Below are 72,089 nucleotides of genomic sequence, written 5' to 3'. Positions count from 1 at the left end.
TTTGAAAGTGCAAGTTGCTTTCATATTAGGTCAATTGTTCACCTTGTCAAGTCTTGCATTTTCTAGAACAAGGGAAAGCAATTGTGATAGACGTGTCGATCAATTTTTTTTACCCCTGCATCCCTCCAGAAAAAAATCCACATCAATCCACAGATTGAAGGAAATGACACATGCATGCACATAAGTACACTGTGAAATGGCCAGAAGTATATTCTTAGTTTAGAAGGGTTTTAAATATGTTGCAGGGAGCCAATACTGAAACCCTCTTTTAGCATGCAAAAAAAAAAAAATCAGCAGAGTCAAGGTCTACATAGAAACAAGGTTGGGACCACAGCTTACCCATCTCCTAGAGGTAAGAAACTCCATAGAGTCCAGTTGAAGGGTTCTCTCCATCACTAGCTATGTGGTCCTTAACTGGAGATGGTTGGGGTTGTGTTTAGCCATGGGAAAACTGTTGCATCCATACAGCTAAGTTCTATAGAATGTAAGACCCAGCAGATGTCCACATTACAAAGTAGTAGAAATTGCTGCACAACTAAAATTTGTTAAGAAATACATCCGTTGGGGAGAAACCTTTACAGAAGAAAGTATGTAGAAGATGGTCACTTTCTCGAAATCGGACTGGTATGTTTTTATGTGTGGATTTCAATGGATACGTCTAACTTCTGTGACAAGTGGGTGAATCTAGACCAAGCTAGCTGCCTTATCTCCAGAGTAGGCAGTTACAGTCTTGAATAAAAGTTATTTCAAGTCTATAAAAAAGTTTGAAATAGACGTATAATAGAAACTCACATCACTGGGAGGCTTTGATGGTACAAAAAGCAATTTAGTCCAGAGAGGGTTTATGGAGTAGTTTGGCAAGCTTCCATTGGGAGCTCCTATGAAATTTTTGATTGAGATATGAAGATTACTGTGATACTATAAAATACTTGCTACTGTGTCATGCAGGTAAGTAACATCACAGCAACAATCATTCCTCTCTTTTCATTTGGTTAAAAAGTTCTGAAAACATACATGTTAGAAGCGACAACCAGATCTATTCCTTTGCTCCTATTACTTATCAGATACTATGATACAATGTAAATATTTAAAATCTTAGCTTGGTTCTGTATAGTATTCTTTTTTAAAAAATATAACAATAAGCCATCTGTACACACAAGTGATGCTAGACACTGAATATTGATATTTGAGGATGAGCTTATGTGTCCAATTTTCATCCTTTGGTTTTGGATGAATTAGTGCAAAACACAGGAAATAGAAAATGGAGCATTACCACTTTGGGCAATACATCACATCTGGAAATGAAGTAATCTAACATATCTATATTCTGAATATGGAAACTACCAACCTGTGAAATTATTTCAGTTGCATCATCAAATGAAGCTCTCTATCCTGAATATCTCATTTTACAGTTCTGCCCTCTAGTGTGAATTATCAGGTGCTACATGGAAACATTATAAATTTATTTCTAACCATCTTAACTATTAAGTACATCACAATTGCAAAGGCCACCCCCTCTGAACAAATCTTGCCACGAAAACCCCATGCTAAGGTTACCATGAGATGGAAACAACTTGAAGGTACAAAGCAAAAAGTTGTTGTTTGACATTAGGTTTTTGGCACTAAGACAAGAGGAAATTAGCCCAAAAAAGGATGGTTATAATTATGCACAGCATTTTTGGGCTGCTTTTGTGTGCGTATGTGTGTATGTATTATGGTGTCTTTTCTTCCAGCACCTTTGAGTTTACTAGTGAACTACCACAGAATCATTCATGGTGAATGGATCTGCAGTAATTCACTAGTAACCTTAAAGGAGCTGGAAGAAAAGACAGCACAATAGGATCTTACAGTTGGCACTCCAGTTTCATGGGAGTTGAGGTACTGGTGAAGTAGAAAAACTATGAATATTTCTTAAGTGCTCAAACCAGATTTAACACATATATAAAAGCATGGAGTAGCTGGGTCTGGCATTTAAACAGAGGCTGGATGGCCATCTGTCAGGGGTGATTTGAATGCAATATTCCTGCTGCAATATTCCTGCTTCTTGGCAGAGGGTTGGACTGGATGGACCATGAGGTCTCTTCCAACTCTTTGATTCTATGATTCTATGATTTGTGTATTCCCTCAATTACTCATTTAGACAGGCAGAGGAAAGGAATCACCCCTTACTCTCTCCACCCCCCTTCTTCAATCACCTTGTCACTCCAGTCAACATTGTTCCAGGCAATGAGCAATCAGCAGGACCACTGTTGTGTCCACTGGACATTGCCACAGTGAGAATGAGAAGGAGTGGTGAGTGCCATCTCATGTCTCTGGACCACCTGAGCCTGGGGAACATGGGATGGCAATGTAAACATCTGTAGTTGATTATGCTCAGAAGATTGCTCAAGATTCTGGGGTAGAATTCAGAGCAACCCATGACTTTGGTTAATGAGGTTGAAGGCCACATTAAGCAGCTTTGTCCTGCATTAGCCTGAATCAGCTCCATGTGATATGTAGCTACCATGGAATTGATTCAGATGTTTTTTTTATGATAAGCTGTCAATGTAAATGTGCCTCTGGTTGTTTGAGAGAAATGTTCATTCACTCTCTCACATACTCATTGGATTCCACACAGTTACATCAGACTATTCATTCAGCAGAACTTTCAGCAGTTAGAGCGTGAGACCATGAGTTAATACATGCAAATCTCTATTCATCCCAAAAGTCGTCTGAGTGAGCTGGCATCCATCATTCACTCCTCACATAACCTGGCTAGTTAGATTATGTGAACATTAAAAAGAGAAGACAGAACCCTTTTTGTAAGGAACATGGAACTTCATAGAGGAAGAGAGAGGAGACAAATATAAACCATACTGATTATGGTTTATATGGTATATACTAGCTGTGGCACAGCTAGTTAGTAGCCAGCTGCATTAAATCACTGCTGACTGGGAGGTCATGAGTTCAAATCCAGCTGGGGTTGGAGTGAGCTCCTAGACATTAATAGTCTAGATTGCTGTTGACCTATGCAGCCTGAAAGACAGTTGCATCTGTCAAATAGGAAATTTAGGTACCACGTTATGCAAGGAGGCTAATTTAACTAATTTACAACACCATTAAACCTTCCAGCAATGTACAGAAGAATGAAGAAGTACTCCATCAAAAGATTTGGTGCCACAAGTGGATGGTGAGGCGGCAGCTCCCCCTGTGGCTGGAATCGAATATACCCTCATGAAGCCGGAAAAGCTGGAATGTTAAATTGTCTCTGTGTCTGTCCATATATGTTGTATGTCTAATTGTCATTGAATGTTTGCCATGCATATGTGAATTGTAATCTGCCCTAAGTCCCCTGTGGGGTGAGAAGGATGGAATATAAATGCTGCAGATAAATAAATAAACAAATAAATACTGTGACATTATTCTAGGCTCTCCAGATTCTTTCTCTCAACGATATTTCTCATAACAAGCTACATACATCTTTTCCCAACCATATGGCAGCACTGCAGGAAACCCTCTGGGCTGTTAAATGCTTCCCCAGTTCCTTCAAGCTTATTAGGCAGACCTTCATTTTCAATTTGTGATGTTTTATTTAACAGCAGGCAGGTCTCATTTCCTGCCACTCTCTCAGCTGTTAACATATCACTGGGGGATGTCAACCTGTCACCACCCAGAGAGGCCTAGACTGGAAAGTATGGTTTGCTGTATCTGGTGCTGTGTTGTAGATTTGTCACTTGCATGGTAGCCTGCAATATATAATTCCAAAAAGAGACACCTTCCTACTGGAAAAAGCATTGCCTAAAACAATGGAATTTAAATGAAAAACTCACACAATCTATAACAACAATAAGCAAAATATGTCCATCTGTGTTTGCTTCCAATGTAACTACTAGACACTGAAATATAATGTGCATACTAAGAAGACCCTAGATATGTGAACCTATTTTTAAAAATAATAATTAATTTTAATTAAGCAAAACCTGACTGTCATCTGCACTACAGTCTCAAGGCACTAGATGGCAGGACTCCCTAACTGCCAGATAGGAAGCCTGAAACATCCTCGAGATAGTCATTTCCCACGGGGTGTGCAGTGTGGTGTAGTGTTCTGAGCAGGCATGTAGCCTAGCTTCAGCCCCCTCCCCCCCCCCCCCGAAATTCTCAAGGTGGTTCGCGAAAAGGTCTTACTGGTGCATTATTTAAACTGTTATGTTTATTAATATCATGATCTGATCACCATGCTCAATATATCCCATATGCATGGGGGTATTGGGGTAATGATACAAAAGGTTTGCTAGGCTAGACCCTCTTTCACTCAGACTCAGCCCCCCCCCCCCGAAACTTACCCCCCCTGAAAAAAATTACCCCCCCCCCCCCCCGAAACGAAACCCTGGCTATGGGCCTGGTTCTGAGTGTTGAAGTACAACTCTGGAGATCAGAGTCTGAATCTCTGCTCAGCCATGAAACCCACTGAGTGATCTTGTCTAAGTCACATTCAGCTTTAGACAAAGGCAATCACAAATCTCTTCTAAACAGAACTTGCCAAGTAAAACCTGCAATATATTTGTCTGATAGTCACCCTAGAGCAGTGGTTCTCAACCTTCCAAATGCCGCGATCCCTTAATACAGTTCCTCATGTGGTGGTGACCCCCAAACATAACATTATTTTTGTTGCTACTTCACAGCTGTAGATTTGCTACTGTTATGAATCATAATGTAAATATCTGATATGCCCAAATTTGAATACTGGTGGTGTTGGGGGGGGGGGCAGATTGATTTTGTAATTTGGGAGTTAAGGTTTCTGGGATTTATAGTTCGCCTACAATCAAAGAGCATTCTGAACTCCACCAACAATGGAAAGGAACCAAACTCGGCACACAGAACTCCCCTGACCAACAGAAAATACTGGAAGGGTTTAGTTTTGGCGTTGTAGTTCACCTACATCCAGAGAGCACTGTGGACTCAAACAATGATATATCTGGACCAAACTTGGCACGAATACTCAATATGTTCAAATATGAACACTAATGGAGTTTGGGGGGAAATAGACCTTGATATTTGAGAGTTGTAATTGCTGGGAATTATAGTTCACCTACAATCAAAGCACATTCTGAACCTCACCAATGAGAGATTTGGGCCAAACTTCCCACACAGAAAATACTATTTTCTGATAGTCTTTGGTGACCCCTCTGACACCCCCTTGTGACCCCCCGAGGGGTCCCGACCCCCAGGTTGAGAAACACTGGTATAAACACTATGCTGTGCAAACAACCACACAACTAAAAAATAGCAAAGTCCAAATTAATTATAGTGGCCTGATTCCACAATCCACTTGCAGTTTATCCATTCTATTTTATTTTTTAAAAGGAAATGGATGGGGGTGGGGAGGAACACCTCCCCATATCATTTGCTATGCAAGTCACTCTATGAGATGCAGAGAAACCATAGAATTTCAAGAGAAAAGTTCCTGGTTTTTTCCCATGCAAGAGACGGTTCATACTACTCAGACAGACATTATCCGCTTGCCAGTGATGCTATTGAAAAACAATAAAAGGGGCATGAATGGAACAATGGCTGTGCGTGAGACGGTGCAGGGATAAAGAGGCGACTCAGACAAAGCAAGCAAAGAGGAGAACACAGACATTGCAAGTCTGCTCACAGGAGCAATGTGACATGGATGCAAGAGATCCCCAGACAACAAACGTATGCAGACACTGTAGTCAGCAACATACTGCATCTGGTGCACAGAAACCATAGTCACAATATATGCATTTACATTTAACTTATTTTAGTAGTAGTTCTTAAAAACTCCTGGAATGTGTAGAATATAGTTTCACACAATCACTGACTTCTGTTGACATTATCTTATCTTTGTTTTGAATTTTTAAACCTAGTATAGTTAACATTATATTCCACCTTTGATAATATATAGAATTTTCTATTTTCTTCGGTTATCCACTTAACATACAGTCACTATGTCTGCCAACCTACTGATGTTTTATATCTATACACATGAAAGTTCCCTTACACACGTGGTTTTACAACTCTGACTATGGTGTAGCATCTGTATCCATTTTGTAGTAATATAAGCTGAGTTAGGCAAATGGAACTGTAGTATATTCAGTTTTGCATTGGAGAATGTATAATTATTTGCCAATACCTTCAATGTACCATGTGATTCACTAGTCTTGAGGACAAAGAAAGCATATTGGCAGGTACACAGTTGGTTGCATAATATTGGTATTCAACAAAAGGACAGCATAGTCCAACCACCACTTTACCTTTTAAGTGCAGATTTACATGTTAGGAGCCGAGGTGGTGCAATGGGTTAAACCCTTGTGCTACTGAACTGCTGACCTGAAGGTTGGCAGTTTGAATACATGAAATGGGGTGAGTTCCCATCTGTCAGCTCCAGTTCCTGCCAACCTAGCAGTTTGAAAACATGCCAATGTGAGTAGATAAATAGGTACTGCTTCAGTGGGGAAAGGCAATGAGAAGCTCCAAGCCTTGATATTCTGGGATATAGGGCTGTGAGGAAGGGTCCTCAGACATCCTGAACCAAAACCATATAGCACCTTATGGTACCTGTACTCCCAAACCTATTTGTACCAACTAAAAATTTCCAAACACTCTTTAAAGCCAGCTCTATGTAGATCATATTATAATAATCCAAATGAAAAGAAGAAGACAGGGTTACTTAAGGTATTATCTCCGACTGGAAACAATAACGGAAAATCCATCTATTCTAGATTCATCGTGGTTCATATTCTAACCCTCCAAAGTATCCTTCCTCAAAACCTTGCATTTATAAATATATATATAGCGTGGTCTATCTGGATTAGAACAGTGATGCTAGTTGGCTTTCCCGTTCCTTAACTGAGTGAGAGAACTACTGTCACAAATTAATGGTGGGAGGAATCACACTTCTTAATAATGCATGCTGAAAGAGGATCTGGACAACTGATGACAATGCTGAAAAATTCAAAGCAGGAACAAAAATAACATGCCTTCAGTTAGTTGATACCTGCTTTTGTGCTAGCTCTGCTGAAACACACATTTTTATTAAAGTATTGGGCTGTGGGGGAGACTTAGAAAATAAATGCTAGCAATACATTAAGATTACTTATCCAATTTTAAAACTGTTTTCAAATTCAGGGTTCTTCTGATATCTGAGATCCTTGTGGATAAAGGATTTACAAAGACCCCATTTCAGAAAATGCATTATGGAGGGGGTGTGGGGGGGTCACCTTCCAGGCACTTCAAAATAGCCATTCCCTGCATACATCCCTATGCTAAATGCTATTGTGCTCAGAATTAAAGAAAAGTGCACATTCCTATGAAATAGTTTCTCATAGCAGATTTTATGAACAAATTTAATATAATCAGAGCAGGGAAATTACCATCCATCACTCCATCCCAGATCATGGACAAATAGAAAGCGGAGGTTTCAATAACCTCATGAATGTGTAGATTTACTGTGGATATGGAACATTGCCTCCATTGGCAGGTATTTATTTGTATACATGCTTGGATGGGTGGAGAACTGAGATGCAAAACGTACAAACATTGAGATTATCTGAATAGTCATCCTAGCATAGAAAAGCAGATTAATAAATGCACAGAGATGAAAAGCCCTTCATCTCTCAAAAGCCATAGATATGTGCCAAATGAAGCAGCACTTCATGCATCCGACCAAGTGCTTGGAGACCAGAAAAGTTCATAACAAATAAAATATGTCTGTGGGTTGTTGTAGGTTTTTAGAGCTGTATGGCCATGTTCTAGAAGCATTCTCTCCTGACGATTTGCCTGCATCTATGGCAGGCATCCTCAGAGGTTGTGAGGCAGAACATATATATGCCAAACATTATACAAAGACAAGACATACATCTGTATTGTACATAGATAGAGGTATATATAGGCTTTTCCCTCCTCTTTGGCATCTTGGAGGCTATGCTCGGTTTATAGCAGGGACTCTTTTAGGACTGCTAAGTCAGAAGCATCCAAGGTCCTAACATTTCTGGGCCTATACCTGAAATGTAGGGATGAAACCCCATCACCACCATCACTTGCAATGTCATTTACAGCAGGTGGGCCCTCGTGATCTCATTTGCCCTGCTTAATAGTAGCATTATCCACAATTGCATTGGTTATATCATTCACATAAAAATGTTATGTCAAACAAATAAGGTGTATACACACACACACACAGATTTTTCAAAGTGGTGCTCTCACTATGAGATTTTTCACTCTCATACAGAGAACTGGAAGAGATAGCCCAGAATCTGAAGCCTGAGAACTGTAGGTTTCTTAAAAGACATGAAGAAGATTGTGTAGCCAGTGAATGCAAATAATTCAGATTGATCAAACATTACTGAAACCACTTCCCATGGGCACGTCCCTGGAAATGGCAAGTAGAGGGCAATAGAAAGCCACACCCTGAGTCTAACTCAAATGTCAGAGGTGAACAGACAATTCTCAGGCATAGCTTTTAAAAAAAATGTCTCAGTGTGCAAACATACACTAAGAGGCACTTGTAAGGAAATTGGGGACAGAGTCCACACATGAACATGAGTCACACACAAAAACAAAGCACCATGTAGTTCAGAAAAAGGGGCTTATGGACCATGAGTACAAGGAGGCTTTTGGGTTTGGGAGTCTGTTGTATTTTCCATGTTGTATGGGATCAAGGACAACTGTGGAAGGGAGATAATGATAACAGTGTTCAATACAAGTTATGTTATATTAGGTCACTTCACAACATTAAAAGGAAACAACGGTGCCTGATAGCCTCCATGTGCAAGGAGTGATTACTCCTCTCCAGGTTTCAATCCAGACTATCCAAGAGATCCCTCAGGACTGAATCTTATACCCACATAGGTTCAGCAGTTGGATAGCTCCTTTAAAACTGACAATAACTGTCCTATTGGCATATAACCAGCTACCAGTGATAATAGATTACACTGAGATGCGAAGGAGGTTGAGAGCAGGAGGAGGGGGCATCAGGTGGAGAAAAGTAAAAGATATTTCTGGGTGGGAAAAAACTGAGGTGACTTTAAATGCCTGAGTTGCGGTGAGTTTTCCAGGCTGTATGGCCATGTTCCAGAAGCACTCTCTCCTGACATTTCACCCACATCTATAGCAGGCATCCTCAGAGCTTGAGGGGTCTATTTACAACTAGGCAAGTGAGGTTTATATATCTGTGTAATGTCCAGGGTGGGAGAAGGAACCCTTGTCTGCTTGAGGCAAGTGTGAATGTTGCAATTGACCACCTTGATTAGCATTTAATGGCCTAGCAGTTTCAAGGTCTGGCTTCTTACTATCTGGGGGAATCCTTTGTTGGGAGATGATTAACTGGTCTTTATTGTTTTTCTGGAATTCCCCTGTACTCAAAGCCTGGTTGATTGCTGCCTGGGGGAATCCTTTGTTTGGAGGTGTTAGCTGGCTCTGATTGATTTTTGTCTGACAACCCCCCGCTTTTTGAGTGTTTCACTTTATTTATCATCAGGTGCTCTGCTATGGCTGACTTCTTTGGTTCAACTAGTCTGTAATGCCTGTCATTGATGTTTGGGTGTTGTGTTGGGGGATCCCTATGTAGACTTGTCCATGCAGTGCCCAAACACAAATCAAGGAACATGAAAGGCATTGCAGACTAGTTCAATCAGAGAAGGCAGCCATAGCAGAGTACCTGATGAATTAGCCATTGAAATCCACAAACATGTGGATGGTTTCAGCAGAAAGGATGAAACAATGAAAATCTGACTATCAGTTTTTAAAAACTCTAAAATTGGGACAGTAAGTAAAGAGCATGGGAATTCCAGACAAGAATCAATCAGGGCCAGTGAACACCTCCAAACAAAGGATTACCCCAGGCAGCAATCAGCCAGGCTTTGAAGTTGCAAGGCCATTAAATGCTAATCAAGGTGGCCAATTGCAGCATTCACACTTACCTCAAGCAGACAAAAGTTTGTTTCTCCCACCCTGAACATTCCACAGCTATATAAACCTTACTTGCCTAGTTCTGAGGATGCCTGCCATAGATGTGGGTGAAATGTCAGGAGAGAATGCTCCTGGAACATTGATTCTGGCCATGAAAAAAAAGGAAAGGTGCAGGAGGATGAGAAAGGGTTCTTTGCCAATATCTGTATACCACTTTTTAAACCACAAGAGTTCTCAGGCTTATTCAAGAAAGATTTTCCTTTTCCATCTGATGAACTTATGTGCTCATTTCCACCTCCTGCCTAGACATCAAACATGATTTGTGCATGACACATCAACTGTGTCAGCTTTGCTCTTTAAACTGTAGACTTGATGCCATCAATATTTTTCTGAGCCTTTATCTTTTCAAGTTTTAGTAACAGAACGTATTTTGAGTGTGCAGGTAGATACTCAAGACTGCCTTTGCTATCTCAACTGTTTGCAGAATAGAGGACAGAGTTCAGAAAGAGTATAAGATATGTGTGTTGGAACTGGAATATGAGAAATTGATTGTAGAGACTGAAATCATAGCAGTCCTCGTTATTCACTAACATTTCCTGATCTCTCCCTTAGAGCTCCATGTGGTATTCAAAATAGAAGAATATATGTTAAAAACAGAAGAAAATATAATTTTGTACTCAAATGACTGTATCTATCACTGCCTCACTCCCTAGCTATATTATATTTTCAGTTTCTAGACTTGTATTGTCAAAGGCTTTTATGGCTGGAATCCCTGGGTTGTTGTGAGTTTTCTGAGCAGTATGGCCATGTTCCAGAAGCACTCTCTCCTGACGTTTCACCTGCATCTTTGGCAGGCATCCTCTGAGGTTGTGAGATTGGTTAGAAACTAGGAAAATGGTATTTATATATCTGTGGAATGTCTAGGGTGGTAGAAAAAAACTCTTGTCTGTTTGAGGTAAGTGTAAATGTTTCAATTGACCATGTTGATTAACATTTAATAGCCGAGTAGTTTCAAGGTCTGGCTTCTTACTGCCTGGGGAAATCATTTGTTGGGAGGGGATTCGCTGGCCCTGATTGTTTCTTGTTTGGAATTCCCCTGTTTTTGAGTGTTGTTCTTTATTTACTGTTATGATTCTAGCCAGATTTAGGTCTTTTTCATGATTTCTTCCTTTCTGTTGAAATTGTCCACGTGCTTGCAGATTTCAATGACCATTAATGCTAATCAAGGTGGCCAATTTCAGCATTCACACTTGCCTCAATCAGACCAGAGTTCTTTCTCCCACCCTGGACATTCCACAGATATATAAACCCCACTTGCCTAGTTTCCAACAGACCTTACAACCTCTGAAGATGCCTGCCATAGATGTGGGCAAAAGGTCAGGAGAGAATGCTTCTGGAACATGGCTATACAGCTTGGAAAACTCACAACAACCCAGTTTCTAGACTGTTAGTAACTATCAGAAAACTGCATGACATTGTTGCAGCAAAATCAGCAAAAACAACCTTGTAGATCTTAAAGACAAATAAGTTTAATGTGGCATAAAATTTGATGGGCCGAAGTCCATTTCATCTGTTGCTAAGCAGGTTAGGTATATTCCTCTTGTCTTCTGTAGCCTTCACATTAACAAACAGGAAGAGGAACAGCCAGTTCAAGACATTTTGTTGCTTGAGGCAATGGAACACATCCCCTGCTATTCCAGTCAAAAGCTGTTCAGGTTACTTCATCTGAGCTGGTGTTAGATGAGGAAGAAAGAGGTTTTAGGGTTGCAATTGATAAACCAATAAAATATAGGTTCCACATAACCAGAATAACATCCATGACCAGAACAAGTAGTAATGCAGTCAGCCTATCACATTTATGTGTTTAATTTCTGCAAATTTGGTTACAGTTTTGATAAATGTGTTCTATCTATGGGGTCACAGCAGCACAGCGGGTTAAACCACTAGCTGCAGAAAAACTTGCTGACTGGAAGGTTAGCAGTTCAAAGCTGCGGGTTGGAGTGAGCTCCTGCTGTTATCCCTACCTCCTGCCAACCTCACAGTTCAAAAACGAGTAGATCAATACGTAGCACCTCAGCGGAAAGGTAAAAGGCGCCCATGCAGCCAGGCCAACAAAACATAACCAGCAGGGTCTATGGACATCAGGTTCCTCGGCCTGGAAAAATGGAACAAGAGCACCTCCTTGTGGCCAGAGTTGTGCATCGCCTCCAAGATACTGGAAATGGAAATGGAAACCTTTGCCTTTGTTTGTGTATTGTATGTCATTATTCACTGTATTAATGGCATTAAATATATGATATATGTGTATACTGTAATCTGCTTTGAGTCTCCTCGGAGAGACAGAGTGGAATATAAATAAAGTGTATTATTATTATTACTACTAGCTGTACACGCCACATGTTGCTTTGCCCAACTTTACCCTCCCTCTTTCTCTCCTCCCTCCCTCCCTCCCTTCTCTTTTTTCTTTCATTATCTCCTTCCTTCCTTCTCTTCCCTTCCCCTTTTCTTCCCCTTCTCTTTCTTCCTTCTTTCTTCTCTACCTATTATTAGACTGTAACTTCTAGTAGTCCTCCTGATCAATCTATCTATCTACCTACCTATCTCTATCTAATCTATCTATCTTATCTATCTGGAGGATTGCTGGGAGTTGCAGGAATAGGAAATTGGAAATATGCAGGTATTGGGATGCCTTCAAACAAAATCCAAGGAGAAGAAAGCTTGAAGCTTGGAAGCAGTACATTTGAATCCTCCTTTCCTAAAGGGCCTGGTCTAGGGGATGCTGGGAGCTGTAGTCCAGAAGAGAGTATGGATATGCTATTGTGTGTTTTGCTTGCTGGGGAGAGTTTTTCCTGTGCATGCACTGTAGTGTCTTTTTTGCTTTTTGGCTTTTTAGATCCCTTCTGTTGTGTTTTTCAGTGTTTTTATGAATGATGGTCACTCGTTGGCCTGATAGGTGTATTGTGTCCAAATTTTGTGTCAATTTGTCCAATGGTTTTTGAGCTATGTTAATCCCACAAATGAACATTACATTTTTATATGTAGAGATTATTATTATTATTATTATGGTCAACATCTGGTGCAAATTGATCACAGTCATACTAGAAGACCTAGAGAAGTGTCTCTTCGATTTTTTTTAATATCCCAGTTTTTCTATTTTTGCAAAGGCCCTGTGCCCCAACCCCATGAAAGTGGAAAGCCTATTATAGAATAAATAAAACAATTGTCAATCTTATGCTTCTCTTAGAGAACTCAATAGTGTAATAGAATGACCAGTTTCACTGTGTCCCATTCTTTGACACTTCAGGGCCAAAGTCTGAGAGCAGATTGATGTCACAGGGCAGGGTGCTTGTCACAAGGTCAGGACACAGAAGCTAGGAGGGAAGGAAGGAAATGGGTGTGAGGAACATCCGGAGAATCAAATGGAAATGTAGGTAAAGCTAGTTAACTAATATGGCAAGCAGAGCTGGGGAGTAAAAGGAAGCATTTTCCAATGGCCAGCAAAACATATCCAGTAATTACAGCTCTCACCACCATTCTAACTAGAGCGCACAACTCATGTGATCTTTAGCTATGACACATGTGAGAAGTTTGCTTACACCCTAACTCAGTTTGTAGATACAGAGAAGGCAAAATGAGACAATTGCCCCTCCAAGTAACAAGTTTTCTTCAATCACTACATTTCTTAGCATTGCAGATAATAATATCTGCATAATAATATAATATCTCAATAATAATAATAATGTTTATTATTGAAAGACTTTCACATCTATTTGTCGTGTTCATATCCCCTTGGCATTCTATTAAATGTCCTTTGACCATTAGCTGGCCACTTGCAGTGCCCCCGGTGTTGCTATAAGAAGGACATCCATTGTGCACGTGGCAGGGCTCAGACTGCATTGTAGTAGGTGGTCTGTGGTTTGCTCTTCTCTACACTTGCATGTTGTAGCCCCATTTCTTAAGGTTGGCCTTGCATCTCGCAGTGCCACAAGCACAGTCCGTTTAGTGCCTTCCAAGTCTTCTGTGTGCCCAGGAGGGAGTCTCTCTTTCAGTATCAGCCACTGGTTGAGGTTCCAGATTTTCACCTGCCACTTTTGGACACTCACTTGCTGAGGTGTTCCTGTTAGTATCTCTGTAGATCTTCGAAAGTTATTTCTTGGTTTAAGGCATTGGCATGTTAGCTGATATCCAAACAGAGAATGGACCAGAGATGTCAATGCCTTCGTCTTTTCATTATAGTTTGATGAGGCACCTACACTCTTTGGCAGAGAAGGTGATAGATTTTATAAAACTACAACTCCTATGATTCCATAGAATTAAGCCATGCCAGTTAACTTGGTGTCAAAGTGGATCTATTCTGCAGTGGATGCCGTTTGACAATTAGATCAAAATAATATGTGTAAGGATATTTTAAAAAGCTGTTACAAATATATCTTTGTGAGAATAGATCCTTTTCTGCATTTTTCAAAATACATATCCAAACCTTTGTGTGTGTGTGTGTGTGTGTGTGTGTGTGTGTGTGTATGTATCTATGAATGAATGAATGGTTTATTGTACTAGCCATAGGCCATGACATCCATAATATACTAACTTTATAAACACTTTCCAATATAAACCTTAAAACGTAACAAGAGTTAAAACTGAAACAAGTTCATTAAAATTATGAAAGCAGAGACATGACAATGACAGTGTCTGCTTTGTGTCAATCCAAACCATTTCCATTTCTGACTCCCAGTATGGATTTTGCTGCTTTGGCTCTGATCTTTTGGGCTGCGATTGCGAATGTGGCAACCTTTGGTGTTATATTTTTAGAATGATCTGCTAGCAAGTCGCAGATCAATGTATGTATGTATATATATATATATATATATAGGTAAAGTAAAGGTTTTCCCCTGACATTAAGTTCAGTCGTGTCCAACTCTGGAGGTTGGTGTTCATCTCAATTTCTAAGCCAAAGAGCCGGTGTTGTCCATAGACACCTCCAAGGTCATGTGGCCGGCATGACTCCATGGAGCACTGTTACCTTCCTGACATTGCGGTACCTATTGATCTACTCCCATTTGCCTGTTTTCGAACTGCTAGGCTGGCAGAAGCTGGGGCTAACAGCAGGACCTCATGCTGTTTCTCAGATTCGAACCTGCGACCTTTCCATCAGCAAGTTCAGCAGCTCAGTGGTATACAGAGATCATGGCTCAAATTTTCAGGCTCTTGGGGTGTATCTACATTGTAGAATTAATGCAGTTCTGCACCACTTTAACTGCCATGGCTCAGTGCTATAGGAATTCTAGTTTTGCAAGGTCTTGAGCTTTCTCTGCCAAAGAGTGCTGGTGCCTCCACGAGAGCCAGGGCACTTAAAACGGTGTCAAACTGCATCAACTCTACAGTGGAGATGCTCCCTATAAGAGAGCGCAGAGCCCCCTCCCTCCCCCCTCCCCCCTCCCTTTTCCTTTCCCGGATCTCGGCCCTCACTGGCTGAGCGGGGCCGGACATATTTGCATATTTTTTACCTTTGTCTCCCGAGCTCGGCCAATGAGAGGCCTCCCTTCTCCCGGCCCCGCCCCTCTAGCGAGGTCCATCCAGCTGCGGCAGGAGACTCCAGTCTTCTCATTTGCGGGAGAGCCGCCTCTTCCTCCCGCTTCCACCTGCTCCTCTCTCCTCCCCATCTGGGAGCCATTCGAGCGGGAGAAAGGCGCCCCCGGCCCTTATAGATAGAGAGATAGATAGATAGAGAGATAACTGGAGGCAAAGGCGCCTTTGGGGAGAACCTCTTCGCGGCCGCAATGGTGTGCGGTGGCTTCTCCTGCTCCAAGAACTGGCTTTGCGCCCTCAACCTGCTCTACACGGTGAGTCAAGATGCACAGCCCAGAAGGTGCCCTGTATATTGAATGCTGTGCCCCTCCCTCCCCCCCCCCCCCAAGAGTCAAGGCCTGGAGAGGTTGCAGGGCTTTGCCCTGAGCTTCCTGGGCGGTGCCCATTCTCCACCTGCGGAAAGGGAAGACCCAGAAGGGGCGAGAAAACCCCAAGGCCCTGATTGGAGGGGAGGGGGGGGGGAGAGGTCTTCTGGAGCTTGGAAGGGGCTGGCCTCTTCAACCCAGGAGAAGGTTGCCTTTGGGTTGTGTCCCCCCCACCCCTTTCCATTTTTATTGACCAGGCTGTAAGATGTTCTCCAGATCATAGAATAACTGAGTTGGAAGAGACCTCATGGGTCTTCTGAAGCTTGGAAGGGGCTGGTCTCTTCACCCCAGGAGATAGTTGCCATTGGGTCCCGTCCCCCCCATACACACTCCTTTTCATTTTATATTGACCAGGCTTTAAGATGTTCTCCAGATCATAGAAGCATTGAGTTGGAAGAGACCTCATGGGTCTTCTGGAGCTTGGAAGGGGCTGGTCTCTTCACCCCAGGAGATAATTGCCTTTGGGATGTGTCCCTGCCCCACTCCTTTCCATTTTATATTGACCAGGCTTTAAGGTGTTCTCCAGATCATAGAATCATAGAGTTGGACCATCCAATCCAACCCCCTGGCAAGAAGCAGGAAAACTGCATTCAAAGCATCCCCGACAGATGGCCATCCAGCCTCCACCACTCTCCTGGGCAGAGGGTTCCACTGCTGAACAGCTCTCACAGTCAGGAAGTTCTTCCTAATGTTCAGATGGAATCTTCTTTCCTGTAGTTTGAAGCCACTGTTCTGCGTGGTAGTCTCCAGGGCAACAGAAAACAAGCCTGCTCCCTCCTCCCTATGACGTCCCCTCAAATATTTATACATGACCATCATGTCTCCTCTCAGCCTTCTATTCTGAAGGCTAAACACACCCAGCTTTTTAAGCCACTCCTCATAGAGCTTGTTCTCCAGACCCTTGATCATTTTAGTTGCCCTCCTCTGGACACATTCCATATGCAAGAGTATTCACCAACTTACCTGGACAATAGGAAGAAACTGGTTTGATGTAAGTTTTTCAGGCTGTATGGCCATGTTCCTTAAGCATTCTCTCCTGACATTTTGCCTGTATCTATGGCAGGCATCCTCAGAGGTTGTGAGGTCTGTTGGAAACTAGGAAAATTGGGTTTATATATCTGTGGAAGGTCGAGGGTGGGAGAAAGAACTCTTGTCCGTTGGAGGTAGGTGTGAATGTTTCAATTGGCCACCTTGTTTAGCATTTAATGGCCTAGCAGTTACAAGGTCTGGCTTCTTACTGCCTGGGGGAATCCTTTATTGAGAGGTGATTAGCTGCCCCAGATTGTTTCTTGTCTGGAGTTCCCCTGTTTTTGAGTGTTGTTTTTTATTTACTGTTATGATTTTAGGCTGGTTTGATCAAGATGCTTTGCTACCGAAAGAGGTCTTTCCATGCTAGGAGATTGTTACCTTTGGGGTTTTTTTCTCCCTTTACATTTCTATTTACAAGCAGTCCCCGAGTTGAAAACATCTGACTTAGAAATGACTCATAGTTAAGAACAGGAGTGAGACAACAGGAAGTGAGAGAAGTCTACCCCTCAGAAGGGAAGTCCCACAGACAGCAAAGCAAACACCATGGCCATAGTGGTCCATGCTCTTGTTGCATCTCAAATAGACTACTGCAGTGCGTGGTACGTGTGGTTGCCTTTGAAGACTGTTGAAGCTTCAAGTGCTTCAACGGGCAGTGGTCAGATAATAATAACAACAACAAACAACCTTTATTTGTATACCGCCCTATCTCCCTGAGGGGACTCAGAGCAGTTTCCAGCATGGTAAAGCATTGCAATTACTGACATAAAAAATACAAGAAGTCATTACAAAAAATATAAATATAGTACTATAAAACAGTTGTACATATTTAAAATTTAAAAAGCCAGTTTATTTCAGATTCCTCACCATAACAGTGTACAGGGAGCATACAACCCCCCTGTTACACTAGCTCCACTGACTGCCAGTCTGCTACCAAGCACAATTGAAAGTGCTGGCTTTAGCCTATAAAGCCCTAAATGGTTCTGACCCAGCTTACCTGTCCAAACGTATCTATGAACCACCACAGAGGTTAAGATCTGGCGAGGTCCAGCTCTTGGTCCCACCTCCTTCGCAGGCGTGACTGGTGAGCACGACAGACAGGGCCTTCTCACTGGTGGCCCCTCAGCTGTGGAACTTCCTTCCCAGTGAAATCAGATCAGCTCCCTCCCTCCTGACCTTTAGAAAGAAATTAAAAACTTTGTTGGGGGACCAAGCCTTTACAGAGTAAATCAATGTGATAAGTGGATATGAAATAAGTGTAATCACGATTGGAATGGCTCCTGGATTTTGACTCTGGATTTTTAATAATTGTGGTTTTTAATAATTGGCCTTAATGCATAGATGTTTTTTCTTCACTTTTATGGTTTAATGTATATGCTTATTATTTTTATATGTTTGTTCATATGGATTGAATTGTTGCCAATCTGTAAGCTGCTCGGGGTGAGAAGGGCCTGGTATAAATATAGTAAATAAATAAATTAACCTTCTCTATGCTATACAAACCATACACACATACACATATGTATAAATATATATACACCTACGCGCGCACACACACACACACAACTTAAACATGTACCTGTTCTAACTTACATACAAACTCAACTTAACAACAAACCTACAGAACCAGTCTTGTTCATAACTTGGGAATAGCCTGTATTAGGTTTTAAGACCTTCACCTCATCCCACAATCACAATTAATCAACATACCTGTGGGATGGGTCTTGACAACCCAGTCTGCCCCATGAGGGTATCTCTTAACACAAGGAAGTAGTTGCCTTTTGGGGTCCCCCCCCCCTTTTTACATTTGTATTTATTAGGTTTTAAGACATTCACCACATCCAACAGTCACAATTAATTCACATACCTGAACAACACGAGGGTAAGAAACAAAAAAATGTTTGCTTAGGCTATGCTGCCATCTGAGGATGTCTTTTCATATAAGGAGATAGTTGTCTTATGGATTTCCCCTCTTTACATTTAATTTTGGTCTGGTCAAACACCTCAGGATATTTCTTTGCACTACATAGTAGTTGGGTAAAGGTTTTCCCCTTTACATTAATTCCAGTACAGCTTGACTATTTACAAACAAAATTAAACCAGCTAAAGCTGTATGCTGACTTAAGCAACCCCCTCTAAAGCTATAATGTAAAGGAAAAACTTAATCCCCTCACCCCTTCACATCCACAGCCTTGAAATAGAGGCACAGTAGGAAAAGTTTTACTTGTCAAACATGTTACTGTTGTGCATTTCTTAATACCTGTTGGTTAGTTCAGAAGTGGGGAATGTGTTGTTGATATTGTTGAATGTAGGTCTCATTATTCTTGGCCGTTGGCTATGCTAGTTCAAGCAAATGGAATCACAATCCACCCAACATCCCATCCTTGTTTGTTTCAATTAGGGAAGGTCAGTTGACTGAATTGTTGAATGGTAAATTAGCAGCTAGGTAAATCCCATTGTTTCAGTGAGCCTGCTCTAGTTGAGATGAACAGGAAGATTCAGGTCCCAAGCATTTTATAACCAGAAAAAGGGATGTGCCAACCTCCCATGGCACGAAATATGAGAGGAGTATCTACCTTTTCCTATGTTTAATCCATTATTCATGCTCCCTCTCTCAAGCCATATCTGTGTGCCAACTGAATGAATCCACTGAGGAAGTAAACTTTCATCTCCAAAGATTTCTGCCATTACATGCTTGTTAGGTTTTTAAAAATGCTTCAAGACTGGCTTCAGCCTTAATTGTAGCTTCCTGGGAGTAAATTCAATTGACAGGTAGAATATGATAGCATAATTTTCTGCCTGACTTGTTTTGTTGCAACAATTAACATGGCTACCCATCTAATTAAACAGATGTAAAATAGAGCCAGCATGGTGTAGCGGTTTGGGTGTTGGACTGTGGCTCTGGAGACCAGCATTTGAAACTTCGCTCAACCATGGAAACTCACTGTGTGACCTTGGGCAATGTGCCTTCTCAAACAAGAAGATGGCAAAGGCAAACCTACTCTGAACAAATATTGCCAAGAAAGTCCCATAATAGGTTCAATTTAGAGTCTTTCAAGTTGGAAACCATTTGAAAGAACACAAGAACTACTTAAAAACATGCAATATTAGATTGTTCTCTAAGCATACATATGGTCCTTTGGGTATCTTTGAATTGGAACTACCATCACTCACCACCATCAGTTGTGTTAGTTAATGAGAGTTGCATACCAGTAGCATCTGGTGGGCCACAGTTTGCCTATTCTTGCCATACAGCAACAGACATGTTTTTCTACTTCATACAGTAGAACTAACATTAGTATTGTCTAACATTGAACTAACATTAGTATTGAACTAACATTAGTATTTGCAAAGGCTTTCATGGCCGGTATCATTGGGTTGTTGTAAGTTTTCCAGGCTTGTATGGCCATGTTCCAGAAGCATTCTCTCCTGACATTTCACCTACATCTATGGTAGGCATTCCCAGAGGTTGTGAGGTCTGTTGGAAACTAGGAAAATGGGGTTTATATATCTATGGAATGTCCATGGTGAGAGAAAAAACTCTTGTCTGTTTGAGATAGGTGTGAATGTTGCAGTTGGCCACCTCGTCTGCCACAGATGTGGGCAAAACATCAGGAGAGGATGCTTCTGGAACATGGCTATACAGCCCGGAAAACTCACATCAACCCAACTAATATTTTCTGGAAGATCTATATCATTAGCCATGTGGTGGTTAGGGTTACTTTTCCTGGGATCATAACCGTATTAGTCATTATTATTGGTTTCCCTGCTATTGCATGGGAAAATTCCATGAGCTGTGGAGACCACTTGTGTTCATACCAGTTATTTGACTAAAAACATCGTTCTAGTCAATATTTTTCAGAAACAGGCTTCACTGAAATCTTTGGAACAATACCCCAGCTGAATGAAATTAGAATTAAGTATTTTAGGAATCCTTTCAGCTTAAGAAGATGATTTCATAGTCTTTGTTATTTCTTCACATCCAGGGAAAGGTTTACCTATGGCAATTCTTGCCACAAGTCACAGTGACTGCTGCTACTTTAGGTGACTTTAATAGGGCACAATCCCATGGAGGATAAAACTGTTCTGAGATAGTTTGACTTAGAATACTAATTGCTAGGCAGCAGCCATGGGAAAGGGTTGTTTTATTTATTTATGTATTTGTCATACTATACCACATCACCTCTCCAAGGCATTTATTGCCTTCACAAAAGCCTTATGAAGTGGGTTAGGCCAAGGAATAATGATTCATTCAAAGATCTCCAGTAAGCTTTATGGTTAGGTGAGGCACGGCACCCGGATTTCTCCACTTCTAGTCGAACAATGCAATTGGAATTTTCATATATCTCATTTGTGGATTTTCCAGATGTCACTGTTGGAAGCAGGATGATGGATTATATATGCTTCCAGTCTGAGGCTTCAGCACTCTTATGTCCTCATTATCACATCTGTGAAAGCTAGCTGGTAGCACAGCCAATATCTCACAAACTATTCCCCAGGTACTCTTCCATCAATAATTGAAATCATGCAGTGCTGTACAGTGGGAGTTGGTCCTCCTATATTATTGAAGTGAATCCACTCCAGACTTCAATCCTCACTTTAAGTTCTGAATTTATTAGAGAAATCAGGTTCAATATTCCTGAACTTTTAAAAGTTCAGACTAAAACATATAGTGAATTTACCACCATACTGACTGAGAACAACAATTAGCAAAAACGTTACAACATCACTTTTCAGTGGTGTCAAATAGATTAGTTTAATTTTTTTCCTGAAATAGTTGATTGTTAAAATGAAAGTCATGAGGTGCTGACTAATTCAGTAATGTATTCTTTCCAATGAAATGTTTGCTATTCATTGAAAACTGTATCATACATTACATCTTCATGCATATGCATTATGTACACAACAGAAGCATGGGTGATAATGTATAAATTCAGGCACATAGTTAAGCAGTGGAAACATTTAGAGCTTTTGGTTCTGTAATATAAGAAACATGTTTAGAACAGAATTATTTACTGTCTGCTGGAAATTTACATGCCTAACATGTGCTGTGGGGGCGCAGTGGTACAGTGGGTTAAACTGCAGAACTTGCTGACCAGAGGCTGCTAATTCAAATCCACGGGACAGAGTGAGCTCCCATTCTTAGACCCGGCTTCTGCCAACCTAGCAGTTCAAAAACATGCAAATGTGAGTAGACCAATAGGTATCGCTTCGGTGTGATGATAACAGCGCCCCATTCAGTCATGCCAGCCATATGACCTAGGAGGTGTCTATGGACAAAACCGTCTCTTCAGCTTAGAAATGGAGGTGAGCACCAGATTCAGACTCAACTAGACCAGTGGTTCTCAACCTGTGTCCCCAGATATTTTGACCTTCAACTCCCAGAAATCCTCACAGTGGTAAATTGCTGTGATTTTTGGGAGTTGTATGCCAAAACACCTGGGGGCCCATAGGTTGAGAACCACTGGGCTAGACTTAATGTCAAGAGGAAACCTTTATGTTTACCTTTAATGTTGTATGTCAGTCCGTTTGACTTCATGTTTTTATACTCTTAGAACAGGGAACTGTAGCAGCTGGGGAAAAGTATTAAGAAGGCTGGTGAACAAAGAATCTGAGAGATGCTGGATACAGAAGAGTTATTTAGATTATATTATTTGCTTCTTATGAAGAGACTTCTAAAGCAAATTAAAGATAAATATTCAAGTTTGTTTTAAATTCTCGATTCTTGAGAATCAATTTTAAAATCTCTCAAGGATGTGTATCCTACCCTCTAAGATAATAACAGAACTCAGAGTAGTTTACAGTCTTCTAGAAATGAGGGCATATTGTGGCAAACTGTTCATGGGAAGGACCACATGTGGTTTGGCAATCTCTGCATTTACAGATCTTTCTGATTTTCTTTCTTACTTGAACATGTTTGTAAGCCACCTTTTGTCTGGACAGGTATGTAAGGGATGTGATGTGAACCATTCGCCTAAATGAATTTAACCTATAAGCAATATCAGGACAGATTGACCAATACAATGCTGCTGAAAATGCCTGGGTAAATAAATAGATTTTCAAAAAAACTTGTCCATTGTACCTCTGTGAGGAAACAATTCCACAACTGAGATACCACCACAGATGGTCTCTTTTCCTGGATGATTATTGTTGATTACTACCAAGTCAGTTTCATCTTAGGTTAACTCTATGAAAGATCTTCGAGACACCGTCAAGTTTTAAAATGCTATAAGTATGAACAACATAGGACAATAGGGAACTGCTTGTGTGTGTGTGTGTGTGTGTGTGTGTGCACATATACATATTTATTTTGATGACTCAAGCAGTAATTAAAAGAATGTAGTTTTGGCTCTCAGGAGGATATAGTGCAATGTATAAGGATATATATAACTAACAAAACAGGCAAATCAAAATGCTGTCGCAAAATATTTTGCCTTCCATCTTCAGCTGCTTTGAGTTAAAGTGTCTCTATTTCGAGTAGTAAATAGCTATTTGATATAAGAATGATGTTGCTGGCTCCATCCCATAGAGATTTAAAAACTTTTCTTTCCATCAGCTGCTCTGGATCAAACTGTTCTCTAACCAACAATGCCCATTCCACAGGAATTTGTAGTTTTGTATATTATTTTGATTTTTTTTTTTTTGCTGGAGAACAAGTATTGAATCTCAGATGAATGGACCAGACTTCTCTACCAGTGAATACGAAGTGCCTCATCAAACTGCAAAGCCTGGGATTCCATTAAATAGAGCCATTTATCTTAAAATAGATATCAAGCCATTATAACAGGTGGATGCACTTTGAGTTTGGGACCAAGGGATAATTTATAATATTATCAAACACTTGGCTAGAGGGCATTTTGATCCAGAGCAGGTAATGGAGGGAGAGGTTTAAACCTTTTGCTAAAGTACCAGTATTTATTTTCAGTCTTATTTGTTACATCTTGCAGAAGGTGTGGGTTTTGTCAGATGCTTTCAAATTTCCATACTTTCAAAAGTATATGGATAGCTTACTTCTGTTTCACAGGTGCTCTGATTATTAATGAAAAACATACAAAGAGATATTCAATCATTTTATTTACTGTGAAAGTCAATGTGTCCAAGCTGTCCACTCATTTTGAATACAGACATGCTTGTATTAAGCAACATTTAATATCTCTTGAACAAAAAAAACCTTTTTCTTGACAGGATTATAATTGCCTGATAATTGAAGTAGATAACTTTTAGTATAATCCATTCCATTTCTCTGCTCTTGTTTCAAATATGAGAGTTTTCTGCAAGTCACTTAGTTTATTATGCTTCTTATAAACATTGTTTTTTTTTCCCTTCTCTGTGTGGCTTAGATGAAAGTTACTTAATCAGATTTTATCATCCAGTGCTTTGGCATCTTTCTTTGCTTTTACAGGAACAGGAAGGGCAGCCACTTCTTGCATGAAGAACATGACTTTCCATACATCTACTTGAAACAGCCCTGCATGTCTTGGGATGTCAGACAGGATATAACTATTTACACTTAGTTCAGTTCAAACAGAAGGGCTGTCTTCATACCAAGAGTAAATGCTATCTGCCTGTCAATAGTACTGGACATGTAGTCTTAATAAATGACATTTCCTATAGTGAATCTTGACCTGTATTTTCTAATGGCAGCAAGAAATTTCTAATGGTGAAGAAAACACACACTGTGATGTGGGACTTCTCAAACTGTTTGCAAGTTGTCTTCTGTTTCATGTTTATTCAATGCTTAGACCATAGGTTTTTAACATATAAGGCAAACAAATAAATACATGAAAACCAGATTATTAAATACAATATAAAATACACAATTAAAATTCGATATAAATGATTAAAATGCTACATATATCAATGGCGAGATACTCCCTTAAAATACTACATAAGATACTTATGGACTGGCACCTGCATACCTATAACCAGGTAAAACCAAGTAAACGTGAGGGTTGGTAAATGTAAATAAGCAAAAGCTTTACCACAATATTTAAACCAAGATGTGCCTTGCAGTATAATAAAGTGTCACTCAGGCTTGTGTAACAAGTAACAGTATCTTTACTTCAGTTCAAAAGTTCAAACAGGGCAACAATATATACAGTCCTTTTGAATTCACACAGATAATATAGGAAATGAAACAGTCCCTTTAAATAGTCTTTAAAATATGCCTCATGCTTGAAAATGATCAAGCTTCAGATTGTTTGCAGCCAGCACTCTCTTTGTTGTCCAAAATGAAAATGGCCTCAGCAGCAAGCCAGAGACAGCAGCCAATCAGAACTCAGGCTGCTGGCACGCTCAGCCAATCAGCTGCCAATACATCTTTCCAGTTAACCCATTACATCATGGCATCACCTTTCAAACCCTCACAGTAAATACAGCATTATTAAAACAAGTAGAGAACACCTTGGATATAAACAGTCACTATTAGTTAAAAGCATCCCCAGCACAGTTGACTGCAATAACAGAAATTAGTCTTGCCCGGATTTTCTGTGCTGCCAGAGCAAAAAGAAACACCCTGTGAGTAACCACAGGGTTAGTGTCAGTCAAGAGATAGAAAATCTTTTCTGATACAGTAAGGGTTTGAAGGAGATAGAGAATAGGCCCCAGGATTTTAGTTCTTGGCTGAGAATACACAGGGCAGGAGAACAAATAATGAGGCAAATCCTCAATTTCTGGGCCCCCGCAAACACATAAACGAAGAGCCAGAGGGGTGCCCATGTTTCTACCATCAATTGCCACTGTGGGAATACTTTGGAAACAAAGGGCTGTGAAGGCTTGCCTAGGTTTTGGAAATGTGAGCCTAGTCAGGTAGATGGTCCCATCATGGTCAAGTCATCTTCTGAATTATGCTCAGTTCTCTGTGTTGCATTTTAAAACTACTGACAATATAATAATAGTTGAGGCAGAGTTGAGAAATGGTATTTTGAACTGTAATTTCCGTAATTAACCAACTAACATGATCTGGATTGTATGGGGCAGCAACGTTACATGTTTGCTTTTGCATCCTGCATTTAAAGAAATATTCCATAATCTGTTTCTCTTTGTTTCCTTTGCAGTTGGTCAGCTTGCTGCTGATTGGAATAGCAGCATGGGGCATTGGCTTTGGCCTCATCTCCAGTTTCCGGGTTGTTGGAGTCGCTGTAGCTGTGGGGATATTTCTCTTCCTAATTGCTCTGGTTGGATTGATTGGGGCCATTAAACACCACCAGGTGTTGCTCTTCTTTGTATCCTTTGACACAACAGCTTCCTAGCACATCAGCCCTTTTGTTTGACTGTTAAGTCTAAAATACTCCCCTACTCCCTTCTTGACCTTCATCAGATACAGAGGAAAGGAGGAAAGCCTTTTGTGAAGTCATCCACAGTACAAGGAACTTCAATTGATCTGTGACCCAGTTATGACACTGGTAAAAGCTTGTAATGTAGAACAAACATTTCTCCTTCTGTAATCAGTCACAAGACTGCAGTGGTAGGACTGGTTTCTTTGAAATTGTTTCACATCATGGATACAGATTACTGGTTTATTTCCTCTGAAGTTGGAAGCTGTTTGAACTAGTTGCAGCTTTCCCACATAGAAGTAATATTGATTTATTTGTTTAAAATCAGGGCTTTTAGAAACCCACACAAGCCTGTAGGGTGTAAGAGCATGCATTAGAAATTTAGCATATGGACACAAAGGAAAAAGTAGGGAAGAGATATAGACATGATTTGGCTCAGCACTAATATTTCATGACAGGAAGGGAAGGGAGAGGCCCGTTGGTAGCTAGGAGTAATATGTAACTTGGATATTTGTAACTGTGGGACTGCCTGTATAGGGAAAAAAATCTACAAACAAACCTAGACCAGTCACTGTTCAAGGTAGAGAAAATCTCATTAAGCAAAAAATACACATTTTACTATTAAGATTCAATGAAGATTTATAGGCTGAAACATTTTGTTAGTAATATTTGTTTTCTTTGGAAGAGTATGTTTGCCTGGATGCTTTTTGTATTTGTGTATCAATGGATTTTTTTTATGTCAGAAGCGACTTGCAGGAGAAACTGCAAGTCACTTCTGTGTGAGAGAATTGGCTGTCTGCAAGGATGTTGCCTCAGGGACACCTAGATGTTTTACCATCCTGTGGGAGGCTCTCTCATGTGGTTGAGGGAGCTCAACCCACTCTCCTCAGATTCAAACCACCAACCTGTCAGTCAGCAGTCCTGCTGGCACAAGGGTTTAATCCACTGTGCCACCGGAGGTTCAATAGAATGAACATATATTTATGTAAGACATCTGACACTGAGTACATATATGTTCAGTGTAATTTCCAGACATTCTTTGTAGCATTTCCAATTAAATTTGTCACAGTTTGTGTCACTGTCTCATAAACCCATGTTTATAGTTTTGAATTTTGGAGTATCTATATAAATAAAAATGTAATGTTCATTAGTGGGATGAACATAACTCAAAAACCACTTGATGAATTGACACCAAATTTGGACACAAGACATCTATCAGGCCAACATGTGACCCTCACTCATAAGAAAACTGAAAAACACAGAAGGGACTTAAAAAGCAAAAAAAATTACAACGCATTTGCAAAACCACATACACACACACACACACACACACATATGCACACAAAACACATATACAGACTGGAAAACAGCAACGTGTGGCAGGGGACAGCTAGTTTTGGAATATATCTATTTGGAATTATGGATTGAAGATACTTAGCTGGTTGCAAAACAGGTAAATACAGTGACAAGAAGTGTAGTATTATTAGAAATTAATCCAGTAGTGAAGTGCTATGTTACTTAGTGTTTTTCAGCAACCCAGTGCTCAAGAGTTCCTTAATTCAGGTTGAGATGTAGGAGTTGGTTGCACTGCCTTCCATTACACTATGTAACAAAACTTGAAACATTCTCTATTCCTGATTTGAAAGTGTTATTTCCTGTTTAATTCTGCAGTACTTACTTTGAAAATAGTTGTTATACTACAGAAACTATGTTGAATTGGTTGAGACTCTATGAGATAGTCTTAGAAAAACTAGCAAAATGTGTTGCAGTATGTCCCACATTGTTTATAATAATCAATTTTTCACATTTTTATGATAGAACCAATTAGGAAATGACATTTATAACCCAGAAAAAATAGTCCTATTCAGTCTTAGTGCTAAAGCAGAGCTTTTACCAGTTTAGTGAGTTCATAGATGATTGCTGTATGACCTAGTAGTAACAGTGTGGTGACTTTGACCCTGAAAGTAGGTTTGGTATTCTAATGTTTTGTTTTGTTTGTTTTTGGAGGGGCGATGAAACTGTGGCCATATTGCATGTTGTGAAATGTTAAGAGCTGTGTTTGTCAGTCTATTTAACATTATTAATTACTGCTGACAATTAAAGGGATCTCTTGAACTTTTTTTTGGACAAGAGAAATAGAATCAGTGTTAATGTTAATTCAAGCATCTTTTGTGTTTAAGCCATTGAAAAAGATGTTTGAATAAAGGGCACATTCTGGATACAGATAATACGTGGCAAGTGAACAGCTTTACATTCTTAGCAAGTTATAGGAGCAGCACTCATCTGTTAAGCAAGTAACGCCCTTGTTATATGAGCACTTAGCACCTCCTGTTTTATATTCAAACAATATCTGCACTACTATAGTTGCAGATTGTGTTGTAATCAAGATGATGATATAGATAGCAAGATTTATTGTTAAAGCACTCTTTTGCTCACATTGGATGGAAAATCTTGAATGTGGACTAGTCTTTTAATGTCTGCAAGTATAAAAAGAATACTTTGAATAATTTGCAGGAATACATGGTATGAACAGCATCTTTCATTAAGACTCCATATTAGCCAAATTATATTTTTGGAGTGTAGCTTTTGGAAAGCTGCTATCCTTTCTTCTTCTTCTTCTTCTTCTTCTTCTTCTTCTTCTTCTTCTTCTTCTTCTTCTTCTTTTTGCAACTTGACAAGAACCCAAATGATTTTTTTCTATTTGCTTGGTCACTTTTCTATGTCATAGAAGTGAACTATAACTTTAACTGTTTGTAGATCTTTTATTTCAGTGGATAGGCTGCAACTGCCCCCAAGACACCGAATACAGTGTTCGCTTGCTACTTCATGGTTTGCTTTTTGCAGACTCGCTGTTTCATGGGTTTTTGCCTCCTGGCAATGATGGAGTGTGGAAAGGGGTTTCATCCTTCCCCTCGGGAGAGAGGCAGCCAATCATAAAAAAGAGAGAGATGAGATACAAAGCAGTATGTGAATCACGGCCTTATACCCCCCCCCCCTTCCTTATAGCTAGCAAAAAAAAGTGGGGTGCACCTTTACATCTCTCTCTTCTGCCTCACCCTTGGAATGCTACACACACACACAGCATCTCTACTTTGCGGATTTTCACTTTTCGCAGGTGATCCTGGAACGTAACACCCGCAATAAGTGAGAGAACACTGTATAGCATTAGAGCAGTGTTTCCCAACCTTTTTTTGACCAGGGACCACTTGACCAGGGAACCACTCTCCAACTTTAGTACCAAAAAGTTTACAAATCAGTTTTTGGTCAACTTTCAATTCAGTTTGGTAATTTGGGGTGCTGATTCAGAAAATTGCTCTGGATAGACCACATCAGCTCTAGTTTCTGATACAGAACCTATGCCATCCAGTAGTTACCATCTGCTCACCCACAGAAAACCGTATTTAATAAGTCCCAACACTATAAGAGGATTTCATGACACCAGTCACTCATATTGCAACAATGTAGTAACTGTGAGACCACGGACCATTTTTTAGTTCTTTCGAACCACTGGTGGTCCATGGACCACAGGTTGGAAACCACTGCATTAGAGTATATAGTCAGAATGATATGCTGTAGCTGTGAAACAAAGCTAAGACCCAATGCAAGTATTTGTACTGCAGTTTTATAACCCTTTCAATGAAATGTTACTTACTTACTTTATTTCTATACCGCTTTTCTCAGCCCTCAGGCGACTCAAAGCGGTGAAATGTTGAAACTGCACAGGGTTTAATTCTAAATTAACATTAATAAAATTGTGGTGCACATCTGATCCTATGACATTTGCCCCCCTTGTAAAATACCATTTGTTCTGTTCCTGCCTTAATCTTTTTCTTGGCACGAGATAAAACACAATACTCTTGCTTATATGTCAGTGTGTGATTACTGCATCCAATGTGTGATTACTGCATCCAGTGTGTGCTACTATTTCAAGCAAGGTTTAGAACTTTCACAGTAAAGATGAGATGAGGAAACTCAGAGGCAGAGAAAGAAAACATCAGTAGGGAAATGGAACAGAGTGTCCTCTAAACTTCCATATTGCGGTAATTTGTTTCAAACACTATATGTAAAAAAAAAGCCTAGACAGGTGTGGTTTTATTTCCTTTTTTAAAAAATAAATAAATTGAGTATCTGGGGATTGATGATCATTCTATTGGTATTAAAACATGAGCAGGTTTTTATTCTTCTGCTAAAATGTTATATTTTCGTGGGAAGATGACAATGTGCTACTTGTACACAACAGGAAAGGCATTTGTAGTGAAACCTGTATGCAACCATTGCTCCATGTATAGAACTACAGCAAAGCCTGTACATGGAGTTCTGGGAAGCCACCACTGAAGGCCCATAGAAATGTCAGAAGTTTGATATAGTGCTCACTATGTGTTCTTAAAGTCTTAGCCATTCTCATTTATGACCGTCTTGCCTTAAAGTTCCCAGTATACTCTGAAGATTTTATTCAGCATGCTTTTTGAGTGAATGGGTGTGTACATACACACACACAGAGATTTTCAGGATTCTAAAACAGTTTTGTGATTCCTCCTCTTCAATAAAATATGTTCTTACAAAACAGCCACATATTTTGTGTATAAATTTGATTTCACAATGTTAAATATTAATCCAAAATCTTGGGTACTAAAATACGCATATCATGTATCATTGGGAGTTATATACATTTGTTCATTTCCATCCTAAAATCTAAGTAATGTTTAGGTATAGTGAAGGTACTGCCCTAGGACAAAAGATACGAAGTTATACACAAAAATAAATATATAACTGCATTTCACTCAAAAGGGGGTTCTAAACCATTTAACATCAATACTATACATGTGAATACAATCCTGCCAGTTTCAATGGGACATATTCTTAGACAATTGTGTATTTAGGATAGCAGACTCAATATTGTAGAATAGAGCTTTAGCCTAGTATAGAGGAAGATCTTTGTGTGTATATCTTTTGTGATAATGCAGTCTTTGTGACCTTAACTGAGTGTCTTCAGTATATGATAATTCTCTTGCTGGTGTTCATTATACAATTTTCAGTCTCCTGTGCTTGTCTGACATTGAACAAGGAACAGCAGGTAAGAAATGTTTTGTGAATTATTTATTTGAAATCATCTTCAGTCTGATTATCATCATTATCTTATCTTATTATTTTCATGCTTATTATGAATGTACCAGGAGTGGCAGGCCACCCAAGCGTGGCAATACCAGAAATTTCTCAGAAAAGGTTGCAATAAAGTATCTAAAACATATGATTGCCCCCACTCATTGTGTTGTCAATCTAGCATGACAAAATATTTTTAAAAGAATATAAATTGAAGTACAATTACAACAGACAGTTTAGTTTTAAAGCACAATAGCAGTTCATTTCAGCAATGCTACTGTGCCATTTGAAGTTCATTACAAAATAGAGAATCAATTATTAAACCAGAATGTCATTTGATATCTACCAGATGTTAAAGTAGTCAAGCCAGAGTCAGATACAATAAAGTTTTTTCCAGTGCTCTTGGCACTTCTGTGGGAATGATTCCTGATTAATAAATAATGTAATCAGCAGTTCTACAAAAGCACCTAAAATAGGAAAAGCAACTAGGTTCCTTCCAGCTTTCTGTGTAAATAAGTGCTAGATACAAAAATGTGAAAATAATCTTATTTCAGTATATTGTGCATACAGATATATCTGAATACAGAATTTGTGGTCAATGTTCGTTGCATGTTTTTTCTTCCTTATGTGATGAAAACTGCCGGCTGCCATTCATTGCTGTTCTTTCACTTGTACAGGAGAGGTACCTCTTGCATACTTTTCTGTACAAGCAATAGAGAAGTTAAACTGTCCATTTTATGAGTAGTTTGCCCCTTATGATCACAACCTGGGAGTTTCCAGTACAGAAACATATACTGTAACTTAGATCTTATAACTCTCTCCACGATCATACACAGTTTTCATTTGATAACCATTCTGATTCTTCCATCTCTTATTGTTGTTGTTGTTCATTCGTTCAGTCGTCTCTGACTCTTCTTGACCTCATGGACCAGCCCGCGCCAGAGCTCCCTGTCGGCCATCACCACCCCCAGCTCCTTCAAGGTCAGTCCATTCACTTCAAGGATGCCATCCATCCATCTTGCCCTTGGTCGGCCCCTCTTCCTTTTACCTTCCACTTTCCCCAGCATAATTGTCTTCTCGAGGCTTTCCTGTCTCCTCATGATGTGGCCAAAATACTTCAACTTTGTCTCTAGTATCCTTCCCTCCAGTGAGCAGTCGGGCTTTATTTCCTGGAGGATGGACTGGTTGGATCTTCTCACAGTCCAAGGCACTCTCAAGGCACATCTCTTATTAGGAGAGTCAAATTCATTGTCATCTTGATACTATCTAGGTGATTTGGACCATTGTTCCTGGCCACACTGCCCAGGTGTTATGGAAACTGGAATCCATATCAACTGGAAATCACTAAATAATCTTAATGTCCTTCTCCAGTCCAGAGTTCTGTAATTCAAGAATGATACCCAGAGCTGCAAGCAGCACCAAGATCAATTCTGTGGTTTCCACAGTGCCCTGAAATACTCCTTCCCCATCCTGAACTAAACTTTTTTCTCATATCAAATCATCGTTTGTACACAGTTTGTGACAGTATACATGCACATGGTTATGTAACTGTAGTGCATCTTGAAACAGTGACTTCAAAGGAAGATCAACTACAAGCTACTAAATAACATTCCTGTGTTTTCTAGAGCAAGCTTCTAGAAGTTGGGTGGAACAACACAAACAACGCAAAGCAGGATATTGAGAGGAATTTAAACTGTTGTGGATTCAGAAATGTCAGTGAAGAGCCCGAGTGTTCTGCTGTAAGTACACAATTTGATTGTGTCCTTCATTATCAAGTTTTTCTCAACCTTCCTAATGCCTTGACTCCTTAATGCAGTTCCTCATGTTGTGGTGACTCCAACCATAACATTATTTTCGTTGCTACTTCAGAACTGTAATTTTGCTACTGTTATGAATTGTGATGTAAATATCTGATATGCAGAATGTATTTTCATTCACTGGACCAAATTTGGCACAAATACCTGATACACCCAAATTTGAATACTGTTGGGTTTGGGGGAGGATTGTTTTTGTCATTTGGGAGTTGTAGTTGCTGGGATTTATAGTTCACCTATAATCACAGAGCATTCTGAACTCCGCCAACAATGGAATTGGCACACAAAACTTCCATGACCAACAGAAAATACTGGAAGGGTTTGGTGGGCATTCACCTTGAGTTTTGGAGTTGTAGTTCACCTACATTCAGAGAGCACTGTGGACTCAAACAATGATGGATGTGGACCAAACTTGGTACGAATATTCAATATGCTCACTGGTCCTTGACATTTGGGAGTTGTAGTTGCTGGGATTTATAGTTCACCTACAATCAAGGGACATTCTGACCCCCCCCCCTCCAAATGACATAATTAGGCCAAATTTCCCACACAGAACCTCCATGCTTTGAAGGGATTTACTGGTGTGACCCTTTCTCCAGCCTTGCATGCTCTCCCTTGCCCGCACATGCGCACCAAGCTGAGCATGCTTGCTCTCCCTTCCTGCTTTGAGTCTCAGAAACAACCCTTCCCTTGGCTGAGAGGCCAGTCAATCACAGCAGAGGAGGGCTCTTGGTGGGAGGATTCACTGTCTGTTTCCAAAAAGGAAGAGAAGGACAGGCAGAGAGTTCTTCAGCCTTCTCTGCCAAAGCAGTTCCTAAGACTATCAGAAATATATGTTTTCTGATGGTCTTCGGCAACCCCTCTGAATCCCCCTCATGACTCCTCCAGGGGTCCTCACCCCCAGGTTGAAAAATACTGTTTTAGAAGAAGTAAACAGCTTATATATGTAGATCAGTTTTCATTGTCTCTTTTTGAAAGAAATAACCAGCTCCTTGTACTTTGACGGGTGCAATTGCCTTTCTAACATAATCACTGAAAATTGCTTTAAAGTTCCACAGTTATAGGACAATAGTAATGAAATACGACTATTACATGACTATTATTCCACATTTCTGGGGTAGGTAAAGTTACAATGTAATAGACTGGGGACATATGTTTGAAGGATGCATTCCTAGGTAGCTACCTGTGTTTCATTTCTCTCTGGAAAGATTTCATCAGATAGTCTGGCTGTCTAGATATTTAGGAATAGAAAACATACTAATGTGCTTTCAACTTTCGTTGATTCTAGGAATGTTTTCCATCACACTCATGCCAGCCATGTGCACCAATCATGAAAGAATATTCTGGGATGGTTCTAAGATTTGTTGGTGGCATTGGACTCTTCTTTAGCTTCACAGAGGTAAGCATAATATTTGATTATGAAAATCATAGTTGGAAGAGACCAGAAAGCCTATCCCCTGCACACAGAAATACACAATCAAAACATTCTTGAAAGATGGACATCCAACTGAGAGTTTCCAGGGAACACATGGATAAGTATTAATGGGCATATCAGGACTTATTGGGGGGGGGGGGAACAGAACCTCCCTGATTTTGATCCTATTCTATCATTGTTTGTTTGTTTTTGAACTACTCCTGAGGAATTCCCACCACTTTTTATTCTTACTTTCCAAGCCAGTTTAAATTAAAGCAATATTTTTGACAATGAAATGTACCACCTTTCCACAATTATCCCTGAGCTAGCCAAGATGACCACTGCTAATAAGCATTGCAACGGTTGTCAGGACAGTAGATTCAACAGAGCCCAAGCCAGGGGAAGAGGAATGTTAGCAATACATGAAAATAACCCCATTGCTTAAGTAGTGTAATATTGCTAAAGCACATTGACACTTGAATTATAATTAGAAATTGGTGAAATGCAATATCTGAAATTTTGCCCCAGTCTAGTTGTGAGAGAGGGAGGACAAAGAATACAAGGAAGAGTTTCTGATATTCAAATTGCAGGTTATCACCTATGAAGCCCTATATGGTTCAGGTCCAACCTGTCTTCGAGACTGAATCTCCTTCTATAAACCGGCAGAGGCACTGAGATCTGTCAGAGAGGCCCTCCTCTCAGTCTCACCTACATCTCAAGTGCAGTTGGTGGGGACAAGAGGAAGGGCCTTCTTGGTGGTGGCCCCCTGGCTTTGAAATGCCCTCTCTCGAGAGAGAGATCAAACTAGCCCCCACTACCAAGCCTTCCAGACTCAATTGAAGACATTGATTTTTAGACAAGCCTTGACCATGTTTAGAAATCCTTACTGAATATATTTGAGGACCAAGAGATGATATCACCTTGCACTTTATTAGACTGATGTTGTTGGCAGTTTGTTTTATATCTGCAGCTTTTTTTTGCATTTTATTGACTTTTAACAAGTGGGGTTTATGTTATGTTGTTTGTTATTGCTTTTGTCTTATTGTTTATACACTTGTATTTTGTGTGTTGGTGGGGGGATATAAATAAAGCATTATTATTATTATTATTATTATTATTATTATTGTAAAAGGGAAGTGAGGGAAATCTGGGATATTTAAAGAAAAAGTTTGGATGGAAAACCGTGAACGTATAGGTAAAACCAAAACAAAAAAAAAGGCAACTTTTTAACCTATTTGTATATGTATCCGTAGGAAAAAATGTTGAAAAAGAGCTTCTTTGCTAGTAAAATTCTCTTTGGGTTGTTGTAGGTTTTTTGGGCTATATGGCCATGTTCTAGAGCATGGCCATATAGCCCAAAAAACCTACAACAACCCAGTGATTCTGGCCATGAAAGCCTTCGACAATACAAAATTCTCTTTGTTTTTTCTGTTGATAGAATATTAATTTATTGCGTTATCAAATAATAGAGAATTGTGGGTCAAATGTTGTTGGACTGCAATTTCCAGCACTCCTCTCCATTGATTCTGCTGGTTCAAACTGCTGGGACTGGCAACCCATCATTTGAAGGGCCTCTTGTTTCTACCTCTGAAGTATCTTTTTGAAAATTTTAAAAATATTGCCTATTTTAATGGCAAAATGATTCTCAGGGTTCACTTATTGTGTGGATTATATTTAAAATGTTTGGCAGGATAAGTAGGATCCTTTCATATGTACCCCTCAAACTTACCTGAACACATGATGATTAACTAGGAGTGGTTTTTGTGCTACTGCAGTGTTTCTCAACCTTCCTAATGCCACAACCCCTAAATACAGTTCCTCATGTTGTGGTGACCTCCAACATTAAAATTATTTTTGCTGCTACTTCATAACCATAATATTGCTACTTTTATGATTTGTAGTGTATATATCTGATATGCAGGTTGTATTTGATTCACTGCACAAATTTGGCACAAATACCCAATATGCTCAAATTTGAATACTGGTGGTGTTGGGGGGGTTGATTTTGTCATTTGGAAGTTGTAATTGCTGGGATTTATAATTAACCTACAATCAAAGAGCATTGTGAAACCCACCAACGATAGAATTGGGCCAAGCATCTCACACAGAACTCCTATGCTTTGAAGGGACTTGCTGGAGCAAACCTCCTCCAGCCTCACACGCTCTCCCTCACCCACCCGCACATGCGCACCATGCTGCCATGCACCAAGCATGCCTGCTCTCCCTTTCTCACTTAGAGTGTCAGAAACAGCCCTCCCCTTGGCTGAGAGGCCAGCCAATCACAGCAGAGGAGGGCTTTTGGTGGAAGAATTCACTGTCTGTTTCCAAAATGGAAGAGAAGGACAGGCACAGAGATTTTCAGCTTTCTTTGCCAAAGGGGTTCTTAAGACCACCAGAAATATATGCTTTCTGATGGTCTTTGGTGACCCCTGTGAAAACCTCTTATGACCCCCCCCCCCCACCCTCCGGGGACCTGACCCCCAGATTGAGAAATGTTATGCTACAGAGATTTTGGTTGATGGTGGACACATATCTAATTTCCTCTTGTTTTTTCTCTCCCTCTCCTCTTCCTCCCATCAGATCTTAGGAGTTTGGCTCACCTACAGATACAGGAATCAGAAGGATCCTCGTGCAAATCCTAGTGCATTTCTTTGACCTGGAACTTTTCAGAAGGGACTGAATATTTCTCTTCCTCTGTTTTTAAAGATAAATTATCCAGTGATTGGCTGCTTTCCACATCTAAGAGTTTAGCACTTGAGATAAGATGACTCTCTTAGAGTTGCCTCTTCTACTTGTCTTTGTTATTGTATGCCCCTTGGATCAACTGTTTTTTCTCCATTGTGCAACAAAGCAAGATTTTCATATCTAGGAATGTAGATAGATAGTTCTGAACTATTGCAATTTGACATAATGATCATCTTCTGTCATTTAGTTGCTATTGATTTACAGAGGGAAAAAGCATCTTTACATTTCATCTGCCCGAACTTCATTCTGCTTCCGTCCTCTGGAATGAATAGCATTATTGGTTGAAATGCCTAAAGCTGTATATTTCCATTGAAATCTACTGTAAAGTATTGTACTGCTGCTTCCTTATTTGGTATTATGGAGAAAAAAAGAACTCATATCAGAGGTGGAAACTCGTTTTCTGTTTTGTTTCTCTTCAGCTCTCCCTGCCAGCTACAAGTTTCCGTAATCTTAGCTATGTAAAAACTCTGTCCTTATTTGTTATGTCCATCTGTTTCAGAATTGCAGTGCAAGCGAAATGATTCTTTGCCAGGGTCCTGTTAGCATTTTAGTGCATGAAGAGATTGTATGTGAGCTTTCTGATGTGCTGCAGGCTAGTACACATGTGAATATATTGAACTATAGTGGTTGGGTGTATTTCAGAGTATTTAAAATTCACAGTAGATTTGCCATTGACTTTAGAGTGTAGAATATATCTTTGTGTGAAGAATAATAGTTGTGCTGATCTGCAGGGATTTGCATTTTCACTGTATGCCTAAATAATTTTTCTTGAATGATGAAAGGGAAGCTACATGTTTAGTTACCTTATCACAATAAGAAAATTAGTCTTGAATCTCAGAAATCTTGTTTTTTTCCACAATATATTTAATTTGAGGAATGTAGTAAGTTAACAGTGATGCTACTGATACTGGTTTAGAATTAATTAATTGTGTCCATTCATTGATATGTAAAATGTTGGATCATAAATATGAACTGGAAGATTGTAAATTAGAACTTTGTGGTGCTTCACTTGTTTATTTAAAAGAATAAAAATTTTGATGAATGATGTTTAAAATTCAGGTGAATTTGTGTGACAAAGGGAATGTGAGGAATAACTGCACCATAAAATTATGTGGCTGTCTTAAAAAGATAATTCATATGGATTGTTTAATAATTAGAATATAGTAGTTAGGTTCTTAAATAAAGGAAGAACAAAGTGAATTCTTTAGAGGATTGGCAGCTTATAAAAAGCATGAGAACAATAAGCATTGAATAAAAATAGGATGTATAAAAAGAATGCAAATTTATTACAAGGATAACTGGAAGTAATCTAAAAGATGTTGTTAAGGTAAAGGTAATGATTTCCCCTTGACATTAAGTCTAGTCGTGTCCAACTCTGGAGGATGGTGCTCATCTCCATTTCTAAGCCAAAGAGTCAACACTGACTATTTGGCTTATACATCCTATTTTCTGTAGACACCTCAAAGGTCATGTGGCAGGCAAGACTGCATGGAGCGCCATTACCTCCCTACTGGAATGGTACCTATTGATCTAGTAACATTTGCATGTTTTTTAACTGCTAGGTTGGCAGAAACTGGGGCTAACAGTGGGAGCTCACTTCACTCCCGGATTTGAACCACTCAGTGGTTTAACCTCCTTTGACACTGGGGGCTCCAAAAGATGCTGCTATTCCAAGGTAAATCCTGTGTTAGTTTACATCTGGAGAACTACTCAAATCCCACTCCTGGATGATGATAATGATGATAATAATAATAATAATAAAGGGGGCAAGAAGACAGTGCCATCTTGTCTTCAGTGTCACCAGTTGGGAGCCCCTCCCCCCAACACCAACTGTTGCTTTGGAACCAGAGTAAAGAGAGGAGTCTAGGAAGATACTATATTTTATTTATTGTATTGTATATTACTTGTAAGCTGCTCTGAGTCCCCTTCAGGGTGAGAAGGGCGGCATATAAATGTCATAAATAAATAACATTTGTTTATATCCCACCCTTTCTCTCCATGAGAACTCAGGGAGGTTTAGAAGTGTGCCACACTTTCTTTTTTATTGTCTTAGTATCTTATTCAGAGCTCTGCAAATACTTCCTGATGACAAAATGAGAGAGCGATGTAAAATACCTCTTTTTCACCAGAAGCTCCATGCAAGAACTGTACTTCCAGGCAAATGGCAGGGAAAACTTGACCCACTTGGCCAGTCTCTCGCAGGCTTGGCTGCTGGCCTTGAAGGTGGGCAAGTGCAGCAGGTCAGCCTCAAACTCCCTGGCTGAGATCTGCAGGCCCTAGAGTCTCTGGAAGCTTTCAAGCAGAGGCTGGATGGCCATTTGTCAGGGGTGATTTGAATGCAATATTCCTGCTTCTTGGCAGGGGGTTGGACTGGATGGCCCATGAGGTCTCTTCCAACTCTATGATTCTATGATTCTATGATTCTGCACCAGGAGCTATATCATGACATGGTGCCCTTGGGATCCTCCTGCCAGATGGACTCCAGGTCGGTGAGGAAGCCATGGCACCTGTTCCCATAAAAGATCTCCTCCTGGGACAGTGGGAGACTCAGGAAGATGATCTCTAGGCTTTATAGATGGACATTTTTACTATTAGACTTTTTACTATCAGAAGACAAAATCCCATAGAGTTCTGACAGCACAGAAAGCTGTAGTGTTGTAATGATATAGGATCACCACTACTTGCCACAATGCACTTGGTTACAACATAGAATTTATTCATTTAATTGATACATGGTTTCCTTTTCTCTTTTGAGAGACCCAAAGAGTCTCTCTGCATGCCTTCCAGTCATGCAGTGAGACTCTGAGTGCCCTATTGTGTAAGCAGAGAAAATGTAAAACTGCTCATTTCTGGCATATGCACTTTGACTCAATACGATTCCTGTCCATGTACTTTATTTTTTAAAAACACTCTGATGACTGAATTAACCACAGGCGAGCAATATGTATGTGTGTGTGTATGTATGTATGTCTACAGCAAATATTCCATGGGTTACTTTGCCTTCTATAACCACATTGTTCTTGTGCTACCTGGATTTGAGGATGATGCAGCTGTATCCTTAATCACCTCATTGATTGCCAGGGCTGATCTGGTCGGCTAGGCTGGTGTCCCCTTTTTTCCTCATTACTCTAATCATAGCCATCCCAGGTAGGATTCTTTGGGCAAGAAAATATAGTAAGTATACACTTCCTTGGGAGCCTAAAAACCCTAAGGGCATCAGAACCTGTCTGATCTTGGAAATAGCCAGTGAATACCAGTTGCTGTAGGTTACATTTCAGAAGAAGGATTTGTCAAAACCATTTCCAAGTATTTATTGCCTTAAAAAAAATCCTGCGAAATGTATGAAGTCCCCATGAGTTGACAGGTGTCTTGAAGGCACATCCTGACATGCTTATCTTTGTGCTGACTTGTAGTTTTAAAAAAAGCAATTAATGTTTAGCTGAAGAAATTGCTAATAGAAGATAACAACAACAATGACAACAACAACAACAACATTATTTATAACTCGCCCTATCTCCCTGAGGGAACTCAGTAATTACTGTGTTTAATCACTTCCTTTTCTTACCTCAGACTTTGCTTTTCTCATTATGTTTTCTTTAATCTATGTCACTTTCATTTCCACTTTCATTCTTGCAGTGTTTGGGCAAAGATCCCACTGATTTTATGCATATGTATGTTACCAAAGTATGTGGTAGCTTTTGTATCTTGTCATGAGCTCATGGTTCATGTGAAGGCTATTCTAAACACTTCTTTGCCCACCACCCGACTTGGCGCAATGCAGTTTCCTTTCCCAAATGCAAAACCCCACTCAAAGGACATCACTTTGGAACAATTGTGTTGGGTGAGTGGGCTTAGTCACAAAAGACCCTCCTCATAAATGTACAGCAAAGTAATTTATTAGCAGCAGTGTGGCCCAGCACCAGTAACCAAAAGTTATAAAAAGAACAAAAACACACAGACACTATTTACAAGAATAAGGAAAGAATGCCTCTAGAACATGGCCATATAGCCCGAAAAAAACTACAACAACCCAAGAATAAGGTTCTTTACACTTCCTTCTTTGCTTCCATGCTGGGCTTCTTCCTCGTATAGATAAACAGCTTTGCTCTTACAGAGCCTTTTCTCACACCAAACTTACACAGGAGCTTTATAATCAGCAGCTTTCACACTGAGGTTTCTCTCACCAAAGCTTCTCACACCAGGCCTACTCACACTGAGGTCTTCTCATACTGATGCCTACCTCACACACTGAAGCTTCCCTCCCAATAAGGGCTTTTTCAGACTGAGGCCTCTCACACATGAGATGAACTAACACTGAGGCCTTCTCCCACAGAGGCTGACTAACACTGAGACCTACTAAGCTACAGGCACACCTGCTTATATTGAGTCATTGCATCCATTTAACTCAAGTGAGGACTTCATCCATTGCTATAAAGAGTGGCAGCTACACTGGAATAGTTGTATTTGGTCACAAGGAGCTTATTTTGAAGGTTGACTGTAACTGCATGTATGTTCAATAGAAAAAAAATCACGGAGTTGCTGTGAGTTTTCCGGGAAGTATGACCATGTTCCAGAAGCATTATCTCCTGATGTTTCGCCCACATCTATGGCAAGTGGGATTTTGATGTTGAGAAATACATGGACTCAAACAAATTCATGGACTAACATCTATGGAGGCTACTGCACCATGTATTTAAGCAATGAAATGGTAGTTAGTTTGATTGCTTTGCTTGAATTCATGATCCTGCTAAAGCTCATGTACAGCATTAATACTTAATCACCTGATCTACTTATATTTAATAGATGACTATACTTGGGTTACAAGTTATTCATTTACATGTTCTGATGTAGAATGTGTAACGTAAAGCTAGGCAGACCAAGCATTAACTATTTAACAGATTTTATGTAAATGAAAACTGCATGTGACGTAACGGAGACTTCCCTGACTCATGGAAAACAGTTATTTAAATGCTAGCTTTTCTTCCTCCTAGCACAAGTGGTTTCTGGGCCCTGAGGAAGCCATTACTTTGATAGGAATAAGTTTAGCTAAAATGAGTCTCAAGTCTCTCCTGACACGACAAAAAAATAAAAATAAAATAAATTGAGGCCACCTGTGAGGACTGAGAACTTTAACCTTGTCATTAGTAATTGAATGAGCTATTTTTTTTTCTTTCTCGGTCATCTGCCATAAAGAATGTCAAGAGAGCCTAGGTGAGTCAAAACCTTCCTGCAGTGGCCCATCAAGTGGCTACAAGAGATTTGTAAACATCAATTTTACGTTAGTATATACATGAGAGAAAACTGCCAAAACTGAGGGTTCTTGTAGATTTGAACCTTCCACTGTCTCAAAAAAAGGTAGTCTAACAAATTATCAGGTGAAGGGAATCTTAATTTGAAGAATCTTATCTGCTGAGCAGTGCTTCTATATCAGCGTTTCTCAACCTGGGGGTCGGGACCCCTGGTGGGGTTGCGAGGGGGGTGTCTGGGAAGTTGGGCCAAATTCTATCATTGGTGGGGTTCAGAATGCTCTTTGATTGTAGGTGAACTGTAAATTCCAGCAACTACAACTCCCGAATGTCAAGGTCTATTTTCCACAAACTCCAACAGTGTTCACATTTGGGCATATTGACTATTTGTGCCAAGTTTGGTCGAGATCCATCATTGTTTGAGTCCACAGTGCTCTCTGGATGCAGATGAACTACAAAACTCAAGGTCGGTGCCCACCAAACCGTTCTAGTATTTTCTGTTGGTCATGGGAGTTCTGTGTGCCAAGTTTGGTTCAATTCCATCACTGGTTGAGTTCAGAATGCTCTTTGATTATAGAGGAACTATAAATACCAGCAACTACAACTCCCAGATGACAAAATCAACACCAACAGTATTCAAATTTAGGCATATTGGGTATTTGTACCAAATTTGGTCCACTGAATGAAAATCCATCCTGTATATCAGATATTTACATTCCGATTCATAACAGTAGCAAAATTACAGTATGAAGTAGCAACTAAAATAATTTTATGGTTGGATGTCACCACAACATGAGGAACTGTATTCAGGGTTTGCAGCATTAGGAAGGTTGAGAAACACTGTTCTATAGAGTTGCCTCTAGAGCTTGGGAAACTTAATTTAATTCTATTATTATTGCAGTAGTAATCCCCGCCTCTATGTTCAATATAGTTGGTCCCCCACATCTGCAGGTTTTCCTTTACAGATCTGATTATTCAGAAAATTGATTAATAAGTTATCCCTCAGTCCTCCAGCTCTACTTTATAGTCAACTTCCAACAGGAGATATAGAGATTCCTAGGGAGATGTTCTCACCAATTTTAAAAAGTTTTCAATGCTGTTTGTTGTTATTAAAAGATATGTGATTCTTCCTTCGGTTTTAAAAATTGTTTAACTCCAGGATGTCAGGAATCCCTATACCTACCTAGAGATATTAAAGTGAACCTGACATGCTTTCACATAGGTACAATGAAATTTTAATATCATTAATGGTTTCCTTCTTCCATTCATACTTGTTTGTTACCTTGGAACAGAATCTCTCTCAGGTTCTTCCCCTACATTGCTTTTGCCCATTGGGAAATTGTATGGATGGTTCTCTCCAAGATCATGACATAAAACAGACCACATTTTTGTAAACAACATAATGTAAATTTATTGTTTTTATCCTGATTTGTAGAAAAGAGCATACAGTGTTTTTTTTCTCATTTTACAAAAGCAATCAATACTTAATGCCACACAGCTTCAAATGAATATTTATAACACAGTTTTCCTGTGGGAGCTTACACATAATATGTGCATAATATTCTAGGTTAACCTACATATTCTCTTTGGTGAGAGCAGTTTTCAAGGCCGAGCTTGAAATGGAAGTGTCTGTTGTTTTCTTTCTTCACAATTCAGTCTTTAACAAGGTCAGAGCTTTGTTCATATTTGATTTCACTAAAAATAAAAATGCAAAAGTCGATATTAGAGAGAGAAATAAACTTTGGTTTTAATATTACATACCACTTTTAGAGACCTCCCATGTCATTTGAAGCAATAATCTACAGTTTATTTAACTTGTGTGTGTGTCCCTATTGACTTAAAACAGCAAATCATGTCTTTCCCAGCATGATTCTAAAGTAACATAATGGAGAAGTAAGTGTTGAGACCTCCCTATCCAATGTGCCACAAATGGATGAAGATAAGGTTTTGAAGGAAATTATTGAGGTTCCAATCTTTTCAACCACCATAGTGCACTGCATTGGGAAGCCAGGCTTCAATAGATCATTGGACTGCAAAAATATACCCTTACTCTAAATTAAAATAAACAAGAATCTCATATTACATTTATCACACTTAACACTATTGAAGGAATCAGCTTGAGAAAATTACATTTGGAACTACAACTCCTGGAATTCCTGGCTACACTTGCTGTAGATTCTGGGAGTTGAATTCCAAATTGTAACTGTTCCTTGCTCTGAGAACAATGCTTGCTTTTAAGAGCCTGCTGACCATGGAAGGAAGCCAGAGCCATAACTCAGATAGGATTACATTGATTTTGACTGCCTTAAGAATGCTTGTCATGTTAACTCTTCTAGGCAATTACTTCCTGGGATTGTTCCATGCCATCAGCTATTGTTGTGAGGTAGACCCTACCAGGCAATTTGTTTTAGATGCACAATCTTACTGTAAGAATGCCTTGGCTATGGCACAAGCACAAATTGCATGGTGCCAGCTATGTTGGTTCACACAAAATTGTTGGAGGGTGGATCGGTAAGGAATTGGAGATTGTTCAGGTACAACTATAGCACTATGATTATAGCTACCACAGCTACATTTAGTGGAATTCTGAGACTGGCAATATGTTGATGTCCGAGACTTTTCTGGCTTAGTATCCTAAGCATAACACCCATAAACTACAAATCCTAGGACCCCACCGGCTGGAAAAATAGCAGATAAAATGGAAGCAAGGTGCTGTAATTCTGAAGTGCGAAAGAACCAGAACCTTTGAGTCTTAATCCTTAGGAAATGTTCATAGTCCTTTATATATATATTTTAAAAAAACCTGTTTGCTTGGGTCATAAATGGTCTATCTTCAGTTACTCATAGGGATCTGGGGGGTCCTGATAAAGTACATGCAGATGACACTTTTGCAGCACATCCAGTTACAGGAAAATAACTGGATGTCTCCCTGCTGTTGTCCCCTGCTCTTTAACATCACAGATGGTAATGGGAAGAAACCTACAAGGTGAACTTTGGGGAAGTAGCACTGGGAGACATAACTACATGAGATATATATGTCTCACAATTCAGGATCTCACCCATTGTCTAGTCAGGCATTCAGACCAAGCATGTATACTCACGTTGCCATTTTCACTTTAAATATATTGTACTTTAAATATATTGTATTTTAACACAATTATGATTATACTCAAGTAAGGGTAATCAATCAGAATGTTATACTACAAGCTTTGGTAGGAATTAGTAGATATGTGGCAGGCAGGCGGGCCCAGAGCCTGGCTGCAGGCACGCTCCTGACCTGCCTTGCAAGCCCCACCGCACACACACACTCTTTCCAAAGAGAGTGTATGTGTGTGTGTGGCAGGGCGTGCAAGCAGGCCCAGAAATTACACACGCCTGCCAGTACTTACAGCCGAGTGTGTTTTACTCTAGAGTAGAAACTGCAGGTGCCAGGTAAGAAGAATGCATGTCAGGGAGTGGATGGAACACACACACACACACACCCCATAATGGTCCAGTTTCCAGGCCCCGAAATGAAAGAACCAAAAACAACCCTCTCAATTTCGGGAGGCTTAAAAAAATGGATTGGGGGGCCCAATGAAAGCCAAGACACCAAACAAGACAAGGTTTTTCCCAAATGCTCATGTCTAGGAATTAGAAAATACTTACATAATGCAACATCTGAAGGCTCATAAGCATAGAGACGGTTGGAATATCTTCCAGTAATGTCTGCTCTTACTGTCAGTGAAGGATCTATAGCGGGATTAGGAAAATGCTCATTTTTCATTAGTAATGAAAACCACTTCTGTTGTTCAGGTGCTGTTCAATATGCTTAGGCTCAAAAGGTTGTATACCATGTGGAGTGTGGATTAGTAGAAAATACTCAAGTCTATACGAGATGGGATATTGGATATAGTGCAAAAGACTACAGTAAGTAGATCTGCTCACCTTCTAAGACCTGAAATACTGCTAGTCTAAAACTACCAGTAGACACAACCTTTAACTTTCTTAATTAACACAGTTAATCTTATAGTAATTCTTGCGAGTTCCATGCAACCTCTAAAAGAAACGAGCAACACCAGGTTTGGTTTTAGGTATCTTTTTAAAGTGATACATGCATGAATTCCTTGGAAGTTGTCCAAAAAATCTATTTACTTCTCAAACAACATAGGCATTTCCACACAACTGTTTAAAAAAAGTGTTCTAGCATTGATGGGACATACTACTTTGCAACCAGATATGTACACAATTGCAGACAAGAACGGATAGCTTTGAGTCTTTTCATTCTGAGAAATTACTTCTTTTTGGTTTACTTTATTAAGAACTTTCTTTAATAAATCAAAACTTTACAAAAATGGTATTGACTTAGGGGAGGAGGACGTTGTGTGGTAAGTCTAGACTGGTGTTGTAACACCAGACCAAGCATGACAGTCATAAAACATGTTGTCTTTGACCTCATAACTGATATCTCTAATGGTACAGGAGATTCAGGTTTTGCTAGCAAACTACATTCCATTGTTCAAATGTTTGCAACAACTTGGCTTTTCAAAATTGCAAACTATTGGAAAGGGGTAGGCAGGTTGACCTTGTATTGGAAGAGGAATTACTACATTTTTTTTAATAAAAAAAATCTTCATTTTCAGTCTTGCAAGAAGAACAGTTAAAGCAAAAAGTGAGAAACTTGTGACCATTCAGAACTACAACATCTACACAACCTTTAACTTTCTTAATTAACACAGTTAATCTTATATTAATTCTTGCGAGTTCCATGCAACCTCTAAAAGAAACGAGCAACACCAGGTTTGGTTTTAGGTATCTTTTTAAAGTGATACATGCATGAATTCCTTGGACTTACACTCATGACTTACACTCCCAACAACTTTTCAGAATTCTAGATAAGGGATGTTCCATCTGTATTGTTGGATTGCAACTCCCAGTCTTCCTTGCCATTGTCTCTGCAAGCTCAAGGTGCTGGGATTTGCTATTCAGAAACAGCAGCTAAAAGACTTCATGATTCTCTCAGCTTCTTAGAGAGACTTGTTTACAAGTGCATCTAAACTGTAGAAGGAATGCAGTTTAACTCCACTTTAACTGCTCTGGCTGAATGCTATGAAATAATGGGAATTATAGTTTTACGAGGACTTTAATCTTCTCACCAAACCAACCCTCGGTATTTTATAACATTGTGTCGTGGCATTTAAAGTGGTGTCAGACTTGCATTCATTCTACACTGAAACTGCATTCTGTGTGATGCAGTTTCAGAGATCAGAATCACATGGAAAGCTTCAGATTCTTGCTTTATTCTTTGACATGGAGAAATGGAAGTAAGAGAGGGTTAGACCACATCCCAGTCTTCTTATGTTTACAGTGGGAATGTCTGAATAGGGCTGTGTTACAAAGCAGTCTGGCAGGTTTGGCAGCTTGGCCAGAAGTGCGGCCAGTCAAGAGAGAGGCCCTTCCTTCTAAAGGGAATTCAAGTGCAGAAAAAAAGGCAAGGCTACAGTGACAGTGGGATTTTGTCTGTTGGGGAGCAAAGGTTAAGCAAGTAAAGAGAGGATGGATTCAATCTAAGCTTTTTATTCTGAGGAGTGTACTTCTGCTTTCTCCATTTCCCCTCCTGCTGCCAGAGCCAGTTCTAGTATTAAGGAAAGTAGGCAGGGAACTTCCTTGCGGTGACTTGAAAGACAAGTAATTGTTCATTAACCAGTTGTTGTTTCGTTTTTTACACCAAGTAAAGGGAGACATGCTTGAGAAATTTAAAATGTATCTACACTGTAGATGTAATGTAGCTTGGCACCACATTGATTGCCATTGCTCAATGCTATGGAATCATGACGGTTGTAGGTTCACAAAACCTTTATGAAAGAGTGCTGGTATCTCATCAGACTGCAACTCCCAGGATATCATAGCATTGAGCTATGGCAGTTAAAGTGGTGTTAAACTGCAATAGTACCCATAATCTCTCCTGTATAAACATTGTCTGGCTTCAGATATTAGGCACCTTAATTTGAGAAGAATACCATTTACTATTCAGCCTCAGACAGCAAAAAACCCAGCCATTTCTATTGCCCTTGACATACTGTAACTTGCCTATGGGGAGAATATATTTTTATGTAGGAGTAAAGAGCCTTATTAGTAAGAGTTAGGGAAGCCCATGGCATGCTTATAAAGATTCATTTCTTAGAGACTGTCCTCATAATACCTTGATGTATTTGGATTATAAAGATCTGAATTCTGTTGATATTTCCACTGAATAAATTGTTGTATAGCAATAAGTCAACATGCAAGTAAACATTAAACATTAAACAACACAATTGGTATTTGAGTAGGGACTGTATTTCAAAAACCCTTGGATGAAATTAGTTATTCATCGTCTGGAAAGGGTTATTTATTTTAGTAGCATGTGTGTCTGTGGGACTCCCACGAATTTCCCAGTTAACAGAGCCAGCAGTCCAAAACATGTCACTGTTATTAATGTCACACATTTTCTTGAGATGTAAGGAAATGATATACATCACATCTCCCACAACAGTTATGATATGTATTTTTATGAATGCCATTTTAACATGTTTTGCAAGACATTTGCTGATCAGCTTTCACTGGTAAGAAAGCCCCATAATGCTTGTCATCTTAATTGTTTTGTGAGGGCATTATCACCTTATAGTAAATAATAGTAAATAATACTATACAATTAATTGCTGACATATTATTAATTTGTACACCACAATGCCATTTCAATCTGTACAGTATGAACAAAGCCTGTGGTATAAGTCTAATTCATATTATTTGATACAATCCATTATAGTTAGAAACCAGTTTTTCAGTTAGGTTTTTGACTCACAAACTACTTACCTACAAACAGAATTCTGGGGACGTACTGACCATCTGGTGAAAGATGATTGTCTGTGGTTTCATACTGGAATTAAAGAAGAAAAATAAATGGAAATCTGAATAGTGTACTTACAATAAGGAAAAAACAGCTATTATACATCATCAGTTCCTTTAACATGATAAAAAATTAAGTGAAACCAGACTATGAATTTTATACACAAAAACATATTTAACCTTAATTAAGCTTCAGTGAATATAGAATCATAGAGCTGGAAGAGACCACAAAGGCCATCCAGTTCAACCTGCTTCCATGCAGGAATACATCATCAAAACACTCCAAAAAACCATCTATTTGAAAACCTCCAAAGAAAGAGACTCCAGAACACTCTGATTGAATCTATTCTTGCCATCTTCCTAATGTTTAATTGGAATCCCTTTTCTTATTGTTTGAATCCATTGGTCTATGTCCTAGTCTCTGGAGCAGTAGAAAACATGCTTGTTCCATCTCCAATATGTCAACCTTTCATATATTGAAAGATGGCTATTAAATCATCTCTAAACATTCTCTTCTCCAGGCTAAACATATCTATCTCCCTAAGCAGCTCCTCGTGGGATATGATTTCCAGGGCACTTTGATCACCTTCCTCTGGATACATTCCATCTTGTTTTTTTGTTGAATTGAGTTGCCCAGAACTAAAGACAGTGTTCCAGGAACGGTCTCACTGAAGTATAATAGACCGTTATTGTTATTTCCCTTGATCTAGACACTATTCTTCTACTGATGAATCCTAGAATCACTGTAGCTTTTTAAGTTGCTGTATCTCACTCTTGACCATGTTCAGCTTGTGGTCTACCCTAGATCCCTTTCACATGCACTGTTGTCAAGTTATGTGTCACCCATTCTTTATCTGAGAAGTTTATTTGTATATTAGTTTCCTATCTTATGGGTAACTAAGAGCTTAACAAGTTCTTATAACATAGACATGTATGGATTTGCTTTCTTCACACAAACCTTATAATCCTTATTTTTAACCATACCCTGTATAAACATTTGCTAGATAGTATTGAACAGAGCTACAGTATGAAATGCAGCCAAATGAACAGCTGCTTCATAATGTTATACAATGAAAGATTTGATCAAGTGACATTTGAGAACTTACAACAAGATTGAGAAGAACAAACTTTTCAGCCAATTTCTGCAATTCTTTATCTGCAGCAAATACTTTCTTCAGTGCTAGAATAAAATAAAAATGGGGGAATGAAGATAAAACAGAGAAAGAACATTATATGCATATTATCAGAAAAGATCAAACAAAATTGATGACTATTCAGTGTTTAATGTCTAAATCATTACCAAGTGGAAGAGATAAGCTGTAACAGTAAAAGTGCTATATTCCTCTAAGGGCCTGTCCAGACAGGGCCTTTATTGTGGGAACTCACAATGAACGAGGGGCTGTCCAGACAACATTCTGGACAGTCCTGCATTAATACACTACAAACCCTGGTTTGTAGTGAATTAATTTGATAGTGCATTTATTCTGCAGTCCAGACAGTATTCCCACAGTTTACCAAACTAAATAAGTCTGATAAACTGTGGGAATACCCACCCACTCCTCCCAAGCCCCTAGATCTCTATCAAAAGTCCCGGCAAGCTCTCCCAGCATGTAGAAATGAAAGCACTTGCTTTCTGTGGTGGGTGCAGACAGCCCTCCCAAAACATCTGCATTTTTTAACATGGATGCTTTTGGGATAAAGGGCTGTCTAGATCCGCCCTGTTATATTCCTGAAAACAAGATGCTTCTAACTCAGGATTTGGACCCCTTGATTTGGATTTCAACTCCTAGACGCCTTAGCTATCCTGACCAATTGTGGAATTTGTGGTTTGAAACATCTCAAGGGTCAAATGATCTTATTCCCAAATTTACAACTTTACTAAATCAGTTAGTCACGTATTGCAAATTCTGTTCAATTCAATTCCCAGAGTTGATGATTGTGTGGTGGATCATACTTCTGAAATAAGAAATAAACTAGTAGAACAAAATGAAAGCCAAAATGGTGTAATGGTTGAGCAGTGAGAACCATTTTGAAGACTATGGTTTGAATCTTGACTCAACTATGAAAGCCCACTGTGACCTTGGAGAAGTCATATTCTCTCTGCTTTCGAGTAAGGCTAAAATAAACTCCCTCTGAAGAAAACTTGCCAAGAAGACAAGATGGGATCACACAAGGATTGCCATAAGTCAGAAATAAAATAGATAATTAGAGAAATGTCTCCTCCCTACTTAAAACAACAGACTTATTATGCCTATTCTAGCCTCTGTTTTAACTGTGAATTTTTCATTTATTCTCAAGGCAAAAGGGCAAAGTGGTAGATTCTACTCATCTATGACTTCTTTTTTATTTAGAGACTGAAAAGATAGATTTTAAGAACTCGTTTTTGTTGGATGTTGCAATTTATTCGAATGGAGAGTAAGGTCATTATGTATTGAAAAGAAAAATACCTTGGCTATGAGGGCAGTCTTCTAAGTGATGGATGACCATGATAGGCTTGTTGCTGCAAAGAAAAGAGACCCCATTTCAAAACTGCACAGTAAACTGTATGAAAAGCAAATGTTACAATGGGTGTAACTGAAGGGTTGAGAATATAAACTTAGAAGAGACTGTGAAGAAATAGATTAAATAGATTACTTTAATAGATTAAAGCTAAATCAGGAAGATCATAGAAAAAAATTAAATGTTGTCATCCACTTGCAAATATGGAGAACTTACTTGGTTCTGGCTTTATAGAGAGCTTCTTCATAAGTCTGAGTCCAGATAAGTTGATCCCCCCAACCTAAACACAAGGAGAAATCAAATTTAGTTTAAATATATCGTGTTTAATGAATCTTAATTTCATAACAATGTTCATCCTGAACATGATACAAAGGAATCTTGTAGTACTTTAAAGACTTTTTTGAAATGAGATAGCCAGCATAGTTTGGGGCCCCATCTACTGTTTCATGCTGTTTCAGGATGAAGTTTAACTGCATTAAACTGGATTGTATGACTCTACACTGCCATATAATGCAGCTCAATGCAGCTAAACTACATTCTGAAATGACAGTATAAGGCAATGTAGATGAGGCCAGAGACTGTGAGTTTCAATCTCTACTCATGGAAACCCACTGGAAGCCTTGAGCTAAGCATCCTCTGTCATGGCAGTTCCAGACAACCCTTTATCCCAAAAGCATCCGCGTTAAAAAAAAACAGAGTTTTATATACCCACCCCAGAAAGCGCACACTTTCTGGGATGGGTAGTCCACACGTTCTCTCAGGACTAACCCAATAGAATGTGTGGAGGCCCTTCCCCCCAAGCCCCCAGACTCCTTAGAAAACTAAGATGCTGGCATATGACTTTGAGTGAGTATAAATTTCAGAGAATTACTCACAGACAATTACTGTCTGTGGGAAAAGAGAAGGAAACTCCAGCATAGCATCCTCAGGTAGGTAATACAAGTGTGCAATGCTTGCTCCTTCTTATTGAGAAAAGACACTACGTTAGTATTAGTTACTGGCCTCAGTCCAATGGTTAATGTTCTCTAGAGTAGACCTACTGAGTGGGAAACTGAGCTGAACATAAATAAGACTTGTCTGTGACTGAACACACTGCACAAGCAAAACCAACTTCAGCCAACAATATGCCACCCTCCACCCTTCATCCAGGATGTAAACATAAGAAAGGGTATCTGTCAGGCCCGTAGCCAGGATTTCGTTTCGGGGGGGTGGGGTGGGGGCTGAATTTTTTTCAGGGGGGGTTGGGGGGGCTGAGTTTGGGGGGGGCTGAGTCTGAGTGAAAGAGGGTCTAGCCTAGCAAACCTTTTGTATCATTACTCCAATACCCTCATGCATATGGGATATATTGAGTATGGTTATCAGATCATGATATGAATAAACATAACAGTTTAAGTAATGCACCAGTAAGGCCTTTTCGCGAACCACCATGAGAATTTCGGGGGGGGGGGTTGAAGCCCCCCGAGCCCCCCCTGGCTACATGCCTGGTATCTGCCTACAAAGGTCTAATTTGTCTTTACCTCTGGAGAGGGTCTGAGGTAATTTGGGGCGGATTTCATTTATTTCTTTTGTGTCCTTCTTCTCATTTTTAGCCAAGGTACATGAGAGAGCAACCAACAAAAGCAACACTGATATTAAGGTTTTCTCCATGGCTTCTGTTAAGGGAAGAAGAAAAAAAGCAATAGGTTTATTCAGACAGAAACCAAAAAGTGCTAGAAAAACAACAACAGTAAAATAGAACAAACCTTCAGCTCTAGTGGATTAAATCACAAATGCTAGCACAAAATTGCTTTGTTCCATCTCAGGTGCAATGGATAAAAGATAACAAATGTATGTCATGAGCTATATATAACATAAACTTATATGTGGCTACCCATAATGAAGTCTTACAGCTATTATTGGAGTCTTATTTCACAGGTAATAGCGTAAAAGTAAAGACACATAGGACTATTTTGCTAGAATATGCTGACATTTTGAGAGATTTTTTTAAGGCTTTCATGGCCAGAATCACTGGGTTGTTGTGAGTTTTCTGGACTGTATGGCCATGTTCCAGGAGCATTCTCTCCTGATGTTTTACCCACATCTATGGCAAGCATCCTCAGAGGTTGTGAGGATGACAACATTTGCGGAAACCTCTGAGGATGCTTGCCACAGATGCAGGCAAAATGTCAGGAGAGAATGCTTCTAGAACATGGCCATACAGCCTGAAAAACCTACAACAACCCACTTTTTAAAGTTTTTTTCTGAACTATTTAAAAAGCTATGATGTTTTTCTATAGTGTGGCATTATTTAGCTAATGCAAAAGAGAAGTTAGATAGTGGAGTTTGCAGATGTGACTATTGCTTAACACATGAATATATAATTCCGAACAATTCACAATCATATTAAAATCTGATGGCAACAAAACCTTGAATGGTAAAAGGTTCTTAAATTGGGCATATGAGCATCTTCTTAACTAAATAAATTTTGCCTTAACAGAGGTTGAAATAAAAAAATGCACAACTTTGAGTTGCATATCTGTAACTGATTTGTCTTCATGATCCCTATGTACTCATGATCAAGACAGTGGTGTAGGAATAGTTAGGGATTACAAAAGTTTCCCAATCCTACTTTAATAGGAAGTCATTGTGAGCAATGAAGATCTGTTCTAATGTCAATAAGGAGGCATCAGACTCCTGCCAGTCATCCCCACTGTTAGGAGGAATTAAGACAAGGATTATGCTTTTGAATGTTACACTGGATGGACATCACTAGTACAAGGGTGGCAGAAAGGTCAGCCTACTACATTCTGATCAATAGAACTGCTCTCTTGAGTTAGCTAAATAATACCACACTATAGTAAAACATCATAGCTTTTGAAATCAGAAAAAACCCCAAAAGCTCTCAAAATGTGAGCATACTTTAGCAGAATAATCCTATATGTGTTTACTTTTACACTATTACCTGAGAATGTATCACTTGCAGCACCCTCAGAAGAAGCCAATGGTACCCCCCCCCCCGAAGATAATCCTGTTATATATAGTTTGGTTTAGGGTTGTCTTGAAGGTACCCTTCAACAATACATACCCTACAATAACAAATACTTCATTAGGCATTCTATTATTTATTTACAGTTTTTCTATACCGCTTTTCTCACCCGTAGGGGGACTCAAAGTGGTGAATTCTAGAACTGTTTGGAAACAAATGATGATGACATTATTGTCAAAACTCCAATTTTAAACCCATTTAAAGCACAAACCTAGTCATATTTATAATAGATCCATGGAAAATGAATGGGATTGCCATTATCTGGGTTCAGTGGATTGTATCCAACAGTTCCCTTCCTTCAGTGGAATGGGCATGGCTGATATATCAAATTATCCATCTTCCTGAGGTTCCCTTGAATGGTCACCCCCACCCCAACTGGGTTCCCTTCAAGTAAAGCTAAATCCTAATCACACTAATTCAGAATTAAGTTTTGACTGCTAATCAAAGGATCAAATTTCTAGATAAATTTGAGATCAATTTTGTGTTTAAACAGATATACTAAATTTGTTTTAGAATAAATGCCATAGGACACAATTGAGTAAACATGACCAGGATTTTGTTTTTTCATGAGATACAGGGAAATTCAACATGGGAATTTTGGGAGGAGTTGTTAATGCAAGTTACAAGGGTTGTGTGTGTGACTGTAGGTATTTTAAGTTATTGGGGGGTGGGTTGGGTTAATATTGCTCAGCACAAGTCTTTTCGCAACACTATTATAATAGCCATTTGAAACATTCACATGTGAGAAAGGGTAAAAAGAATATGTAGACAGAAATCCCAGAAGGTGTATTTACAGATACATAGAAAGACAGAGAGAGGGATGAAGGGAGGCAGGGAGGGGGAGAGAGAGAGAGCAATGTGTTCCTGGCACTTTCTCAGAAAAGTGAATTGAAGCTATATCAATGAACATAAGAAAATGCATCTTCACAAAAATGAAAGAAACCCTCCAGTTGCCAAGCAGGAAGTCAAAAAGAAAGAAAGAAAAGACACTAAAGACTAGTGAATAGAAAATGGAAAGTAAAAATCAACAAATATTCTGTCCTTTAAAATGCATTACACTTGTTTATAAAGCTAAATGCATTTTTCTCATCATAAATATAGTTAGCAGAACATGGAAGTGCAGGGGAAAATTAGCATTGCCTTGTTTGTATTCTTTTCGATTGGAATTCTACTGCTTTTAAATGCTTAAAACTTCTCAAGTCTTTTGTTTGCAGGTGGTTAAAAAGGAACCTGACTCACAAGATTAGAGTTTAAAACCCAGTCCTTTGCCAAGCATGTGCTGTTAGCCTTACCTTTTCTGCCTGCCTTCTTCTTTGAGGGACAGCTGAAGTGCTCCAAGTTTCAGTGTGAACAAGGAAAGTGTGGAGTGCCTATTTATGTACCTGGGCACACCTTATCCCCACCCAGAAGTATGGCATTTCAATACTTCCACTGTATGGAGTAACTTTTTCATTTTAATTTATAGATATATTTAAAAAATAAGAAGTTTTCAGAGAATTGAACAAAGAATAGCATCATCTCAGTGTTTCAGAAAAGTAAACTTTCTGTGCATTTAAGAAGGTTTAAGAAATTATATTTTAAAATGTGGGCAAGAAGCCAAGTCCAGGTAAGCATAAATCAAGACTTCTGATTTGCCTGAGGGCTGATTTGTCTTTGTGTGATTGGATAGATTCTTTCACCTAAGGCACATATCTGTGATTCCTTTGAGAAAATGAAATTGACTATTCAGACATAGATTCAGAGTGAACGTGGTAATTGTTTAGTGCATGACAATACACCAATGTATGGAAAATGGCTATGAAAACACAAGCAGGTTCCAAATTAAATGAACCAACTTGTCAAAATAGCTGTAAACTGCACTCAGGTTTTTGAAACTGTGTGAAAATATACATCTTCAAAACTGTTTTTACATGCTTTCACTGTAAAGCCAGTGCTGTGCTTGAAATAGTGGCGGTTTCCTAGCAACGTTACTAAGAGATGCTGCACAGATTGCAAAGTGAAGGTTTATGCTAGGGATGCTCTGTCCTTTCAATAATGCCATACCACATGGATTGATGAAAGGTCAACATGCTTGACCTGTTGAGAAGATGCATTGCACGACCTATGAAGAGGTTGTCACATTTTGATTGTTTCACATTGTGACTAGTCCACCCACATTTACTATGTCATGATAGAGCCTCTAAAAGGATCAAGCAGCTGCGTAACAACCTCATTACATGCCAAACTGGGTACAGAGCCATGCAGTCTATATTCCTCACAGTCCCCTTTGATCTTATTAATTGGGATGTCATTCTTTGCAGTCCAATTGATTTCCCATGTATCCCCAATTAATTTGATTGGTAGCTAATCAAAATCATAGAGTTAGAAGGGGCCACAATTAGCTCTTCTTTCAACAAATTCTCCTTTTATGCCTTTCCAGTGTAACATTGCATCTCACAAACATGCCTAGCTTGGCATGACTCTTGCTGTTGTTCATGTCCCTCTAATTATACTTCAACCTCTGCCAACCATATCATTGGGTTTTCTTGACAAGATTTATTCAGAGGAAGCTTGCCATTGCCTTCTTCTAAAACTGAGTATGACATGCCCAGTAGGTTTCAAATCAGTTTCCAAGAACACTAGGATATATCTATAGTGAAAAGTTCATGCATTTTGACACCACTTTAAGGACCTCTCAACATTGATGAGGTCCCATGCAGGCAATTTGTTGGTATCTGTGGCAAATCAGCGGAGCAATCCTGGTGCCCTCCCTCATCCACAACAATGCTTCCCCATCACACATAGGGAAGTGTTGACACCCCACCCCACCCCCATGCTAGCCCCATGGTTTCCAATGGAACATGGGATGCCTCCTATGTTCTGGGCACATTGTTGTAAGATGCTTGCACCCCAGTTCATCGACGGAGCCCTGACGGAAATGAGTCTATGTTGTGTGATGTGTGGTGTGGAACTCCATCAACCATCTACAATCAATTGTGTGATGAAGTCCTACTGCCATGGTTCAGTGCTAAGGAATCATGATCTTTAGTTTTACAAGATCTTTAGCTTTCTCTTGACAAGAGCTTTCTCTTGACAGCAGCCAAAGAGTGCTGCTGTCTCACCAAACTATAAATCTCAGGATTCCTGAGCATTGAGCCATGGCAGTGAAAGTGGTGTCAAAATACATTAATTTTGCAGTGTAGATTCACCCTCAGATAGAGAGTCATGAACCAACATTGATACTTACGTTAAATAATTTTAATAAACAAATGGCTCTTTCTTTGATTTAGAGCACGTGGGGCGGGGGGGGGGGGGGGCGGAGGATATCTGAGTCTAAACCACAAACAGACAAGAATGATATATTCCTCTCTTTGCCAATAATTAAAGGAAATACTGTATGAACATGAAACTAAACACTACAGATGACTTCGATTTGCTCTTGTTTAAACTGAGATCAAAATACTAATGTCAAGAAGGTTCTCTTGGATTATCTTAATTTGAAATTACATTGCTATATAGAAATTGTAATAAGGCTTTTGAGATCAACATCAGCATTTCTCATTGTGCTAAAAAAAAGGAAAAGAACACAAGTGCCAGTGTTTGAGCACTCATTTGTTCCCAATACATATTTAGTCTTAGAACTATCTATGTTTAACTATACATACAGACAGGAAACAGTATAGCATTCCTTTTAAATCTTTTATGCCCAGTTATGTCTTGGCCATTGCCTTTTCATCTGTACAGATCCTTTCTTTTTATCACAACAAGCAAAATGCAGACTTATAACTTAACACTATCACTTCACTTCCCCTGCATGCTTTTAACCACCTTTGCTTGATGAAGAAGACAGCGGGCTTTGAAAACAAGCATGGTTAATTTTTAACATTTTCATTGGCCTAATAAAAGTACTGTACCTTGGATTTTGTTTTATAATCCAGTCAGCTTTCTGCATTCCCTTTTTTAAAAAATGATGAGTCTCTTGGCCATTTCAACATTTTCCTTCTACCTGCCCCTTTCCTCACCTTTCTTCCCACAGTTGTGCATCCTGACTGTGTGATGGAAGGAGGATTTAGTACTGGGTCACCACCTCAAGATTCCTTTCCTGAGCTATCGCTTATCAGCTGATATCCCATCAGTATAAAGTCTAGTGTTTGTCTGCTGGGCTGTGGGCTTGACACCAACCTCAGATGCCAGCCCCAAATAGCTTTATTGTGGGCTAAGCTTTCATGGACTACAGAAGCCTTATCTTTTGAATCTACATACATGTCTACTTTCCAATTGCCCTGATTTAATCCTTTCAGTAGCTTTAAAAATGTACCAGTTTTCACTTCTTTCCCCCTTTCATGTTGTCCTTCGTTTATTTCAATTGCTGCAAACTGACTTCAAAATACAAAAGTAATGCACTCAACTCACCAGGGAGAGCAGAAATGCTTATTCATTCTGTTTCAATAAGGACCTCTTCACATGGTCCCTGGGACCCCGCAGCTTCACTGGCAGTTGCTGGTGAAAGGGAATGTGCACGGGGTGCCTCGTTGCGCCCTGTGCACCCTCCCTCCTTCCCCCATCAAATGGTGGGGACAGGACAAGGCATGTTGGCACCCTGTCCCCATCCAATGGGAGAAAGGGGGGCAAAGAGCAGCAATGCATGTTGCCCCATCGCCCTTCTCCCCATCATATGGGGGAAAGGAGAGAAAAGTGCGGGATATCTCCACTTCGAAGGAACATCATCAAAGTATTATCTGATGACGTTCGGCAAGTCTCTGACAGGCCCAGCTAAAACCACAAAAACGGGGCTGTGTGATGAGGTCCTTAAATAACTTTGGCATCTTGGCCACACTCAGTTGTTACTTGGCCACACATGTCTTTTTTTCACCTGTAAAATGTTGGATGGGATGCTGGCAGGGAGTAACACTGCATAACAGAAGACCCAAGATACTACGCAATGAAAGTGAATGGGATGTTACAAAAAGAGATTGGGCACTATAATTTGTTCTTGTCTTTTAAAGTCTTGGAAATGTCAGTCCTACATATTTTCACTCCCATCAGATAATGCATCATGGAAATGTTTGCTCCTCTTCATTCCCTTAGGAATGGATTTTCTGTGATATTGTGCAGATGAAACAAAGATTAATTCCAAACTTGAATAAGCTACTTCTTTAGGCTACAACTCTTCAAGTCTCCCATATTCAGAGAAGACATCTTGAAGCCACTGTCCATAAATGTATTTTCTATCATTTGTATTGGTTCCATGCAACTTCTTTTCTCATTCCCTATCTTAACAAGTAAATGTCACGCAAGGAGCCTGTCATTTTCTCTACCATTGCAAATGTCGGTTTGTGAATAGGACAGCAGCAAAAATTCTAGATAGCAGTTAGACAGTTCTAGAAACATAAAAATAACCAGATTGTTTAACATGTGCTGGAAATACCATTAGATGATGTGTACATAATTCCTATAGCAAATCCGGTAGTTCTTAGGTGTGACGATGCACTGGCTATGTGCCGTTACTACTATGTATCCCAGCCCTGAAAATAAACAATGGTTGTGCGTTGTCAGGCATTAAGACCTAGTCATCATTCCAGAGCTTGCTTTTCCCTTATGATATTTGTGGTTGAAATCAGATACCATTCAAGTGTCTTCTATCATTCTTTTGTATACTAGCAGTTAAAGAATGCACATTTTAGAATTTTTGGATTGTTTGTAGGTTCCTTTATTTAGGGTGAGAAATGAGAATTGTGGATTCACCTACAGCAGATACTCCAGATCTGTGAACTCTGGATGGATCCTCAACAATAATTGATAAGAGTTTATTGCGCTGAAGTTCTTAAAGCTGCAAGAAATAAATACTGTAAGGATGCAACCCTACCATCAATTCAGATAGATGTGATAAAGAATATGGGATTATTTTTATTATACAGGAAAATCCTGTCTGTGTCTGTCTGTCTGTCTCATGGGTATTATTAGGAATGACATCTCTCACACATATATAGAATACAATTACACAAGCCAACAAAATAAAACTTTTTGTAATAATTAGAAATGAGAGTAGCACAGTTTAAATCATTTTTATATTGATTTTAAATATGTCTTTATTTTTTCCATCATGCCAACTTTTTAAAATATTACAAATGGGACATTGCAGTGGACTACTGTAAAGTCTGCAAGTTTCGCATCATATTTGTGTAACACAAGCAAACATCAGATATAATTTTAGGCCATTCTTATAGAGTTTTTTTGCTCTGAATTCAGGTCTGTGTTTATTTTTTCTCTATCATGTGTAATTTTTGCAATGACGCTAATCGAATAATTTATTTATTCGATTTATTAACTGTATTTCTATCCCACTCTTTCTCACCCTGAGGGAGACTCAGAGCTGCTTACAATTCAGCAAAATCCAATGCTGCATTTCAATACAAATATTAAAACAGATAAAAACAAATAAATACAATTAAAATAGTTAAAAACACAATATCTCATCCTGTAATAATTAATGCATTTATGCACTGCTATCAATCGATATCAATAGAATTTAATTAACTAATTACAAATATAAACGGTACAACTGCAGTGTGCTTGCAAGTTCCAATATCAGTCAGTAAGGCTTAAGCTATCTATGTTTGATCAGAAATGTTTTGCAGATGATTTTCTGACCTATATGATTTTCTGATTTTCATGGTACAACATCCAGCAGTAGTCTCCCATCATGCTTGCATTCCATGAACCTTGGTAGTGCTGCTTCATTAACGGAGCATCTTGCTAGAAGAATTATTCCTGCTCATCGCTCTCCATGCCAAGATATTCAGGAAAGGAATCCAGGTGGGGGTGAAAGAAATGCATTTTCAGTGGCATGTTACAACCCAGTTTCTGGTGAGCGTCAAACAGATTCTGGACTCCTTCTTTGTATGCTGGAGACCTGTGGTTACCAAGAACGTTTTCACAAAGCCATTTGAATGTTGTGCAAGACAAAACTGAAGGTAAAGTATCTAGTCTGCAGAGAGTTATATATAGCTATACTTGCTTACTCAGCATTGCACCATCAATAATAATCTATTGGGCAATTGAGTTCCTGTTGGTCATTGGGTATTGAATAACAGGGATGCAATAATCTATCAGTGGTTCTCAACCTGTGGGTACCCAGGCATTTTGGCCTACAGCTCCCAGAAATCCCAGCTGTTAGGATTTCTTGGAGTTGAAGGCCAAAACATCTAGGGACCCACAGTTTGAGAACCACTGATCTAGACCTACTCCTGGCTGGAGTAAGATAATATGCTGACATAGGCAACTTACTTAGGCAGGTATATAATTATACAGGATTAATGATAGCCCTATACAACATGATATGGTACAAAACATAAAAGCAGTCATTATTGATATCAGTGCATAAATGCATTAATTTTTCTATTAGCCTCATTGCAAAAACTACACGTGATAGAGAAAAAATAAACACGAATCTGAATTCAGCGCAAAAGACTCTATAAGAATGACCTAAAATTATATCTGATGAAAAATACTTGTTGGCTTGTGTTATAGACCATATATCTCTAAAGAACTCCAATGTTATTTTGAAGTCTTTGGGCCATTCAATACAATGGATTGGATCCATGCATAGTACAGACTCATTGGAATCAAGAGAGAAGTAATTCATGAATCCAAGTCCTATTGAGTTCCATAGATCTACTGTATGTTGAAATCTAGATCCAACCCATTATGTAAAATAAGGAAATTTTGGGATTGAAAGTGGGGGTTGCCCATTCAAAAAATGGCTGAGTGCAATAAGTATCAAAGTTAGTCTATCAGTCTATTTACATAATGGTCAACCACTATTAGAAGTGCATGAGCAATACATCGCTGCAGCAACATCACCTTCTTGCTCCAGCTCCCCAGCTGACTACCTAGGTTACTTTTGTGGGTTCCTCATATGAATTACTCATGCCAGACAATGAAAAGGGCTGTAGGTCAGTGATATTTCACATGGATTTCACGCAGTAGATGCATGCGAGGCTCAATCCCTAGCATTTCCAAATATGGTTTGAAAACCCTTGGCTCCTTTCACAATACAGGTCTATGACTCTACTTTGAGACCCATGGTTTCATCCTATAGAACTGTGGGATTTACAGAAAGTTGTTTAATATTCTCATCCAAAGGTATCTAGCACTTCACCAAGCTACAAATACCAAGATTCCAAAAGATGTTGCCATGGTTATAATTATCTTTAACCTTGGACTGCTATTGTCAGTCAGGGTGCAGACCATATTGAGCTAGATCAGTGGATCTTAACCTGTGGGCCACAAGGATTAAAATCTGGTCCACAAGCCTCCTTCCTCTTTATTTTATTTTATATTATTTTATTTCAGCTTCTTTTGTGCCACCTGCCACTCCTTCCTTGTCACTGACCATGACATATGCTCTGCATCAGAAATTAGAGCTGACATGGTCTATCCAATGCAATTTTCTGAATCAGCACCCCAAACTGGATCTAAAGTTGACCAAAAACTGATTTGTAACCCATTTGGTACTAATGTTGGAGAGTGGTCCCTGGTCAAAATGGTCCCTGGTCCCCGATCAAGTAACTCCTGGTCAAAAACTCCTGGGGACCACTGAGCTAGATGAATTTATGATCTGATTTGGTGTAAAGCAGGTCCGTGAGTTCTCCATTAGAAAGGTTCAAATCATGAGACAGGAGCAGAAAGCAGTGAGGGAGGCAGCTCATAATATGACATCATTTTATCAGTTGTTCTAATCTACAAGAATAATTTGGGATTTTTTTCACCCTATTAGCAAGACCAAATCAATTATTAACTTAAAAAATACACCTCTCAGAGCATTGTCTGTGCAGTAGAGTATGCATGTGAACAAGACTCTGGCACAAGTTTCCAGGAACATCAGTTCCTGCTTGTTGCTTACAAAACTGATTGGGGAAAAAAAGAAAAACTCTTTCCGTAACTTGGTCAAGAGTTTCAAGTTTGCTGAAATGACTGTTCTATCTTTTCGATCTTTGTGTATACTGCTAGAAAGTGAACAAACGGAGTCAGATAACACAACTGCTAAGCATGTTAGTTCTAATAGCAAACAATTCATGAATTGATAACACCCTAGTTCAGAATTCATGGATTTATCATTTCAAAATCTTCAACAAACCAGCTTTAGAAAGGAGGGACTGGCAGCATACAAATAGCAAGGAATCAAATATACTGATAATTTATGTTCTCAGAAACCCTTAAAAAAATCTAATGTTAGACATGCCCACAGCTTAGAAAATATGCTTTTGGGACTACAACTCCTAGAACTCTCATTGCTACTGACAACATGGTCAGCTGTCAATATTTTTGTCTCATGTTGCTTTCAGGAGACCGTCTCTGAAACAGAAAGGAACTCTTCTTTTTGGGATAGTTCTGAGTGACTGTTGTGTACCTCTAGTCTTTTCCAGTATATTGTCTCTGCTCTTTTGTTATGTATCAGGAGCAGTCAGAAGCCAGCAACTTTCAAAGACGGCAACCATCATCCTAGGATTGCTTTTACAATCCCTTGCATTCCCTCCTGAAATGTTGGGCCCAGATCAGACAATCACATCCTTTACAACTGACAAGTTGGAGCTCAGCATTTATTTTGGAGTGTATGGGGAGCCAGATGGGACTGGGTAAATAAATGCAGTCATTTTCCCAATCAGCTTTTTCATTGTTAGTAAATATTGTTCCACTGATTATTACTTTTTTCAAATGGTATTATAACATCAGACTTTGACCTGGGAGACCCTGATTGAACTTTCTTATGAAGTGTCTCAGGTAGCTTTTGGACCAGCCATCTTCTCTCATCCCAACCTAATTCACAAGATTGCTGCAAAAAATGAAATTTACAGTGAGACTTTGAATGAAGGATGAGATAAAAAATGCAATAAACTAATATGTCTTTCCCCAGTTTCCTTATTTTCATTTGTTAAAAAGTTCCTGACGGTGTGTTTTTATGATGTTAAAAAGTTATTCTTCCCTACAACTTTTTTTTCTAATTCAGGATCCCAGATGTTATTGAATGAGAACTTCCATTATCCTTGACTGATGCTGCTGCTAGTAAGGGCTGATAGGAACCGGGATGTAACAACATATTCACATCGTTAGCATATATTCTCTCTATTATTTCCAAACCCTTGGGGGGGGGGGCAGCCAAGATCTTGATGCACTGTAACTCACACAGTCCTACTCATTATAACCAAAGATGAAGAATGCCAAGAACTGCAGTCAAATAACTTTTGGAAGACTGAAGGATTCCCAGCCCTGATTTAACTCAACTGGTGATATTGCATTATGGCATAATTCCATCTGATAGTAAGAGAATATGTCTCTTAACACTTTCCCAAGGACCTTTTTGTAAGTTGTAATTACCATGTGTACAAATTCCTTGTTTCCTAATTATCTTGTTAATGTCTTTGTGTTTTCATGCTTCAATGGAGCACGTTGTGTGACCAATTATACATGTGCCCTCCCTTTCTGGGTGAGTCATTCTCGGCCGCAGAATAATATATTTCTTGGAGAGTTCCTGCCTTTGAATTAACTTTTTGTGCTCACTGTCTTTGTGTCTCTAAAATGGATGTAGTCAATGAGGTTTAAGAAGCAAACCAGTATTTAAAATCCTTTAACTAGATGGTAAAAAAGTATAAGTGAGGGAGCTATAAACTGGGATTTAGGACAAAACTCACCCAGGACAAAAAAAAACGAACACAACAGATAAACTGAAACCTTGCTGGGAAGAAATTAGTAAGGTAATTAACAATGGTAGTGAATAATTAACCTAAAACTAGAACTAAATAAAATATTGTGCTGGTAGTTGATGGCTAGTACAGAGCCTTCTATGGTTCTCTTTTCTTTTGCCTTCTTGTGAGAGTTTGCCATTCATCCAGAAGGTTTTTTGGGTGCACAGGAACTTAAAGGTGGAAATAAAATTCATTCAGCTGATAAAATGAGTTTCACCAGTGAAACAACACTGTTGCTGATAGTCAATGACTTCTATGTCAGAGCTGCAGTGAATTACCATTGCACTCCTGACATGAGAATTAGTAACTGCTACTGGACCCATTGGGTCCTGGACAGACTTACGATAAATTATGAAAGTTACTTTTAATAAGTGTTAACTATTATCGTATCTAGTAGCTTTGGTGGTGGGTGCTGGAATCACGTTAAACTTACCATGTTCAAAGTAACTCGGCTAGGGGTTGACTACCAGGATTTTGACTGGACATGGGATTCAGGATTTGTCTGAAAGCAACTACACCCATGGAATGAAAAACCATGTGTCTTGATTTGACTGGCCTCTCACTTAAAGACACATCAGCATTTGGAAATTTCCTCTTAAGAGACCTACAAAGAGGCGTAACTCTTGAAACAATGAAATGTAACTCAGGATCAGAGCTCATTCATTCAGTTCTATGGAGTTTCTATCACTTAAATGCTGAGGTGTTCCAAAGTCTTTAGTCTCCATGGTAAACATTTCCCTTCTCTTTTGTTACAGCTCATACTGCAAATATTTGTTCAGTGGGAAATATTCAACCCCACATATTTATGCACCTGCCATCTGCTAAGAAGAGCCACCGCCCTCCTGGTAAGAGACGGATCTTGGGCAAGGACCTGTTCCGTCAGTTTTCCTCTTTCTAGATCTGCCTTGCTCTGAAGCCGGAGTTAGTTTGCTTCCTGTTCAGATTACTTGTCGATAACTGCAGGGAGGAATTTGGTGTGAGCAAACTGGCTTGGATTTGGTATAGAAAGCTCCCCTCTCTTACCCTTTCCAGTTTAAAACAAGTCAGAGCTAACATTTAGTACAGCATAGGAATTTGGTCATTCATTATGCTTTAAAGGTTAGAGTACTGCTGTATATACTCATGTATAACTTGACCTCATGCATAAGTCAAAGGTAGGTTCTGGGATCAGAATTATGGATTTTGGTTTGGCATGTAGATAAGTTGAGGGTCACTCTGCAGAGAAGGGAAAGAGGATGGCCATCTCAGATGCTCAAAAAAGGCAGAAGTGGCACCATGGTAAAAAGAGAAGAGGAGGTTGGTGCTTCTTTTAGTTTCAGACCAAACTCTTAACTATTGCCACTCTATTCAGAGAAAGGCATGGTTTCTTTCTGATATGAGTTAAGTTACAAGTCTTACATTAATCTATGGATGGGTTTCTTGGTTTGATATTTTGACAACCTTTCTAGACTTATACATGAGTATATAGGACAGATGGGGACTTGAAACTTCTACATTCTAAACTCCACTGGGCAATAGAACTTAAGATTCTTCTACACTGACCACATAGTTTAGTTTGGAGATGATTTGGGAGAAACTGGATTTGCTGTGTGGATTCTTAGATTGACATGTCTGGAACAGGTATGAGACCAGGGAGGTGTTTTCATGAACCACAGAACCTAGCCTCAAACGCTATGCAGGTTCTTTCTGCCTCTCTCTCTCTCTCCCCCCCCCCCCCCCCATTTCCCAGGGATATTTGTCCCAGTGATCTGGAGGAATAAAAGGTGGAGGTGGGGAGAGGGAAGCGATATCATATTTATGTGATTCTAATGTGCCCCTTTTTTGGCTAAATGGCCCTGCCAAAACTTAGATTCATGTAATGTGGTAACGGGCCTCACTGCTTACTGGTTAGCTTGTCAGGACTACCACCCTGCCAGGGCCAGCTCCTTCACCAGCCACATGCTGCAGGCACCAGGAGTCAATGAGGAAGAGGAGAAGGTGGCTGCAAAGGTGGAGGAAGAGTGGCCTCCTTGATTTGCTGGGACCATCACCCTGCCAGGACCGGCTCCTTCCCTGGCCACCCGCCACAGGCCCCAAGAGCCGAGGAGAAAGAGGCAAAGGCAGTCACAGCTGTGGTGGAAGAGCTGCCTCCTTGGCTTGCTAGGGCTGTTGTCTTGCCAAGGTTGTTTGCCACAAGAAGAGGAGGTGAAGGCAGCCTCCTTCACCCTGGCTCACTGGGGCCTCCCCATCAGCAGAGCTGGCCTTGGCTCCAACACCACAGAGCTCCTTTCCTTGTTTCTCTCTCCCTTCCACCCTTCCCTTCTCTCTACCTTTTCTTTTTCCCCTTCCTTCTTGTAAGTTCTTTCCATTCTCTTTCCCTTTCTTTTACTTTTCTTTCAAGCTTCCTTGAGGGAAGGGTTGCCTGATTTTCTGGTATTACTCTCAACTGGCGGAAGATTTGGTGATCTAGCACTTTTTATTTCAAAAAAGAAATTCTAAGCTCACAGCAACAACACCTTTTTGGAATAAATTACAAAGAGAGCACTTCTGCATACTGTATTTGTCAGTGAATCCTTTTCTTTCTTTTTTGGTTTCAGGGTCTTGAAAACTGAGGGGCGCATTAGATTTGATGGTGCACTAGATTTGAGTAAATGTGGGTAGTTTGCACTAGGTGTAAATCATTTGCCCATCCCAGGTGGTAATTTAACCTCCTTCTGCCCAGCCATGCACTTTTTTTGTAGCTCCTGTTCTCCTCCCAGTCCCACTTCCAACTTTTACAAAGTGCTCCAATGCAGGAGGGTGTCTGTAAAGCACAATTCTGAATAGCCAATTTCACTATGTGATTTGATTTATATTTGTACCTTGATGAAGCTCATAAGAGGTTAACTCAGACATCTCCCAACTGCTTAATGCACTTTGTAAGTTTACAGGTTGTAATTCATAATGCAGCATGCTTGTTGGATGTGTGTTTTGTAGCTGCATCAAATGGTCAGGGCAGATGTACTCCTAGCGCAACCTTGGATCAGCCACTCTTTCCCAGTCTGGTCACTCTCATAGGATTGCTGTAAAGATGATAGAGTGAAAGTTGAATTATCTTCCTCAAAGAGATGTATGGTAGAAATAAACTATATATATATATATATATAGAGAGAGAGAGAGAGAGAGAGAGGGAGGGAGGATTAGGATTCTGCAAATTCATTGGGGCTGACCTCCCCTACTCTTTATTTTTATTCTATCTTGTCCCTAGTGTGGGACTCAAGGTTGCTTATTTTCCCTAAGCTGTCAGAGTTTAAAGGTCTGCTGAAATAGAATGGTCTATGCATGCCTACATCAGAATCAGAGGAGGGTACCATTCTAGTATATTTATGGGTGCATCGATAATGAGTCCACATCAACTCACACTTTCAATACTCTTTCAGGTATTTCCAGGATTGCATCTTTGGTTAATTGGGGTGAACATGGTGTGGTGGTTTAAATACTGGACTATGACTCTAGAGAACACAATTCAAATTCTTGTTTGCCCATAGAAACCCATTGGCTGACCTTAGGCAACTCAAACTTATCTCGGCCTAAGCAGAAGGCAAAGGCCACTGAACAAATCTTGTCAAGAATAGGTTCACTTTAGGGAAACCATGAATCAGAAATTACTTGAAGACACACAACAGCAAGGCTTTCTAGTATCTTGGAAACATTTTGTGTTGTAAAATGGTTGGGGAACCCTTGATTTTCTTGCTATTTTAAGTAACTCTTACCTAAGTAGTGTAATCAATGGGAAGGAATTATTGGGGGGGGGGGGGTATGTGCAAATTTCTGCTTTAAAACCAGCAAATTAGTTTGACATTGCATTTCTTCAAATCTCATCCCATGAGCAGGGGGAAAGCGGAGGGAACCATTTTACTCTGTTCCCTCCTGTCAAGGTCAGTCTTCTGGAATGACTAGCTATACTATGTCCTTTCCCCATCAAGGTCCTTCTTTCCCTCGCTTTTCCCTGTTTGGAGTCGGAAGGCACCTGACTCCTCAAGACGCATTCAGGGCTCCGTTTTCACACAAGAGTTCCAGCAGAAGTGCCCATGTCCTGTGATGGCCTCCATGGGACTCCTGTGGGATTCTGTTTTCAAAGCACATGGAAACGAAGCCCAAAATCTGTGGGATGAGGTTCTTTGCGAATACACGCAGATCACAAAGTATATGTCTTATGCATATGTTAGGCCCAATATCTTCAAACATTAAAAACATTCAAAAGTGGGGGGGGGGATAATTGCTTACTGTGTGAACTCTATCTCAATAACCCACCTTTCACTTTCTACAACTGCCCCTTCCCAGGACCATTTACTGGGCAGTGAAGAGTTTAGGGGAGAGAAGTGTCCAACTATGTTCCTGTAGCTCAGTGCTTTCCAACCTCTGGTCCTTAAGATGTTTGGGACTTCATCTCTCAGAAGCCTCAATCAATTTGGCCAACTGTCAGAAATGGTGGGACTTGAAGTCAGAACCCACCAGGAAAACCAAAAGTTGGATACAACAACTGTAGTTGAACACATCGCAATGACATGGTTTTCCAGGATCTCTGAAGGACTTCAAGGCATTTTTGCTAATAAGGAACGTTAGACAATTAGAGGATTAAATGAAGTTACTGAAAAAACTTCAGACAAGCAAGAAGAATTCTGTTCAGTACAAAGCTGTGTAGCCCTTTCTAAATGCATTAATCTCTACCTGTAAAAATACTTAGTATAAGTACAGTGCCCCTCTGTGGTACTGATAGGAAACTGCACTTTATTGATTCTATATAAGATATATAGTACTGTTCTGTACTATATATCTTGGACTGGCGTGGACTGGTCCATGAGGTCATGAAGAGTTGGAAGTGACTGAACAAATAAAAAACAATAGTACTGTTCTTCTATGTTAAATTGTAAAATGAAAAAGTAAGATATAATGACATAATTCATAATTCCATCAAACATCTCTGTTTGCATGAAAAGCATTATTCTGTGTTTAAATACTGAAGATCGAGACGAAATCAGTTGTAATTATTTGTTTGAAGAATTTCTAAAGTTTTTCATATTAAAACTTTTGGATTGGTATATTTAAACAACCACATACCACATTTTTAGAAGTAATTCAATTCTGTGACTCAGTTATGTGTTTCTGTTTCGTTGTTATTACTCATTAAAAATGTTCAAATGTAGCTTATTGAAATACACTTATTGGTTTTGGTTACTTTTGTCCTCCCACCCTAACCCCATGGGACCAATTTATGGACAATAACAATGTGCCATGCCTTTCAAAATCATTGTAAATGTGGGGAGAGGGATATGACACTTTTTTTGTCCTGATACTTAGCACTTTCTGGAATCTAAAGACATATACTGTAGTAGTAAAAAGCAATAGATTTACCAGGGCATGTTTTGCCTATAAAATAGACCTATACATGGCAACTAGATGAAATGTGGGAAACATTGCCTACAGGTTTAAAAGTCGGTATCTTAGTGCAGATTGACACTACTTTAACTGCTATAGTTCAATGCCATGGAATCATGAGAGCTGTAATTTCACAAGGGCTTTTGCCTTCTCTGCTCAGGAATGCTGGTGCTTTCCCAAACTACAGATCTCAGGTTTCCATAGCATTGAGCCATGGAAGTTGGTGGTGTCAGACTGCATTAATTCTACAGTATAGATGCATACATTAGAGTTTTAGTTCTGAATAGATTATAAATAAAACACTCCTCTGTAGGATTAAAATGTGAATTGGGGTGGAGTCAATATGACTCATGAATGTTAAATGATGTCCCACCAACACTGCACTATAATGCAATGAAGGGCGTGCATTATTCTGAGGATGTCTTGGGATAACGCAGTTTAACCGGAAATAAACCTAGAAATCAATGTTTATTCCAAATTTAAAAAACAGATCCAAAGATCCCTTTCAGTAAGGTTCTGATCAAGGAGCCTACAGGGAAGAGTGCCATCCTCTCCTCCCTTGCCCCCTTTCCTTCCTTTAAAACGGTGGCTTCCAACCTGTTGCCCAAAGACCACCAGTGGTCCGCAAAAACTAAAACAGCTGAAAATGTAATAGATTATTAAACTAACTCCACAGACTCCACAGGCAACTGAAGAATTTGACTGAAGTTTATTATTTTAGCAACGTCACAAACAATATAAAACATAATCCAGATGATATGCAGAAAATCCAGTCAATCACTTCGGAACCAACAAAGGCTGAGATCTTAAAGCTAATTCTAAGGATTTACCACCACCACCAACACTTCTGAAAATGAGTTTTTCTTCTGAATAAACATGCCTAGAATTGTGTGTTAAGAAACTGTTTCTGCATTCTAGCAAAATGAGGGTTTCTGTTTTAAGCTACTCTCACACAGAAACTCTACTTTAACCAACTATGTAAACTTAACAAAAACTATTTATAAAAATTGATAAATCTATAAAAATACACCTATATTTATAAATCTACCTATAAAATCACTGAGCAACCTTGCTGTTCTATCTTAACATACATACAA

At 39.4% G+C, this 72,089-nt stretch overlaps 2 protein-coding genes across 2 annotated transcripts; one reads left to right on the top strand and one right to left on the bottom strand.

The window, feature by feature from the left end:
• The first annotated feature begins 15,461 nt into the window (after positions 1-15,461).
• Positions 15,462-38,282, top strand: TSPAN13 (tetraspanin 13). Its single transcript, XM_060782144.2, has 6 exons — positions 15,462-15,752; positions 25,946-26,113; positions 31,158-31,238; positions 32,890-33,003; positions 34,367-34,477; positions 37,073-38,282. The coding sequence occupies exons 1-6, from the start codon at positions 15,690-15,692 to the stop codon at positions 37,145-37,147; spliced, it is 612 nt and encodes a 203-aa protein (XP_060638127.1). The 5' UTR covers positions 15,462-15,689; the 3' UTR covers positions 37,148-38,282.
• A 5,619-nt stretch (positions 38,283-43,901) lies between these two features.
• Positions 43,902-56,255, bottom strand: AGR2 (anterior gradient 2, protein disulphide isomerase family member). The gene is made up of 8 exons (XM_060783436.2): positions 56,164-56,255; positions 53,364-53,498; positions 52,063-52,126; positions 51,795-51,847; positions 50,454-50,527; positions 49,315-49,378; positions 46,132-46,215; positions 43,902-44,178 (listed from the first exon to the last, which is right to left on the bottom strand). The coding sequence occupies exons 2-8, from the start codon at positions 53,491-53,493 to the stop codon at positions 44,129-44,131; spliced, it is 519 nt and encodes a 172-aa protein (XP_060639419.1). The 5' UTR covers positions 53,494-53,498; positions 56,164-56,255; the 3' UTR covers positions 43,902-44,128.
• Positions 56,256-72,089: the final 15,834 nt, after the last annotated feature.

The sequence above is a fragment of the Anolis sagrei genome, chromosome 6 (genome assembly GCF_037176765.1).
Source record: "Anolis sagrei isolate rAnoSag1 chromosome 6, rAnoSag1.mat, whole genome shotgun sequence".
NCBI classification, from domain to species: Eukaryota; Metazoa; Chordata; class Lepidosauria; order Squamata; family Dactyloidae; genus Anolis; species Anolis sagrei.
Note: the sequence above shows the minus strand (reverse complement) of the source record. Positions and strands in the feature narration are given on the sequence as shown.

Coding starts and splice junctions, on each gene's coding strand:
- TSPAN13 (XM_060782144.2), top strand. CDS start 15,690: ATGGTGTGCGGTGGCTTCTCCTGCTCCAAGAACTGGCTTTGCGCCCTC. Junction 31,239..32,889: donor CATTGAACAAGGAACAGCAG/GTAAGAAATGTT, acceptor TGTGTTTTCTAG/AGCAAGCTTCTAGAAGTTGG. Junction 33,004..34,366: donor AAGAGCCCGAGTGTTCTGCT/GTAAGTACACAA, acceptor CGTTGATTCTAG/GAATGTTTTCCATCACACTC.
- AGR2 (XM_060783436.2), bottom strand. CDS start 53,493: ATGGAGAAAACCTTAATATCAGTGTTGCTTTTGTTGGTTGCTCTCTCA. Junction 52,127..53,363: donor ACCTCAGACCCTCTCCAGAG/GTAAAGACAAAT, acceptor CCTTGTGTTTAG/GTTGGGGGGATCAACTTATC. Junction 50,528..51,794: donor AGACTGCCCTCATAGCCAAG/GTATTTTTCTTT, acceptor ATTTTATTCTAG/CACTGAAGAAAGTATTTGCT.